A 62546-nucleotide genomic window follows, 5' to 3' on the forward strand; every position below is an offset into this window, starting at 1 on the left:
AGAGGTCCATCAAAAACATAGCCATAGATCTGTAAATAATAGTTTAATTCAAACTAAAATATTTATTTATTCCGTAAGACTTTTCTAGAAGCACTTTCGCATCATTATAACAAAGTGTTAGAATTTATCACCGGATCGGAAAGCAATTTCTACAGAGGTGAGACTGCAAGAAACTGTTGTTACTGTTTTAAAATCATGTCAATTTTACATTCTGTGATATTATTACGTACATATAGATAATATGTACATAATAACACCGCAGGATACATATAAAAACCTGTTCACATATAAAAACCACAGGACAGTTCTTTGCATCATGCAAACTGAACTGTCCTGTGGTTTTTAAGCAACAATATTTCATGGATATTCATCTCATCTTTTTCATCATTCAATTGTGTAAGACTTATAGATTGTTTATAAAAGGAAAAGCATAACAGTGTAGCTAATAAACAGTAATTAAGCAAGTTGATGTTAAAACATCAGCTTCAACCAAGGTTCTCTCAGTTGTTTTTTATTGATGAAATTAGTATAACAAGAAATGTATTTAAGATAGAAATATTCTAGCAAATGCATGTTAGAATATTTTGTATAATGTTAGAATAAGAAATAGTTTTATGCCTATGGATGCACTAATGGTGTAAACTGACATACAATAAGATATGTATTCATTGATTGTAAATATAAATTAATTAAATATTCTCACTTCAGAGCTTGACTTGATTTGAGGCAGAACAGATTTCGGTACTTCAAAGAACTTCAACAATAACGGATCCCAGTTTAACGTCTCAATGTTCATAAGCATTGTTCTTGATGCATTTGTCACATCAGTGATATGTTTTCCACCGTTCACACCACCTAGGAATGATAAATAGCACTTATTTTTTATTTATTAACATATAATTAATTTCACTTATATGTCTTAATATTAATAGCTAATACAGTATTGGCAACATGATATTAATTTTGTTCTAAGAACTATTATTTTTAAAAAATTTTGAAATAATAAATTCTTGCATGTAGTTCAGTTAAAAAATGTATTATACTATCATTAACAATCTCCATACTGACTTATAGCAAAGGTTGTAATAAAAGTGGTTTAATGTGGTATTCGAGCATGCTTCAGCACAAATTCAGTCAATACCAGGGAAGGTATCCCACCTCAACAGAAGATTGGGCTGAAATATTTGCATATAGCTATTTTGGAGTTAGAGGCCTGTATCATTTTTCTATCCATCCCATACCATTACCTTATTCCAATACCTCTTATCCCATACTCTTTAAAAGAGTTTGTGTCCCTTTCTCTACAATTGGTTACGGACAGGGATAATGCCTTATCATCAGGCAAACCACTAGCTCAGTCTCTCTAACATAAAAAGGTAAAAGACACAAGTGTCCACACAATCTTTTCTTTTACTCTACAAAGCGTTTCGCGTTTCATAACTAAGCCAACAAGGTGTAACAAACCTGTTAAATTCCAAATGATCCAGGTATCAACAGTTCCAAAGCAGCATGAACCATTCTTCAAAGCTTGCTTCACTGTATCTACATTATCTGCCAACCATCTTAATTTGACTGCACTGAAGTAGGGGGACATTGGCAATCCACATAATGGCTATGGAAATATATTTAAATATATAGAATTAAATAGTTTGATATACCAATAGTAAACACAGTAAATAGTTGATATTTTTGTATCCTATTAATTCAGCTAATTTTATAATGGGAAAGGTCGTGAGGATGGATGTATGTGTATGTGTATCTAAATGCAACTGGAATAACACATAGGCAACTTTTTATCCCAATATTACTATTATTATACAGGATACAGACTTACACGGGTGAAACCGCGGGACGCAGTTATAAGTTACTAATTATGAATGATGTATGGTGAACTGCAATAATAGTACATATTGTATCTACTAATGATAAAAGAGCTTATATCATTACATGTTAAAAAGTTCAAGACTCTGCTTTTGAGTATAGCATATAACCCTAATATATAACCCAATATAACCCTAAAATAATGCTAAATGCACATTAAAGTAATTTATAAGTTGTGCTGCATAGGTGTGATAACTAGTAATACAGTTACATACCTTTAAATAGTTTTTGTTCCTTGTCTTGTTTGGCACTAAATCAAGCAGCTTGTCAATTGTTGAAGATGTTCTCATATCCAGCCATACAATAGCATTGTGGAGAGGTTTACCCGTATATTTATCCCATACAATTGTGGTTTCTCGCTGATTGGTTACCCCAATCGCAATTATGTCCTAAAAAAAGTGCAATGAGTATACAAGTTTCATTATGAGAATGTAAAATAGGTGTTTGGGTAAAATTGTTGCTTACATAATTGAAACCTGACGATAACTTACTAGTCCAATTTGGTAATTATTACTAATGCATTTCCATAATACATGTTATTGATATGTGCGACATGCAATAACAGTCAAATAATCATTGTGTTCTTGAAAACTATAACAATAAGCAGCAATCAATTCTCTATAGCACAATATTTATTTTTGCATAGCTTACCCTTGGACTTCCACCTAACGATACTAACTGTTCAACCGCTTTGTTGATACATGTAATTACGACATTCAGTATCGCACATGCATCTTGTTCCACCCATCCTTCTTGAGGAAAATGTTGTTCTATTTCTTTTTGATGTGTCGCCACAACTTCACACGAATTCACTTTAAATATAATAAAACGCGCGCTCGAAGTTCCCTCATCTATCGCTCCAACCAAAGGACCGAACTTCCCGTATTGCGACATTTCCAGTAAACAAAGTTGTTTAGAAAAGAGAAGACTTATTATCTCTAATCTTAACTGCACTTTGAACAGTATTAACTAATAATTTAATCTATGTAACATTGTATTTATCTTACTCTGTCCTTTGATTTATCTTAATTGCATCAACGATCTAGGTACAATAACATTTTATATTAAAAACACAGATTAGTAATAAGTATACTTGAAAATTGTCATTTGTCATTCAAATTTCAACAGATTACAGAGTATAACTAATAACCACAGAATGTACAACATCATAAACTGTAGAGTTGCCATGTTTAAAACAGGCTTAAAGGAATTATAATATATTTTACGTGAACTCAAAGTATGCACTTTGAGTGAAAAACGACAACGAAATAAGCTGTTTTTTATGTTTAATATTCACATAGAAAGTATATCAATAATTTAATTTTTTTGAGTAATTTCTCAATCATTTAAGTCTTAAAAAAATGTTTTGGAATCTAGATTGTGCAACTGTAATAAAATTTGATTTGAAAATAAAAGAGGCAGTTAGTGGAATCATAGTTCACTTAGGAGTAACTTACTTCATACTTATTTATTGCTTATTTGGCTTGGTTGGCAGCGACTTCAAATAGATGAGTGGGTAGCGCGTATAGTAATTATTTTATTTGTGGTTTGAATTCCGTTCAATTTTTGTTAATAAATAATTATTTTGTAATAATTATATTAAATAATAATAATTGTCATGTTTATATTTACAGTTTTTTTATATAATCACACTTGATTATTCGCCTTCGCGGTAGTTTCCTGTAATTAATTAATACAGAAGACCTGTAATTACCTACGTATAATGTAAGTTCTAAATTAATTTTGTTTGCTTAATCTTAAAAAAAAAAAATGCTGCTATGAATATTTAGAATAACATTAGCAAATAACAATTGTTGATACTGTTTATGGGTCAAGTGGTAATTAAAGCCGATTGGGCCGACTTGACTCTTTTAAGAGGGATCTTAAGCAAATATCATTTTAACAAAAGGACTTTTTTCTTAGGTATTCTTAATTTATTTTTATCTAATAAAGATTTGAGATTGAAAGCATGATTATCGTTTTATACGGATTTTTCAAAAGATTATTAGGTACAACGAAATTCAAACGTCAATTAAAACGTTTTAAATTTGTAATAAGTTTGAGTAATTATTTATTTTTATCTTAGAATTTACATGGTATATCATAAAATGATTTAATGGTGTATCTATACTAATATTATAAAACTGAATAGTTTGTTTGTTCGTTTGTTTGTTTGTTTGAGCTTATCAGGAACTAGCGGTCAGTTTTAGATAAACCCATTTATTGAGGAAGGCTTTTTGGCTATATAAGTACCAGGGGCAAAGTGGGGGCGGCCCGCTAGACTAAAATAAAATAAAATAGTTTTTAGTACAGGCGATGCCACTGGAGATCATTTTAATATTTATATTTTTTCACTGCTATTAGAAAAAAACTGTATCTAAGTATATTTGAAATAGAGAAACATCATTGGTTTAAAAACAGATATGCAGAATTTGTTTTTGTATTACTTACATGCCCGTCCTACATTTTTAGAATCAAGTTGTTTTGTGGCTCATATTACTTATGCCTAAGATAGATATACTTATTGAAAAAAAAAAGAAAAACGATTTCGTGTATTAAAACATGTAAGATTAATAAAAACAATGTCATATTTATTAAATTAAAAAACGCAAAGATGACTGACTGACTCTGACTGACTGATCTATCATTCTCGACTGGTCAATCGAGTTTTAATTTGTACATGTAGATGGCCTAAGATGTAAGCATCCGCTAAGACAAGATTAAAAGTCTGTACCATAAAATTTATTTTGCCCACGCGGCCCAGTTTGCGGACAATGAGAATGCAATTGTGTATCGTACGGTGAGTGAGGGAGGGAGGCCCATACCTTTTCCCTTACTCTCCCACTCCTTGCCTTTCTTTGCCCCATTAATCTCTTCCATTATCTTCTGAGGTTGGCAAATTATATAAGTTGGTATTGACGTTTGCAACCATATGTAGAGGCTTATTGCCTCTGGGCCGTGTTAGCGCTTACCATCAGGCGCCCGATCAGATCCTTTGTCGACTATGATAATATGTAAAAAAATGAGAGTATAAATTTTAAAATTAAATTATAACAAATATTTTTTTTTGTTCATTTTGTGATCTAATGTACATTATTCGTTAAAGGGCGTGTTGAACGTTTCATTTGTGCTTTTTTTATTGTGTGCTGTTGGTATTAATAATTATTAAATAAGTACTAGCTTACAGAAATTACTTTTTCAAAAATTGTGTCTACATTCATTCTATTTCATAAAAAAAAACAATGTTTAACGGCCGTCTAAAAAAGGACACCCCGAAGTAGAAAACGGAGTTTCATATATTTTGTTCAAACTTTTGTTACCATTATATCAATATGAGCTCAATTGGTTTCGCTTGTTACTCTAAACTAGTGCACTTGAAAGCTGAATAGAATCTCTAATGAAAAGCCTCTGACTTCATTGTTTAACCATTTATCAATGAAGCGTTTGCTTTTCTCCGACTAAAGACAAGAAGGGTACGAAAAAGTGTTTTTCGAGCGTTTGTAATATCTATGCCCATTCTTTTTTCACGTCCTACAGCCAAAACTCCCACACACTACGTCTTACAGCATACGTTCAGGGAGAGGGTGAACTACAGACACGGCGAGATTTAAAACAAAAAAATTTTCGGCGGGTTTTTAAAACAAAAATACGTGGTTCTGGCGGCACATTATCTAATCAAATACAATTCTAAATAGTAAAAATAAAAGAAGTACAGTGCTTTTTTGGACTTAACAAAAGCATTTGATTTTGTATCTCATCAATGTACACTAAAAAAGTTGGAAAATGATGCCATAAGACGCTTTTAATTAGTTATCTTTACAACAGACAGCGTTGTGCTATGATTTCTAACAGTAATAAAGTAATTGAAGTAGTAACTTGTAACTCGGAATAAGAATATTCAATGTGGCGTCCAGTGGGGCACTAGTATAGGCCCTATCCTTCAGTTCGGTCTTCAAATTAATAATATTCTGAATGCAACGAATCATAAATCCATTTAATATGTTTACGTTATGATAATAATTATGAAATCTCAATGATATTCATATAAGTGTTGACAAAATCATTTAAACCAGACGATATAGAATTTATTAAATTATATTCAATTGACATCCGAAATTAGGAGCATTTAACATTTCTTACACTCCATATTGATCAACGTTTCGATTGGAAAACACGTATATGGAATAGTTTGTGAAAAAATAAACTTATTTGTCTCCGTCTGATTAAAATTAAAAGCGTTAGAAATAGGAAAACGGTTGTCAAATTTTACCACGGCGGTGTAGAACAGTACTACCCACGTTATGGGCTTATTTCTGCAGTAATAGCACAGATGTATAGAGACCGTTTATTGCAAAGAAGGAATGCATAAGAACTTTACATATCAGGCCTCCCGATGCATCCCGTAGACAAACGTTTCCTAAACTTGGTCTTTCCGTCTTTCTACATATCCAATGTTTGTGTGCTTGTTTCGTATAAATTTTGCACCTTTTCAAAAGGTTTGTTATGTAAATGATCGTAGTCGTAGGGACCCTAATAAACTAATTTTAGATTTTTATTTTTGATTACAAAAAGAAAACTTTATTTTAATTTTTCTCATGTGCTTTATAAAGTACAAATTGACACATTGTGTTATAAAGAATTTAGAGAATGGCTAATATAATATAATGGGTACCATAATCAGTAATTTCAGTAATTGTTGATGAATGCATTAAATCTGTGATTGTCATCCTAATTTATTATTTTATTCAATGATTGCATAAAATTAACATTGATAATATATTAATAAAGTAATTAGACTAATGGATTCTTAATGATCATATCTATCTATGAAATATGAAGGATCTTTTTTAAGGTTTTAAATAAATAGATTGACTTGGCCATCGCCCTAATCAATCTAATCTTCTTATATATAAAATTCTCGTGTCACAATGTTAGTCTCTATACTCCTCCGAAACGGCTTGACCGACTCCTCTGAAATTTGGTAAGCATATTGGGTAGGTCTGAGAATCGGATAACATCTATTTTTCATACCACTAAACGATAAGAGTAAGGCAGAACAGCGTTTGCCGGGTGCAGCTAGTTTAATATAATATTAACATTAAAAGTCACAAGTATGAAATAAAAAATACTGGAAAAGCAGCCTGAACTTCATAGAACTTCGTTAGAGCATTAATTGAGTCAAGTTCATGTGTGCAAAGCCGCCTCGCTTGCTACTTATAAAGCAAATTGGAAGCGCAAAGCGTCTCAATTCAATGTAAATAAAAACAGAGACTGCACACAGTATAATTAACATTAAATACACAGAGTTCGCAATTCAAAGAAGAGTAAATAATATTATATCTGCAGCGTGTGCGGCGCAACCTCTTCTCGGAATTTTGAACGGTATTGACGTCTGCCACTCGGCGGGCGGTTCGGCAAGTTCAATGGCAGCGATGTTTGTTTACATGCAGTTGTATTGACGTGTTCTGCGAAACATATTAGCTGCGTGTATCATTTAAGGCGAATACACGAGCTAGATTTCTCATGAATTTTGTATTTATTTCATATTGCTTCTGTGTTTTTGTTACAGTGTAAAAATGTGTCTACTACGTTTTAATTTCGGTTAATTTAACAATTTCAGTTAGGTATATTCAAAATCAGCCATTGGCCCTCCAAGTTTTGGACGGTCTCTTTCTAAGCCATCAGCGTTACTGGAGCGTCACTTTCAGAAATACTGCTCTAAACGTATCTTTTAACCATTAAAAAGCTATATGATATACGAACAATCGTTTGGATTTTTCGACAAATTATTTTTAAAGCAACTAAGTACATAATTTAATAGTGATTTTTTTTGTACTTACCGCAGTATTGTGCGGCCTTGTGTACCGACAGATCCGACCGAGACCATTGATTTGTTATTTGTGTACATGTGTGCGTGTATCAGTTTAGGCTCTTGTAGTCCGCTTAATACGGTCAAAGGACTTTCGATCTATTGAAAGCGTCTAACCTTCAACTATGTATGTGGATATTACAGTGCATATTGGATCCCTTTCATACTATTGACCTTGCACTCGAGCTCGCATAGTAACTTAGTATTCATTGCTTTGATATCAACAAACAATATCGTATACGTATTATTCGGATATTGTTACGAATATTCTGTTCGTGTCTATGTAAAACGTGTTGATATTTCTATAATTAACGATGATGCGTCTTTTGTGTTGTTTTTGTATTGTCCCTTATTTTTAAAATTTTATATTTTAATTTTAGATTAAATAAATTGTGCATAAATTCATCTAGAATGGGCTGATGATGATGTGCTTGATTATATCCCAAAGCTCCCTTCTAAAATCCATGCTCATTTAAAACCAAAGAATGTAATATTTAGTGGAAATAAAGCGGAAAAAATGCTCTAAAAAGTTAATGTAATTTAAATGCTGATACAATATAATAATAGTTTACATAAGAGCTTTTCCCTTATGAGTACGTTTCGTTACGATTAGGACCATCGATTTGGGCCAGGATGTTATTATCACATCTACAAAAGGTCTTCTTCATATAGTAGCATGTGAATTCTACTGTTACTGTCATAATTAAAGATAAATTATGGTCCGCTACTAAGGTCCGTGTCTTTTTCCTCAACCTTAACAGTCCAGCCCAGTGCAGTCCTTTCCTTATACTTATTCCCTCCTACACCAAATAATAATGGGTGATGGTGTTCGCTAATACGAAACTTATATAAAAACCAATGCATTTTGCAGGCGTCATCATTCGAACACCTATACAGAAACGAACACATCTTGTACCCGTCGTCATGGCGTCATCATTCGCATCTACATGACCTTTACTAAAACATCTGTGAAAATTTGAGTTAACTAGTTGGATAGATATGAACCGTGAGGGTTATGCAGAGATACAGTCCGGTGATAGACATACATACTACAGTTATAGCATTGGTATCCCGTTTAAACCTTGCGTACAGAGCCCTACAAGTCAACCATTTGCATAAAACGTTTCACATATTTAACTGCGCATAATAAACCAAAGTAAAGCCCACGCAACCACATATTTCAAATAAAACACAACATAATTTTGCACAACCATGACATATTTAATCCAAAAACAAGTGACCGTTCTAGCCGCAATCGCATACTGTAAAACAATCGAGAAAGATTGCGGAACTGCACAACTATTGGTAAATGCAAGGAAGTAACAGGCAATAGAAATTCCGGGCTTAATCACAGTGCAAATATGTTATTAAAACAGCACGTGTAGCAACCCTAACCGCAGCGGTATAATCGAAGGTAATCGGGCGTGCTGATTAAAGGGATCACCGGTGCGGATATATGCGTCTTTCTGATGCCGCAGTAGGGTAGTATACTTGTAAATCACCTCTCTGCAGTCCCACATGTTATGTAACTCGTGTTTAATTTTACTGTACATTTATTGCCAATGCTTTTACCGCAGATGGTTGGTGTAATAAAATATTATCGAATATAGAAACACTGTTTCCCTTACGCAACTCTCTGAGTAATAAAAATAAATATTAACGTTAAATATTACGTTAGTAATGGCTACATATTTTTTTGAAATACGTATAATTATAAACATTAATTATACTAGCTATAAAAAAAACTTGTAAATAAAAGTCTGTTCAATATGTATCTTAAATCTGTAATGTGTTTTGTCGTAGGTATATAGTCGAAATAGCTTAAAAGTTCGACACGTGACTACAGTGTGAGCCTGCAATGCGAATACATAATATGTATATATGCACATATTATGTGCTGATGATGATGTCAGTATAGTTTAATGGGTAACTACCTAATTAAGATTAGATAATTAACCACAAATCTTACATTACTCCTAAGCAACAGCTTTGTAAGCTAATTATAATATACTATCTGCGCCACGCGGTTCCACCCGCGGTCAAATAGGAATAACAAATAATTTATATAGCTCATGTCTTATTCTGATATATAAATCATATTATTGTAAACATTCATTAAAATCCATTCAGTAGTTTTTATGTGAATGAGTATCAAACATCCATCTATCCATAATTATTTTTGTGTTTATAAATATAGCTTTGTTCCGCGGTTTCGCACGCGCTAAATTCGGAGAAGTTAAATAGTTGTTATAAATATAAATATAAACTTCTTGAATCAGTCTAACTTTAAAAAAAAACTCCGTCAAAATCCATTGCGTAGTTTTAAAGATTTAAGCATACATAGGGACATAGGGACAGAGAAAGCGACTTTGTTTTATATTATGTAGTGAAGTATGATAAGTAGGAATTAAAGTTTTAATATACCCCTCGAGCGTGGCCAAAAATCAGATTATGATATACATATTACATAATAGCAAATCTCTGATCGCCTTCTTAATTATGGAATCCAAAGCAGTATTTTTGTGTTCAATATTTTTTGTGTCTCAAATTAATTAAAACAACCGGATAATACGGTACCATTATCCACTTGTTTAACATATTTATTACTTGAGTATGAATTATTTGCCCATTAAACTGATATGACCTTAGTCATTATAACTACTAGGCATGAGCCTGACTTGTTAAATTTAGTATAATTTGTTATAAGTGAACAGTAAATTTCTTACATATGTACAGACTATAATGTTATATTTTAAGAAGGCATTCGCTTTATAACTACGCAAAAGTAATAAAAATGATGCCCACATGTGGCTAACTCGCTTAATTGTATTTTCATGTAATGTAGAAAATTCGCAACATACATTTTGTTTTGAAGTGAAGTATGAATATATATGAATTAAGTCCAATAAGGTAATTGCTATAAAGCTTTGAGAACTCGTCATCCTCCTCATTAAAATGTAGTGCTTTAAAATTCTTAAAGAAACTAACGAACTTGGTAGGCATTTCTACGATTTTCGAAAGTACCCTCCTCCACACTCCACACTCCACCCACCTCAATTTACTTGTAATGCTTTTAACAGATCTTTGGTTCCTTATCATGAGTCAGCCATTATCTGCTTTTCAAAAAGAAATCAACAGTTCCATAAATGAACAAGTTACCCGCCAAAACAAAATCCATGTGCACGGTCGTATTGAGTACTTACTTTTTTTTCAAGTCAGTTAATAATGAAGCTATCTATTGCTTCTAAGATAACTTTCGATCCCTTCCTTTCTCCCTTTTTTAAATACACATGAAAAAACCAGTGTCACAATTTCTCGTTATTTTGGAGAATTCAGGAATTCTGTTTAGCTTAGCAATAATTGCAGCTAAAATGACAAGCAATGATATATTATTATGAACAACTAGCTGCGCTCCGCGGTTTCACCCGCGAAAGTCTGTATTCCGAAGGAATATCGGGATAAAAAGTAGCCTATATGTTATTCAGTTGTCTAGCTGTCTACGTACCAAATTTCATTGCAATCGGTTCCGTAGTTTTTACGTGAAAGAGCAACAAACACACACACATCTTTACAAACTTTTGCATTTATAATATTAGTAGGACTAGTAGGATTAGTCGCTATTATTTAATTTTATCATAAATTCGTAAAAATAGCTAATAAACTCGTAATAGTATGGCATCGAGTATAATTAATTATCGGTGGATCGTTCCTTGTACGAATTTTACCCCTGAGATCACAAAGTGTATGTTTACCTCTTATTCCCAAGCAGATTTATCGAATATTTACAATTATAATAATTCTCTCTCTCTCTCTCTTACTATCAAATATAAGCTGTGGACCATAATACCTATAATAGACCTATTAATATTACTAGCTGTGACCCGCGGTTGAAACCGCGTAAGTCCGTATCCCGTAGGAATATTTGTATAAAAAGTGCCTATGTGTTATTTCAGTTGTCCAGCTATCTACGAAGCAAAATAGTATTATTATTCACCAATAGATGTCAGGAAAAAAAACACGAATAAAACACGAACATGACATTCCTAGCTAGATCGATTTATCGCCCCCGAAACCCCCTATATACTAAATTTCATGAAAATCGTTGGAGCCGATTCCGAGATTCCAATTATATATATATATACAAGAATTGCTCGTTTAAAGATATAATATATATACGAAATTTGACGTATTTATTTATGGAAATAATGTTTGTTACTTGTACAGCAGATCGTACCTGTACGAAATTGGGTACAATAAGAGATTCTGGTTAAATAAATCTATATATATATAAAAATGTAACCCTTTTCACGGCATCACGCGTGAATGGCTGGACCGATTTCACTAATTCTTTTTTTGTTGTATTTTTTATTATTAGGAGAAGGTTCTAACGGAAAAAAATATTAAGAAAATCTCTCAGAAATATTGAAAAATGTACATTTAATTTTGCATATTTTAAAAAATGCGAGTAACAAATGTCAATGTCATTCACAGCCATAGATTATAAATAAAGTAGTGCATCATTGCAACGCTAAGGCGGTATGAAGTTCGCCGGGTCAGCAAGTACATAATAATATGGTCCTTATTACATGGGTACCGCGCTCAATCAAGCTAGCTTTTAGTTCCCATTGTTATGCCATTCTTCACCGCATTTTAAATTTTGTAAGTATTTCTTTGGGCTGCGATTACTTCATTCCAATTATTGTTAATTAGATGGCAAAATTTAATTACCCTATTATGATTTGATTTATAACGGTGGCTAACCACAATGTTTTTTATTTTTATATACAAGTTATGGTTAAACGAGTTGTGGCGGTTTATAGAATTTGGTTGTATTGTGAATTGGAAACTATTTGTAATTAATATTAGTAACATTGTTGATTGCTACTGACTACCTATATTCAGGTTTATAATTAAAGAAAAAAAAATTATTTCATCTCTCAGCAAGTATCGTCTTATGTTATCTGAGATATCGTTAACGACGGCGCGTGAGTAGGTACATTGTATGTATGCATGGTGAATGTAGATGATCACTGTTGCTTTTGCAATATTTGAATTCAAATATAATTATTACATGTTTATAAAAAATAGCATCTAATGCATGCGTTGCTCAGTCGAAAACAAGATGGCGTTGCATTTTCTAAAAAAAAAATCACAGTAACAATGCACCATGACATTCAATAGGCACTTGAAAAACCAGGGCAAATTAATAAATGTACAACAATTACTTCGGCACCTTTGCAATAAAGTATCAATGACACTATGATGGATGTCATTGGTTTTACGTAACCGATAGTCCCATAAAAGAATGTGTTTTGAATATACCAAGAACAGTCGCGCATCGAACGCCGGAGTACTGGCGCGTAATACTCATCAATTCAACACAATGCTCGCGACACTAGTTGCCGTGCTGCTCATAACCATCCTCGGGTACATAATCAACTCTGTCAGCAAACCAAGAAAATTTCCACCAGGTAATTCCGATATTTTAACAGACGACGGCTGCTGCCAAATCTCACCGCTTGACAACTGATGCGTTCTTATAATAGAGCCGATGTCAATATATTTAGCTAGTGTTCCGAGTTGGCAGGGCGAACTATCTGTTTAACTAATTAGTTCACATTATTTGGTGATAAGATTTAAGCAAAGGACAGTGTTATCGGTGGTATCCGCTGATTGCTCCCAAATATCCTTTCTATGTATCGGCCATTAGATAATTGGACTGCCTAACGAGCAAGTGGTTTGCTTGTGTTGTGTTTTTGTATTGCAATTGCATAATAAGTGTGACCTAGAAATTCCATGACTTAATAAACATATATACCTACTTAGCAGTTATTGAATGAAAGTTTAATTCGTTAGATTTTATTATGCATCTTGCATAAAACATTGGTGTTAATGAAATAATTATGAAATTGTATTGAACATGTACATTGTATATAATATAATCTTTTTTAATAACATGCCTCGCAAAGCCGGTTATTTGTAAATAGTCTAAAATATTAAGCGAAATAACTCATTTAATTTATAATTGATTGTGCAATGTGTAGGATAAAATAGTAATTATCTGAGGCAAATAAATTGAATTATTCAAGAACAAAAAGTATGTATAAAGTTATATTACGCTGTTTCATAAATTCGTTTTTGCACATTTATCATAAACCATTTTTATTTACATCATTCACACAATTAACATTCTAAACATAATATACAGCATTTTCATATTACCGAATTGAATAGACTTATATTCTAGTATGAGATATTCTCAGAAATTTATTTAGAAATCTGTAAAAATGAAAGCTATTCTTTGATTAAATTTACTGTATGAGGTATCATGCCATCTGTGTCGTGGGGTTTGTATGGGGGCGTTGCGAGATTTATTTTTCATTAATTTAATTAATTGCCGATTTATTATTATTGTTGTTTTTGTATGATAAACGAATAAATTGTATTTTACTTAAAAGCTGGGATTATCCTACTAATACTATAAATGCGAAAGTTAGTATGTGTGGATGGATGGATGTATTATCAAATACATGCAAATGATTTTGCAGTGAATCTAGAAATGTTTTTTTATAGTTAATCTGAGATAAGCAGTTTTTCAGTAATCTATATATTTATACTAATAATATATTGCTTAAGAGGTTGAGTGCTTATTTGAATAATTTTTGGAATTACAATCATCATCATCAGCCCATACATATTCCCATTGCTGGGACATAGACCTCTTATGAGGGTTCAGGCCATAATACACCACGCTGGCCAAGTGCGGGTTGGCAGATGTCACATGTCACGAACTTTTGATTCAACGTCAAAATTATTTATTTCGATTTAAACCCCAAAGGGGCACTTACGAACGTCAATACAACAATATATCAAAACCATTACTTAAAAATAATAATAACTTAAAAATAAATAAAATAAAATTCTCAATTAATTATTAAAATTTCCATTCAATATTCATATCATTAACAAAGTCGTCAATTATATAGTAGGCTTTGATTGATTCTTGGAGATGTAGGTTTCATCGCGATGGTTTCCTTCACCGTTTTAAGCAGTGGTGATGTTATCCACGTGCGCAGATAAATTGAATAATCAATTTATTTCCTGCACGCTCGCCCGGTCTCGAACCCCGACTTATCGATTTTAAAGTCAGAGGTTCTCACCACTGAGCCACCACTCCTTGAAAATTGGAATTACAATAGCGATATAAAAAAAAAGAACAGTAGAAGTCATTTACCACTGGATATGAGAGTTATATAGGCTATATATTTATCACGGCCGAAGCTGGAGCAGATTACTAGTTTATCTTTATTTATGTAAAATTACAAATTACGATTATACAACCTGGCTGCGCTTGGCCTAGTTTGGTTTTAAATATATTAATACTCAGAATAATCCAATTACTCTTTGATATTGACTTCTACGACATTCATTATATTAATCATAGTAATCGTTAGTTTATACAAGGTAATCCTAATTAAGAAAAAAGCATTTTTAATTTAAAAGTGTAGGAGTTGTGTTAAGAATCTATATGTATATATTAATATTGTGTCGCAACGGCGCGATTTCGTTGTACGATTTTTGCGCTCTGAAGACTATAAGAAGACCAGAATGTATTTCATGCAATACGGAATCCACAACGCAGCATGCAATCGATACAAGGGGATATACCCCCCGTATGTGATAGCATAAGTACATAAAACTTTGTAGTCATGCAAGCGGAGCAGAAAGATGTTGTACGCAAGTATTGTTTGAGAAAGATACCGCATCTGTACTCTTATTCCTTCGACTACGGATTAGTCTGTGACACAATAGCGAGTGAAGTCGCTTGACAGACGTCACCGTATTAACCAAATACCCACTGCATGTGTAAAGACTGAACGCTAACGTTTCTCAGTACAAATCCATCGGTTTGTTCCATTAGTCATTGGGACGATACATGCGGCCAATCGATATTCTAATTGTAGGTGCTGTCTACTGTTAGTATAGCGTGGAAGTAAAGGTGTGGTATGCGTGTTGTATGTGAATGGTAGATATACAAACATGAATTAGGAACTGACGTGTTATGGGGCAGTATACCATTTCTTTACGTACATTAATCTTCTACTATATAAAGTCGGGCTTCCCTTCCTGACGCTATAACTCCAGAATGCACGAACCGATTACCAAGGTTTTGGATCGTTGGAAAGGTCTCGGGCTCCGTGAGGTTTATAGCAAAGAAAATTCAGGAAAAATTTCAACAAAAAAAAGCGGGAAAATCATTTTTCACATACAGCCATATGGTGGCGAAACGGAGTTCGCCGGGTTTGCTAGTTGTTATTAAAAAAGGGAAATTACTATACCTATCCAACATAGATATCTTATAGACCAGAAAACAATGTTTATTAACATTTTTCTGTTTGTCGTTTTGCCTACTTGTTTGTTTGTATCTTCGTATAGACATCAATCATAGACGAACCGCTGGGCAGAGTTTGCGAAAATGTTATATGGTGATAGACCAATGTTGGGTTACTTATAGTACATTTTATTTGATTTTTTTTTGGGTTTGTTTTCTATGTATGTAACCGGGAAATAAAGAATATACCAAAAGATAATAAATAATCAGGCGTCATTGGATAGGTTCATCAAAATAAAATAGGTTTTATGCTAAATAAATAGTTGACATTTCGCATCATACGAAAAGAAATGTCATATTGTCTATTCGAATTACTTCGCCGACGCGAATAAAGCCGCAGAACTCTGTATAAAATTAAGTTAATAATTCAAAAGTCAAAAATAAATCAAACCAAATAATCAAAACAGGATAAAAACGAATTTAAAGAAACTGAAGTATATAACTACTCGTTTGTTTAATTTTTCATAAGATGTTTAGCTCATTTATAACTTTTAGGAAAATTACACATACACACTTAAATTTGTAAAATGTTGAGATTTTCTAGAACATTTTGTGAAAAATTTTTAAGCCGAGGAAATTAGTAAAGATTAGCCTTGTTCAACTTCGCTGAATGTTCTGATAGTTTTCTAGACAAATCTACAAAGAGATTTCCTCGAATGAATTCTTGAGCAGCCTAATTCCCCCCATTGTTCGTTCACTTTACTTTAAATAATATAAAACACATTTTATGTAAAAGTTAGCTCGTGTTTCCGTAAAACCTTTTTCAGTTCATGGAACTTCTCTATTCTGTTAATCACGTTGAATAGATTCATTTAGCTGTCTTTGCGTTAGAATACCGGGTCGCAAAATGCACTTTATTTTTCCAACTTCAAGAAAATTTTCAATTTCTTCAAGAGAACTTCTTTGAATACACAACACAGACACAGACACACGTTTATAAAAATACTAGGTTTTGCCCGCGGGTTCGCACGCGTTAATTCGGAGTAGTTTAATAGAAGTTAATATATATATATATATATATATATATATATATATATATATATATATATATATATATATATATATATATATATATATATATATATATATATATACATATATATATATATATATATAAACCTTCCTCTTCGATCAGTCTATTAAAACAAACCCCCATAAAAATCTGTTGCGTAATTTTAAAGATTTAAGCATATATAGGGATATATTCAGATCGGTCATTAATGATAACGATTTATTATTTCCGAATGACATTCCTGCAGCAAGCCAGGATTTTAAGCGACGCATCAATGAATTGGCTCGTTGCGCTGTGTATTTCATGGAAATAACGAAGCGTGGATGTATAACATTTATGTCTGCCCCTTCGGGGATACGGCGTAAATAACTTTACTGAAGTTAGGAAGTTGCTACAACCTGCCTCCAGGCGTACGTAAAGGTCGTCATCTTTCTCCGGCCGTGTTATATTTTAATTCCATCGGATTGTTGATAGATGACTATATAACATATAACTCTGTATAACGGAATATCAAATGTTAGCTGAGTTATTTAATTATGTCGAACTCGTGGTGGGATTGTGTTTTGGTGCTCTTTCAATCGCTTTGTGTTAAGTGAAGAATTGTTTGTTTATATAATTGGGATCATTTCCCTAACTCGAAGTTGTTAAAATACAACTATTTATTATTGGAGTAAGATTATTATTTAGTAGATAGGTATTTAGCTAGGTTTATTAGGTAGGTAATTAGCTAAGTCTATTTACTGTCTTAGAGATCTCATAAACACTGCATAAGCTAATATAACATCCACTACACGAGTCCTTCTCTCTAAAATATTTTTTTCTGCCTATTTTAATATGTGACGGAGTTTTCCTAAAGAATTTAATATCGTCGGGGCGTCTATAAAAGTCGTTTACCGGTCAACGTTCGCATTATATAAAATAAAATATTTTTAATAACACGCTTCATGTAATATTAAGCCGATAATATTTAGGAACAAAAGATCTGATATCTTTATTAAGACTACGGAAAATTCTTAATTAATATATATTTTTCTACAGATATTTAGAGATGCGCATACCTCTATTTAAGTTTTACTTACGCATTGTAATTATTGGTTTTAAGTTGTAATTAACTTTCTTTTATTAGTAATTCAACAGATAATTATACAATAATAATAGTGTATTGATGTTTAAACATAGGTACTAAATATTTAATATACTCATTTATATGTTATTGAACTAGTGATAATATTTAATTGCAACTATTAAAGAGCTGGGACATCAATTTAAATTTTGGATGTACATTTTGTTTTATCAGTTTAACCTATTCAATCCAAATGTTTAAATATAAAGGCTCCCTGTCCGATGTATAGAAATTTTATTCTTAGTGGATAGTATTTCGATGATCATAGTATAGGGTTAGTATGGAAAATTTATTTGAATTTAAATTGAAAAAAACCTAAAAAAGTCGACAGGAACCTGGGTGAATAAACGGCATTTATGAAATGTTATAAATACAGGAACAGTTGAAATGAATTGAGTATTATTCCTCGTATACCTGTATGTAGTTTAAATTTCGTTGAAATTTGGTATGGAGATAGTCTGAGACTAGAGAAAATACGATAGTTGTTGCCCGAAAATCTCACGGTAAAACCTCAGGATTGCCATACATACTTACATTGATGAAAACTCGGGCGGAGTATTAGTATAAAATATATATATTTGGGGTAGGCCTATGTCCAACAGTGGACGTCCTAAATGGCTGCAACGATATATATTGTTGTATACATATATTGTTTTCGTGATTTTGTTCTATTTTTACCACTATAAGAAATGTTTTTTAAAATATGAGTAACAGTTAAACTTCAATTCCGGTTTTTATAATATTTACACCCAGAACCAAAGCATGCAACCACATTGAAAGTCCCGAGTGATTGAGGCATTATTAAGACTTATGATTAAACTTAATACAATTGATTATATATATAACACTCTGATGTGGATCATGAATACGAAATAACTAAATTATCGCTTGTAAATTGATAAAACACAATGTATCATGAGAGGAAAAACAAGTCGATACAAGCCCTAATTGGTTTTTCGCGTGTGCCGCGTATGTACTTAACTCGCATACAACAACGAAATTACCTACATAAACAAAGTTAGCTGTATTTTAACTATATGTAAAGAAACATTTCTCATTTTTAAATTGAATGGAAAAAATAATTTATTTATCTTATATTTGTGAGCGTCTCGAAGGTGAATTTAAAAAGCTTTTCAGAGGAAAATATCATGGCTCATTGGAATTTCTTATAAATTTAATATCGCATATTTTCTGATAGCTTTCATAGAAACATCTTGGAAAATATTTCTCAATTTTGTAGAAAAAACAGCACGTGGAAGAATTCCTTTTTAATTTTACATTTATAAATTACATTTATTTATTCATATTCTTTTCGAAAATTATTTTTGAATTATGGTGTCTACATAGGGTTTCGGTACAAAACAAAATGTCGTTTATTTATTTGGCAAATATGTAAAATTTATTTGTCGTCCAATTGCTGTTGTATTATAAGTACATACAATTAATTTAATTTAATTTGATTTTATACTCTTTAACTTCGCTATCGATAAGTTTCTTAGTGAAAATCTATAAAAATGGGATAAGGATACCTAATTAGTAGCACCTCATTAATTAATTATTTTAAAAACAAAAAAATCTACTAAAACTACACTATGCTACGGCTGCAGCGTCATAAATATTATCTTAATTTTTTATTAGTTATTCGGGTTTATTGCTTTATAGAAATAATTATATTTCAATCTTGCTTCGTAGCTTTATTGTAATGGTCTTTTAACGATACGATCAGTACATACTGTATTACAGGATAAATCCCTATGATTATGCTCCGATTTACTCTGATTTATACTTCAGGCTTGGTCCAAGATTCTATTTAGCTATTGATTGGTCGTCTTGGACCAAGTCTGTCGTATAATTACAATAGAACTGCACTTCAGGTACTTACCTTACGGACTTCCGTATAATTTTACCATTATAATCTACTTTCCCAGGTCCTAACTGGTATCCCTTTGTCGGATCAAGCGCAATAGCCCAAAAAGTAACGCTACAACATGGCTCCCAGTGGAAAGGGTTTGCCCATTTGGCCAAGGAATACTCGACCCAAGTGCTCGGATTGAAGTTAGGCTCAGAACTTGTTGTTGTCGTGTTCGGTGAGAAGAATTTACGAAAGGTTTTCACTGAAAAGGAGTATGAAGGGCGACCTGATAGTTTTTTTATAAGGCAAAGGTGTTTGGGCAAGAGATTGGGTGAGTTATTTTATGTCTTTACAATTACTTTACATTACAATCAGATAAATATGACATACATTCTGTTGGAGGTGGAAATTTCCGACCGATTTTGAAAATTTCACTAATAGGCTTTTGTTTCATTCTATCGGTACGGACATCTAAACATATAATAGTGTTAACTAACACGTTAAACAACAGCTGAACGGAAATCACGATTATTTTATTGTGTACGAACAGCTACTATAATATAAAATAAAAATATTATAAATGCGACAGTTTGTAAGGATGTGTGTGTGTTTGTTACTCTTTCACGCAAAAACTACTGAACCGATTGCAATGAAATTTGGTACGTAGATAACTGGACAGCTGGAATAACATATAGGCAACTTTTTATCCCAATATTACTACGGGATACAAAACCGGGGGACGGAACTAGTATAAATAAATGTTCTATCAATAGATTAGAAAATCAACACCATTTCGTACAATTATGAAAAAAGATCCAAGTTCTGTTAATTTCAATTCAACAGTCAAAATGTTATATTTTGCGAAGTAAATCACGTATTTCCTCGCTCACTTGAAACTCTGATTTGTCAAAGAACGTTGGATGCAAATGAATATCATCCCTCACTCCTTAGACATATAGTTCGTTTTCCATCAAAATCGCTCGGACAGCCTATTAATATAATAAATCTTTTAGGTATTACCTTTGTGGATGGCCCCTTGTGGAAAGAGCACCGCCAGTTCACAGTGAAGAATTTGAAAAATGTCGGATTTGGTAAAACTGCGATGGAAAAAGAGATTCAGGCGGAATTGGGTTACATTTTGGAGCATATCGATAAAAATAAAACAAAAACCATCAATCCTAAAGTAATACTTGCTGCGTCCGTTTTGAATATATTATGGAAATTCACCGCAGGTAAGTGAGTCTATACTCTATGGAAATTGTAAAATAATACCTAATTATTAATATTGAGTGATAATAATAATAAATATCCATATAATATTAAAACTTGTTAAAGGTAATTAAAATAATGTTTATATTAAGTATATGTATTTACCAAGCGATGTTTCCAAGAAGGAGATCTACCTACAAACAGACTGTTTTTTTGTGGGACGTTAGGAACCTTTTGGTTAAATATCATTATTTAGAATCCTGTTTATCATCATAAAAGGGAATTATGTTAATGCAGTTTAGTTTCTGATCGATTTTATCACCCGCAAAATGAACCGAGTTGTTCGTTGTTTAATGTTCTCGTGTACATTCTGCAGTTTAAATTGACCTTGGTCTGCCGCTTAAATATAAATGAGGTGGTGGGTGTTTTATACCGAACATAGAATTATACACGGGAGAAGTTTTTAAAATAATTATAACAGCTAGATGAATAGGGAGTGAAGACGTTCATTAAAACCACTATTCAAAGTGTTTCTTTATGTTGAAGAGTTATTTTAGAATACGTAAACTCCCATTAGTGCAAGAGATGTATTCTGCTGAAGTGTTTTAATTTTGAATGGTGAATTTGCAACGTTCATTATATTTTTATGAAATGAAATGGGTTTAGTTGAATAAAAATGAGGGTGGACTGGGAATGCCGTTTGCGGGCTTAAAGTTTATCTTGCGCTTTAAAAGTTTTTACATATTTCATTATAGCATATGAATATATTTTTGATATGACAGAGCAATTTTCGTAAATTGCGTGGTAGATATTTGAATAATATGCAATCAATTTTGTTTTTTACGACTAATATCCCTAAACTAACATACTACATACTACATACCTTGCCACGGACTGTTTTTGAATATTCAGAAAACACATACATATAAATAATGACTTCGTTTCAGGTGAGAGAATAAAAGAGGATCGCCTGCAATACGTCATTGATTTATTCAGTAAGAGATCGAAGGCTTTCTCCATCGCCGGCGGCTGGTTGAACCAATGGCCTTGGATTCGATTCATTTTTCCCAATTTAAGTGGATACACGCTCATCAAAAACTTGAATCAGCAAATATCTGATATTATTGAGGTAAATATGATTTGTGATTAATTGTTATTAATGAAAAATAATCTATTTTATTTGTTTTGATGATTGTATATGGTATACATATTTGTATATGGTATTGCATCTTTAATAATTAACTATCATGTATAAGATCTTATATCATCAATCCTACTTAATTATTTTATAAGCGAGAAAGTTTGTATGAAGGTAAAAAATTAGGTTCAGAGATGTATTATGGTCTGGATAAGTACATGGGGTACTTTTTATCCGGATATCACGCGAGTGAAGCCACTGGTTCAAGCAAATAGTGGTTGCTATGCAAGTTGAATTGAAAATTAAGTTGATTAATATTTCGATTTAAGTTAATGTTAAATTTGTTTACGCTTTTAGGCTATAATTCTTAATGTGTATTATTTTTAGTTGAAAAAAAAAACACTTAAAATATTGTTTTTATTATTCTAAAGGAAACTGTAACCAAGCATAAGGACAGAGTAGTTCCTGGAAGTGATTTCATTTATAGTTTTCTTGATGAAATTAACGACAGTAATGGAAGTTTTCATGGTAAGTTTGTTATCATAATACATAATATTTAGTACATATACAGAATCACATAAATCCTATATCATATCAGTTGCATCTATTTAGCTTTATTTTTACGTGTCAATAAGACTGCAATACCTATTCAGAGCTTATTAACTCGGAAATTTTAATATTAATAATTGTTAATAAAAACATTCTAATACAATTTTATAATTTCCCTACAAATACTCTTTAATTTTTATTTTGTCTTAATCCCCTATTTTACATACATAATATTTAAGTTCTATGTCTCAAAATTCGAAGACAATACAAAGGCCACTCAAAAGCCTAAGAAGAACGCATTCGCCAAGAAAACTACAATAAACTTTATCTTTCTCGGATCGCACGAGAACAGTTGGGAAACTATTCAAACTGATACCAAAGCATTTACCAACATTTGTGCTGCTATTGGCCTCAATTTGAAACAATTGCTTGTTCCAGAGGAACAATTAAAGGCCATTTGTCTTGATATTTTGATCGCGGGGGCGCAGACGACTAGCAATGTTCTGGAGTTTGCCATTTTGAGCCTTATCAGAAATAAGGATATACAGGAAAAGGTCTATAATGAAGTACATACAATTATCGGTGACGATACGCCATGTTGGAATGACACTAACAGGTAATAATTGAGTATAATAAATTAAAATTAATAGATTGATGACATACTAGCTGCACCCGGCAAACGCTGTTCTGCCTTACTCTGATCATTTAGGGGGATGAAAAATAGATGTTGGCCGATTCTCATAGATACCGGATAAGCACAAAAAATTTCATCAAAATCGGTCAAGCCGTTTCGGAGGAGTATGATAACGAAAACTGTGACACGAGAATTTTACATATTAGATATTTACATATTAAAAAGAATGACTAGTATCCAATTTGAAATATAGTAAAAATTATACTCCTTTCAATAGGTTGATTGATAATGAATGAAATAAAATTTAATGTAAGAATATTTTTAAATGTCTGTTAGTTTTAAAACGACAGTAAGTAATTTAATGTAGTAATGTAACTGAATTGTTTAAAAAATGATGCAATGACTATAGTCTAGTTTCAATTATATACATTATGTTAGTTGCGTATCTTAAAAACTGTAATGCATTCCTTTGAGTTAATTATATTAAAGAGTCGAAAGCCGCTGAATGGTGTATGCTCTTTTAATGGGATGTTTAACTTGCTTTTTTATGAAGTAGGCACCAATTTTAGAAAACTGACCTTTTCAAAACTACTTGAATAGAATCCGCTGAATGTACGCGTATTTTATAAAAGAATGAAGCGACCAGGAGCACTTTTTCGATGGAGTAGCAATTTATTCCGAAGCAAAAACTCTTTTCATAGTGCTGCTTCATCCATTGAAGTCGGATTCTATTTTTAGTATTCCAGTTGTCAAAAAGTGTTTTATGAAAGGGAAGAAATTTAACAGACTCATTTTACAGTTATTAGGTTCTAGTGTTGATGGTGAACAATGAAAGTGCGCTTTTACGTTCAATGTCTATTTTATTTTATTTTATTTTATTTTATTTTTTAAGGATCACAAATGGTTGTTACATGTAAACTTAAGCTACAGATCGTTTTTAAATATAAGTTGGCGTATGCACAACCTATTGTATGTGACCACAACTTACAATCATGTCAACAAATTATGTCATGGTGAAAGCTGAAGGCGATAGTAAATACATTAATGTTCAATAATTGTCATAATTTATTTTTAATTTATCTTAAAAAAGGCCTAAGAATGGTCGAAAAGATGATGTTTAGCTTCAATCGTTTAATTACAATGTACAATTTACAGATTACTATATACCGTGGCGTTTCTATTTGAAGTGCAGAGATTTTACACTATAGTCCCACTTGCGGGCCCTAGGCGCGTTCTAGAGGAAACCACAATTGAAGACTACGTGATTCCGAAAAATACTACTGTATTATTGTCAATTGGGGACGTTCACTTCAGTCCTGATTTATGGGACGAGCCTAATAAATTCAAGCCAGAAAGGTTTTTGGATTCCAGTGGGAAATTGGTCAATACGGAACACTTTTATGGCTTTGGACTTGGTAAGTTTTATATTGACTTAGCTTAATGTTTATAGGTTATTTTCTATTTTTATAAATAACCGATACCTAAAAATAACATTCATTAGACATTATTTTTAATTGGTAAAAGTCTGGTGGCTAAGTTTTTATTTCTTACTAGCTGCGCCCCATGGTTTCACCCGCGTAAGTTCGAATCCCGTAGAAATAACGGGATAAAAAGTTGCCTATATGTTATTCCAGTTGTCCAGCTGTCTACGTACCAAATTTCATTGCAATCGGTTCAGTAGTAAACGTGAAAGAGCAACAAACACAGACACACATCTTTACAAACTTTCGCATTTATAATGAGTAGGATATTAGTAGGAAGTAGGAAGGATAGTAGAATATTATGATTGTCTTAATGTCTCTAAAATAAAATTTGCATTTTATCAAACCTTTGAGTTATTTACGCAATACGCATTGTACCAATGGGCAAGGGTTCTATTTGTCTGCCAATATTTAATGAACTCTTTATATTTTTTTTACTTTTTTACAGGGCGAAGACGCTGCCCCGGCGACTCGTTAGCGAAGTCATTTATTTTCATAGTGTTAGTGGGTATCGTACAAAAATATAAAATTGAATGTGAAAATGGCGTCTTACCTGCCGAAGAGCCAATTATCGGTTTAATATCTGGAGCGCGTCCGTTCACAGCCGAATTCATTCCACGTTTTTGAATAAAAATATTAAAGTTTAGCGAATTGAATGGTAGATCGAAGTTGCGTAATGAAGCTGTATTCAAGGAGGTTTTAGGATATTATTAAAAAAAAATAACATACTTTTACCGGGATGCAAAACTGTTGTCAGCTTAATATATATTTGTTAGCACTAGATACACGATACGTAAATATATAAGAACAGTATGATCGATTTAAAGCTAAACGTATTTTTATGTTATATCTATTGAATTGTATGTTAATGAGGGCTGATTTTTGGAATAACTGGTTAAAAAAGTATTCGTCAAATATCGTATCGAAATAACCATTTCAAATATGTTTTCGATATGCCCGTCTTTTGAAATTTAACAAATGTCATTTTCAACCGACTTCAAATAATTAAGGTATATTATCACGACTATATTTTGTTGTGGTACCTTTGACTGGTAGAACAGATTTTGGTTTTATTTATGTGGTCCCAATGAAATTTGATCTAGTTTTGACAATTTGAAGACAAAATAATTTTTTGTAAATATATTTATTATATTATTATCTAATATATAAAATTCTCGTGTCACAGTTTTCGTTGCCATACTCCTCCGAAACGGCTTGACCGATTTTGATGAAATTTTTTGTGCTTATCCGGTATCTATGAGAATCGGTCAACATCTATTTTTCATACCCCTTAATGATAATAGTAAGGCAGAACAGCGTTTGCCGGGTGCAGCTAGTAGACTTATAAGTTAACCAAAGATTTAAAAATCGACCCTAAATGAAAAATGTCTTGGTTAACCATAATGAGTCACGGTATTGAATTCTTTCCATGTCGTCATTTCTTCTATTTTAAATTGTATACTACAATTTCCTTGAGAATACAGTATTATATACAAAATTATCTTACCACATTATCTCAGTGTGATTTTTAGTTAATTTATATTTTACAAATGCACTCCGTTATTTTTTACTTACATCTCGGATATGGTAATACTTATCATTGTGTTCTTGTAATATTATTATTTATGATTATAACAAATAGATTGAAAACAATAATGAAATGTTCATAGTGAGAAATTATTTTAATAAATCTTAGTACGGAATAAGCTTGTTTCAATTAAGTTTTCCGAGTTAAAGTTTCACTCACGTCGATCCAATCGTTTGCGACTCGAAGTGCGAAGACAGACAACTACACAAATATAAAGGCGTTCATGTGGACCTATCAAATCACTGAAGTCCCTTTTATTTGTGAATGCGTCTGCCTGTATATATAGCTTCAGGAATGCTGAATGAGATCGAATGAGATCGGATCCAGATTACACATAATAAAGCAGAAAGTAATAAAAAAAATATATCTTATAAAAAAAGGGAAATACGTTTTAGCACACTCAGTCAGAAATCCGATCTTTTTATAAAAATTTTTAAGGACATCTCAAACAAACAAAAAACATTGAAATCTGTTCAGCTGTTCTTGAGTTAGTATAAGCAGTCTTGAAAGCTCAGTGGAATAAATATCCACGCGTTAAGGTACAAGACAGGAGCCATTACACGAAATTCGTATTATTTAGTATTAAGTTATTATTTACTTAATACTGGGGTTCAACTTACTTAATACTTGAATTCATTTTTCTTGAATATTCAACACAGATCACACACATCATAGTAAATTAGATACTTATCTTACCTTCCTACCTAAAACAACGAGAAGTTTCGACAACTGAATTGTTTCCAGAAGATATTATAATATGATGACATTGTTGCATTTCCTTATAGCCTTGGGAATGTTTTATTGGAGACAACACGAATTTCGTGTTGTGGCTCTCTTACTGTAACAACAACGTGTTATGAGTTATTTGTTCGTTTACTTTGAGCGTAACATATAATCTATGTACATAATATTATTTTTATAATATACAGGTTGTCCCACATGTGATGTTTGACACTCAATGAAACTTATAGTTTTGCATATGTGTATATTCTGCCCTAAGTCGGGGTACGAGATCGGGCGAGCGTGCAGGAAATAAATTGATTTTTTAATTTATCTGCGTATGTGGATAACGTCACATTACAACGGTCTAGGAAAACATCGTGAGGAAATCGGCATGTCCAAGAATTAAAAAGTTCGACGACATGTGACATCTGCCATCCCACAATTGTCCAGCTGTGTCACAGCAGTAGGAACTTATATGGGCTGATGATGATGATGACATTCTACCCTACTCATTTTATTCTATTGGATACATCCTTTAAACTCTATGTGTACATCCCTAAATAGCCGCCGACTTTTGTCACCTGCACCGCACTTACGTTTAAGAATACAATTTCATAGACAATGACCAATTTAACGTTTTCGGTTCCAAGAAGTTAGGGTTGTAAATATAAAGTTTAAAATTTTTTTTTTTGTAAGAATAAGTTTTGTTGTTTAAAAATTAATAATGATTTTACGTAATGATCATATGCAAAACTATAAATGACATAGAGCAAAAGGGCACATCCAGGACACCCTGTATCAACAGAGTACCTTAAAAATTACTACTTTATAAACTAAAAACACAACATGAAGTGGTGATTCCTCTTACTTAACTGTCTTATATGTAAATACAGCCAAACTAATAATCTATTTACTGTGATTCAACTATATACTCTAACAAAGTTACACAACATAAAGATACAAAATAATAAATACAATTTGCTTTTCGAATACACATAATATTCTAGGGTAATATAACATTTATTTTCTCCACGAAGTCTTTGTAGACAGCTGATGATTGTACAGGAGAGGGATAAAGGCAGCGACTAAACGAGGAGATACACCTTCCCCATCCAGTCCCTGCCTTAGTACCTTCTACTGATTTATACTCCGGTCTCTGTCCTCTGCGGTAATCCTTGTCATCGTCCAATAATCCTTCCACGGAGTGAAAAACCTCCTGGTTAAAATCCTCAATTGGTTTGTAGCTGGTACAATTCCGAGTTGTGGTGCAGACTGCAACCGCAGGTGATATTGCGGCTAGCGCGTTTTGGTGTAACCACGACTGAGGGCCGCAGAGCCCGCTCGGAACTAATTTCATAGAGACTGAGAGAGACTTGTGATGACGCTTGCAGTATGCAGTCTGCAGCTCAACTTGGAATTGTAGCTACAAAGTTAGTAGTTGCCTTGGATTTGGTAAGGTTTTCCCAATAGCATTGATAATATATGAACTATAATATAATATCTATAGTATTAGAAAAAGCTCAAAATCCGCTGTAACTCAGAGTAACTAAGACTATTAACATAATAAAAGTTACACCTCTAAATACTAATATATACTAATGACTGTAGATGAGTTCTGGAAATACTAAGAATGTATCAGTATATTTTTATTTGTTTGGTTATAAAGACATACTTAGTTGGTATCTTAGATCAATATAATTTGTGTTGATATGTGATAGTCCGCCATTTGTTAATACTACTTTTATGTTTCTCCAGACCCAATAAAGCAGGATCTTACAATTGTAATGCTTTAGTTGAATACAGAACCAGAACTAAAACTATAACAAAAGAAATCTTTACATATTTTCACCTACATATAAGCCACTGAATACTACAGCCGCGATATTAATATAATATATAATAACATTAATTAAATGCTTAAATTTCAAATCAATTTACTGGATTTTCCATGAAATCGCTCATAGATTTAATGCATATTAAAATACTATGTCATTGGTTAATTGCAGTTAATAATTACCTGTTACAGTAACGTTATTTGACTTAGTAATTAATATATTCCAGGAGTCACAGACAAAAATGAACTGAAATAAAATATCAAAACCTGCTTTGTACAAATCATGTAAAAGATTCGCGTTCAAATTTGTGCCTTTTTCATATTATTTATATAGACTACGGCATATGCTTTCGAATACTTTTCGTCAGCGTTTTTTATAAAAAAATATGTTTAATTCTACACAACAGATACCAAAACGCTTGCTTAAACATTGTATTTATAATTTTTAATGTTTATTCTTTTAGATTGTATAGTTTAAATGCTTTACTTCCATTATACGGATGAATTCTTTTAGTATACCTGAAAAGGCGTCATTGTGCGAATAATTCAAACCAAAAACTACTTATTAATAATATTGAGACATAAACGGATTACGCTGAACATCCACTGAATTTCATTCGTAATAAATAAAGGGAAATGTACGTTATGAATGCAACACAGACCGTTGCAAAAAGTACTTGAAACTTTTATGAATGCTTTTAAATGTGAACATTTAATGAGATTTTATATTATGCTGCTTTAAATGGGTCTTTTTGTTCGTAACATAAAATGCATTGCTATTTATTTTTTGCTCGCAATATTTATTTAATTAGTGAACATATTATTATCTTGCAATAGTTTTCAGTTCTTACTAAAATTCAACTCATAAGAATCTTTGTTCTTGTTATTACTTTTAAATCTACAGAAAATGGTGCATATAATAAGAATTAAGGTACCCACTTGGCAAATTTTTATCATCATAACACATATTGTAGGTATACCTGCAAAGTTATATGTATTTTGCATTCAATAGACTGTTGAATTAAAAAAAGTCGCTGATATAATACTGCAATTAAGTCATGTATTTGTGAAAACAAAACGATATTTCATAAAAAAAATACCACGATAATATCTAATATAATAATGCTGCAAAATATCACACTGTAATATAAAGTAATTGGATACTGAGTTAACTAGTTTCCGTGGTAAAAATAAGGATAATTAGAAAACTTAACTCTATTAAAGTTCTTGAAAAGCCAGCTCTCATAATATGAGCTTAGAGCGTCCTTGAAGAGAAAACTAATAACTATCTACTGCGTTGCGAGTGTGTTACATGATATATGAAAAATTCAAAGCTTTATAATCCATTCTATTAACTGCTATGCTGGACTATGTGTTTACTGATTTATATGGTGTATGTTCTATTGATAATTACTGGCCAATACGTAAGTGGCTCGGGTGGTTATAAAAATTCGTATTTCAGTTAAGAATTAAATAGGCCTTTTATAACGGGATACATACTATAATATTCATAATAAAATAATATAAGAATGTAAATACAAATCTGTCATTCAAACATCTGGTTAAAAAAGTTATAATGGTATTCTTTGTTTATAAATTAGGTATGTTGAGTTCAATATAAATTTCATTTTATTAATAACTACCATTCAGTGTTTTTAAATACTTTTGTTTAGAATAAGGATGATTATCTATACATATATATAGATGTATAGATATTACATATACTTATAGATTACATATAGATGTATACAAATTCTTTATCTTTATATTAGTGGTATAGACCAATAATAAAAACCTGAAGAATTTGTTTGTTTGTATGCTGCTGCCAGAAACTACGGGACGGATTTCAAATATTCTTTCACGGTTGGATATGTAACTGATCCTTACTGAAGGCTTTATAATATGTACCACGGGCTAAGCCTTTGTGAACCGCTAGTCAATCTATTTAAATAAAATCCAACAAAAAAAAGTACATGTATGCATATTAGCATTCATGCGAGTAGATTAACCAAAAAGGATACTAATTATTTCCTGTATTCATTTGTTCAAAGTATTTATATAAATTCTTTTTTTTTCGGTTGACGTAATGATAGCAGCGTATCTGTCAAAAAATTGACGGAAAACTAACCAGAACTAAAGTTATCAACTGGTTGACTTCATTCGAAATTGAACAGAGATTTGGCTGAAGAAATTAATCTTTCATGTATTGAAATTAATTGTATATAAGCTACAAATATTCCATAACTAAAGTAAGTGTATTTAAATATATTTGGTATAAATAGCTGATATGAAATAATTGCATCTATAGGCGTTGAAAATTTTAATGAGATTTTCAATCCAATCAGGGGAGTTTAATGGCTTATAGCCGCGGCCATAATTGCGGTATGGAATACACTCCATCCCACTTACACTAATGAACATTAAACTGATGAATAACAGCAATTATTTTTATATTAATAGTACTGAGGCAACGCTAGCTATAATGCGGCAGAATATTATAGACCTGACAACCAGCACATCTACATCTTTAAGCGATAAAAATGTAAGTAAAGTAATGTATACTCCATACATTAATTTATTAATTGAATATAATTAAACAGAGTGAGTATTCTATTATATTTTTATAGTATTCTTAGATCCACAGTTTTACGTGAAAATATATAGTACAACTAGCTGCGCCCCGCTGTTTCACCCGCGTAAGTCCGTATCCCGTAGGAATATCGGGATAAAAAATAGATGTTGGCCGATTCTCAGACCTACCCAATATGCTTACCAAATTTCAGAGGAATCGGTCAAGCCGTTTCGGAGGAGTATGGCAACGAAAACTGTGACACGAGAATTTTATATATATAGATAACACAAAAACATTATTTTAAAAATACAAAATAAAAAAAACATTTTATTCAACCACTTTCGGCGTTTTTACAACCTCGATGGATATAACGTAATTGTAATAAGTACCTACAACGTTCATTAAGAAGCTACAAAAATTAACAATTAATAAAAATAAAATGATTTAGGATCTCGATAGGTGTCGTGGTTTAGATTTAGATAAGTAAAAAAGTCAAGTCCCGTTTCCCTTTTTGTAGATATGGGGCAAATGCTCTATACATGTTATATCGATTTTTATTAAGGTCAAGTAGGCCTTCAGTGTCCTGACTGAAATCTTTTTTTTGTGAGTCACCGGGAATCCAGGAGCCCTCGGTTCTATGCTCGTATGTAACCACTGTACCAAGAGGAAGTCTGTATCGTAGATTAGTGTGTATATGCCCGTTTGATAGAATAAATTAGTTCCTTTAGATAAATTCTATCTAATATATAAAATTCTCATGTCACAGTTTTCGTTGCCATACTCCTCCGACTGAAATTTTTTGTGCTTATCCGGTATCTATGAGAATCGGCCAACATCTATTTTTCATACCCCTAAATGATAAGAGTAAGGCAGAACAGCGTTTGCCGGGTGCAGCTAGTATCCTATAGAATTCGTCAGATAAAAAAAGAAAAAAAAAATACACTAAAATTATTACATTAACTTAATTAGCCTTTTGTTGTTTCAACAATAATGATATAATAATTGTTTTTTCAAGGAATTTAACCCGGACGCACACTTCAGATGGGACAGCATCAAAAAGTTTGTGTATCTGGCTTACGCTTGTTCCTCGTCCATCTTCAATTTCGATATATTTTCGCGAGTGGTTGTTGAAAACAGTAAGTTTGTTAAATTAATTAAGTATTTAATTTATTTGAAGTATTTTAGATTCATAAAAGCTTTATGTATAGAAACATTTATAAGATAATTCGCAATTTGCAGTTCTAGAAATAGTGGTTTTAAAATAGTATATGCATATGGAATAAATTTTAAATCGCAACTTCGGTACTGATAAAATATGAAATTGAAATTCAATGAAAATGTATACTATTCGTTTAATACATACAGATTAATATATCTAAAATCCGGCTCAAACGCTCGAATTGCTCGTGTATTCCCTCGTGTATTTACTTCTCCAAAACTCGACACGTTTTGAAGCGAGTGAAATGGATATTCCTGAGCAATTATCCAGTACTTTACTGTATGCGGAGGGCGATTAAAGCACGTGCAGTTGAACTTCGATTTATTTTCCCATTTTAATACACCAACTTAAAATATTTCTTATAAAATGGGAGAGTTTAAAGAAGAAAATAATGCATATAGTATGGAAAAAATAATTTAAAAACTATATCATTTGATAAATTGGTAGGTTAAAAGATAAACAATTTCGCTTTGCACGTCTTACAATAGCGCTACAATGTAAATATTTCTTAAGTTCTATCAAGAATTCTGCACTTAAATGCAAGATCTCATTCAGAAGAATTTATAGAGCACTTCAAGTCTGAGAAGTTTGAAATAATAACAACTTCAGACAAGAGCCGCTTTTCACTGCAATTCAAGATGTCATGGACATTGTACAAATATTAAGATCATTTTCATAACTTTCATAACTTGCCTTGCCTGTAAATGATTATCAGTTTTACTGATATATCTATTAGGTTGTTATTTAAACCGCCCATTAATATTGGTTGAGTTTCGTAATTTTCAATCAGGAATGTAATTTACCTCAGAAATGAGATATATCGATCCATTTTAATCTTCCGATTGAAAGGAAATTGTGGTCGGATCGGCAACAGAGTTCCCGGAACTAGTAAGCTATGTTATGGAGGAAGGAAAACTAATATCGGAAACGGATACACCAATTCTCGGATAAAATGAAGAAAACAATGCGATATGTCAAAATGTAACATTTATTGTTCCAGTTAGAGTAAACTACCGTATATGAAAAAAATTCCCAGTACAGTATCGTTTGTTAGGACTTGAAACTTTTATACTTAATAAATGAATGATAATAATGCTTATTTTTATACTATTTTCGTTTCCCTATTTATAAGTCATTGTCTTGTCAGTCGCTTTTGCTCAGAACATTATACCAATGCGACCGTTAATATTAAAACCAGGCTGTAAGAAAACATCAAATAACATCAAATAGCCGTGATCAAAGAGCAGTTTGATTTCTAAATACGACCAATGCTCGATGTTTTTTCTCAAGTGGATGTTGAAGCTTATCAGAATCCTAAAGTTCTGCTTGTAATTAAATCGAGCAGTCATATAAATATTTATTGTATATTCAGATTTGCTTTCTTTCTTTTTTCTATTAAATAATTTAATATATGTGTGTCAATATGGATATTGGATAGATGATTACATTAAATATAGATTTTCTATAGAATCTGTATACTATGTTGATTTTTCAAAATAATGCTTTGTTTTTTACCGAATTTTTCCTTTAAGTACTTTAAGTATTTTGTGGTTTAACGCCTAACCACAAAACTACGTAAGACGATGAATGTACTATAATATTATTTATATTGTAATTTTAAAGACTTGTATGCACATTAATTCTATAAAATTTCATTTATTATTTAGTTTTATTGCTACCTAGATAAAATATAATTGCAGTGACGCTTGTGGAATTTATACACAGTGCCGTAACAATAGGAATGGCCTACATGTTTATGGACTTCTTCATAAAGCAGTACACGAGGAAATTGGATACACATGAAACCTTGAATCCTTTGCTTAGAGGCGTGTCGTTTGGTATTCTCTTGCAAACGGCGTTTTGGGCTCTCATAGTGAGTATCCTATCTTACTATTTCTTATACTCGTATTTCTTTGTTATTTTTCTTCTTTGTTCTATGCACGATAATGTAATCAAATTATACATTTTATATTTCAAACGTAACATTTTGCGAGATGGATAAACGGAAGCACTAACGGTCTTGCACACTTTTCTGTACTCTTAAATTTAGTACTTTATAGTCTAATAGGATATGGGCCTTCAGACGTTTTTAGGATACATGCAAGGAACATCTACATGCCATAATTATAATAAAAATATTTATAAATACGTACAGCCAAAGTTAAAATTTAATTAATGTTTTATATAAAATTAATCTTCTTTTTTAAACTCTCTGGAACCAAATAATTTTTTGGACAAAAACTGTACCTTCTGTATCACTCGAGAACCTATAAGAGGACAAAAACACAACAAATTCCTATCAAACACAAAATGAATCTAGTCAATCGGTTGAAAAACCACGGAGTTATCAAGTAACAAAACCAACACAAAAAAATACAAACGAATTAAGAACCTTTGCTTATTTTGCGTTTTAATATTTTCCACGTGGTTATTGCAATTGGAAGTAAACAGAATTAGTCAAAGCAGATGTTATTGTGTCAAACAGCTCGGTGCTACACGGGTACCATGCAATTTGTCTCTTTCCTTTGATCTTCAACAAATTGAGCAACGAGGGAATGATTGCAAGCGCTTCGGATTAGCTTTGAAGGCTGTGAAACATTTAATCGCTGTTGGGAAAACCTGTTGTGCTCTTGTAAATAATACTTTTACTTTTAGCTGCTATTTTTTTCGACTGGCTTCAAAAAAAGCAAGAGTTAATCCATTCGGTTGTATTTTTTTTTCAATACTTGGTGAACCGATTATTACGATTCTTTATTTCTTTGAGAGTTGGTGCTTCCAATGTTGAGCTGTTTAAATTTATTATAGTTTTAACAGTTTGAAGGCGGTTGAGGTTTCTGATACAAAAAATATAGTACCGTGATGTTTGCAAACGAAATAAATAACGACTTATCATGGACATGGACTATTCAAACCTAATAATAAAAAGTAAAAAATGAGTAGTTTGTGGCTTGAAAAGAGATTTCTTGGAGCTTACCTATAAGACTTTAAAAAAAAAACATGTAACATTTTGTTATTTCAATATAACTAAGTGGAATCTCAATTCGCAATTTAAACAAGACTTGAAGAAAAGAAAATGGATTGATTACATTATAAGCAGATACCTTTAGTCATATGTATAAAAAATTCGTTAATGTAGGCCATAGGGTAAGATGTAGGTTACACGCGTGTAGAATCGAGTCACTAGAAAGTAGTACTTAAAGACAAAAAAAGTATCGCTTCTCTTTAACATTTAAATGTGTCGCAATTGTCTTATTAACGATCCCAACAGTTCATAAAATATCGTGCATTCTCAGTTCCACGAAGTCAGAATTCAGTATAAACATTGCGCCACGGTCGCTACGTTAACCTCTGACATTGGCATTTAGTCTCGCATTGAAAATGTTTTCATGTAAATACGAGTACATTTAATTTTCGCTTCCTTTCAATGCTCATTTCATTTATATTGAATATGATTAAATGAATACACGGAAACGTAAATGCGGGTAATATTAACATCCGTAAGGATATTAGTTGTATGAATTTTATCATTTGAATGCTGGCGTATTAAAAAGATGTTATACAATCTTCTTTCACTGATTGATTTTGCATGAATTTTAGGGATGTATTTTTTGTGTAGGTTTTTGTACCTGATAAGGGATTTTAGTATCTTAAATTGTCTAGGTAAGACAAAATCAAAATTTGTTGACATACACAGTAATTGAATTGAGGCTAGAAAAACCTACCTTTTACCTAGACAGCAGTGTAAGTAGGTATGAAAAATCTTACTTTAAACGATCATGACTATAACATTACGTTGTTCCTGTGCTTGATAGTAGTGTCTTTCTTTCATAGTTCCTCATTGGAAGCTATTACTTACATATATTTTAAACTGGGTGGCTTGCGCTTGCCCAGCTCCTTGCGAGTAGCCATTTTTGGTAAGGTTTTTTTTTTAATGATCATCCATCAGTCTAGCTTCTATTTAGTTAATTAAATTCAATGAAAATTTAAAGTTGTTAAAGTTCGTTTAGCTGTCTTAAATAATAACATAATACTACTTAATTTTTTAGAGATATAAATCAATCAAATGACAATTGGAAAAATAATTCTCCCAAGAATTATTACAGTCTTCGAGATCTCTTATTCAATGAACACTTCAAAGTCAAGATGCGTTTCTCTAACAAGGCCTCATTGTATGGCTGGCGGCATTGAAATTGTTATCGCATTTAGTTCTAACAGTTGTAAGGGAAAGTGCTCCCGACACGAGCTTATGACGTCACGGCGTGAACTTGTGTACATCAGCTGTTTATTAACCCTCGCTAGTGACAGCAAGGATTTATGTCAACACAATATAGTGTGCTTTATGTTGACCTTTAAAACGTAGCAGCCAACCCGTGTTTACGTTTTTATATTGAGTGAGAAACGATGCGAAATAAGATATTCGATTAGTGTAGCTGTGTTTGGTAAATTTTAGTTTTATATATTATTATTTATATTCTTCGATAAATAAAACAATTAATGTATTTATAGTCATATGCTATAGGAGCCAACTATGAATGGGAACGCGCTTGCGATAGGATATAGATGACAATTTAGTATAGTAGTCAGGAAAATTCTTGAATTTTATTAATATCTACAAGATTTTATTAAAAAAAGGCCGTGTGCGAGTCTTCGTATATTTTTTTGTACACTTTACACTTTTGGGATGAAGTTCGAAAGCATTGCGGAACAACACAGTATTTTGACAGTACCTAATATTCTTAATTGGCTCGCATCGAACGATGTTGCGGTATGATAAGTACCATTTTCTGATAGAATGCGACAAGTTTGGCTGACTCCCTTCGGTACCTGGTGGTCAGCCTGCCCACAGAACCCAGCTGGATGTCCTGTCATCGAGGCGCTGATCGATCGTGTATACCATCAGAGGATATATTCATGAGATGCAATGCCAAAAACATGACCAATATCAGAACTACATCAGTGCATTTTCACTATGAGTAAGATTTTTTAGCTATTCTGCCGTTGAAATGGATATTTATATGTCTTCTAGTTGAATCAGTAATAATAAATTACAGTTGAATATTTTGCCAACGATACATTAATTTTAAACTCGCTAGTCGTTTGAAAATATCTCAGCAAAGTTTAAAACTATTTGCTATTGAGTATCAAAGCCTATAAGTAGAAGCCATTCAACGAGAGTACTGTATTAGTTTTGAAATGCTCTCAGTTATCGTATTGTAGAGTATTACGAGATCAATTGAAATAGCTCGACCTTTAAATCGCGAAGTTAAATTCCGCAGCGTGAGCGACGCAAATTCATCCCTTTAAAAAGCGAAAATGTGCAGACGGAAAATCCATTTGATAAATCCATTTGAAAAAGTCTCTTGAAAAGATACCCGTTAATAATTTCCGTGGAAGTTGAGGTCGTTTGAGGGTTTGAAACTTTGAACGTGAAATCTCGTTACTGTAAAATGCGGATTAATATATAAGGTTCAAAAGTGACAGAGATGTGGAGGAATTGCATTCAGAGATTCGGTTTAATTTGGAGCTTTTTACGGAATAGATTGAGGTTTTGATTGCTTCAATTTTGGGGAAAGCACTGCATTGTACAAGTATGATTTTGCCGCAATGTTAATTATTATTCATTACAAATATTAATGGAGATTGATTAATTGTTTTTGTATGTTTATCTGTTTTTACGTTAAAGTAAGTGTGAGTGATAAACTTAAGATGACGTAATCGATTTAAAAAAACTGCCCGAATAGATAGATGTTTTTTTTTTCTTCTTTAATCAAGCTGCGGCAAATAATGGTATGTTATCCCCACAACCCGACCGCTACCTGGGTACGCTTTTTTGTAGTTTTGTATTTGTAGTCCCGTACATTCCCGTAGAATTGTTTTATATACTATTTAACACTTAAAGAATATAAATTAAAAAAATGAAAGTAATACTATCTTATGAGAAATTTTGAAAGAATAGAAAACCACGGTTGTTGCCACAGTTTGTCAAAAAAACGCGGGTTGGAATCCCGCCTCGTTATCAATTTTTTTTCTATTCTTTAAAAATTTCTCATTTATAAAGCATTTAAATGCTATAAAACTAAAAATTAAAAATACTGTCTTATGTTTGCAGTCGAATGTTTGTGAATTTCGATCGGAACAGCCTTTCATCGAGATTCTTTCTGATTGCAATCGTGTGGTTGTCTAATTTCTTTATCGCTTCAATCACGGATAGTGCTCTATTAAAGGTACATTTTGTGTTGTATCATTTGTGATATTTTTACACATTTATGTGCAGCGAGTAGTTATATATTGTTTTAATTGACATTGTTATGACTTGACTTTAATAGATAGATAACTCTGTTTGTTACTTGTTGTTGTCAAATATTTTTAATTTAAAAAGTAATTTGTAAGTCTGTACTTATGTTGATTATTATGTCTAACAAGACAATTTGATCAACAGGCTACAGTGGATCAAGCGGCTGTTAAAAATAATTCCAATACTGTTAAAGCACAAATAGATTTCAATAGAATCCCTAGGTCATAGTAACTTGATATAAATATATCTGATATAAGGAAATTCTAAAAATGTTAACGGTTAAAGTGAGCTCGGTGAATGGAATCCAGGAATCTTAGGTCATGCGAGAAACGGTGTAGAATTTATAACCTCGACATAGAATGTGGATAGTAAGAAATGAAACCTACAGCTCGTAAAATATATTTTTAACTTGCAATACAAAATGGAGTAACATTCTAAGATCGATTCCATAGTCAAAAAATAAGAGGGGAAAAAAGAATAAATTACAAAAGAAGGTCTTATCTTCTTTTGTAATTTATTCTTTTATAATCTGTGGGACTAATAGCGATGAATTAGGCCTATAAAACACCCACGGATAATTAACTTTTAAGCATTTTTCACCTCTTTACGAGTTGAGGCTAAACGAGCACTCGTTCAAGATGTACGTGCTCGAGACGGTATACATCTTACTTACAACAGGTTGCTAATGCTAAAGGCTTAGCTTCAATTTATAACATGGCATTTTCTCATAGCTGATTATATTGTAGATAATATATTAAAAAAAAGCCGTCAATAATGGAAGACACTGGCCGTGGGCCGTGTGGTTTAACAGACGCCTAAAAACTTAAAATGTCTGTGAACGTTTTAGATATTTCAGTAATATAAGAACTTTTCATTATTAAGTAAAACTAAAAAAAGATGAACAAATTTATTTGCTTTATTTCAATTAACGAATACATCCAATTTTCAGCTTTTCAAATTTACATTTCTTTGGGGAACGTTCTCGACGTTATTTATAGTGATTGTCCTTTTGTTTTCAACCTACACGACCACAGCGTTCTACCAGATAATGGATTTAACCGATGCTAAAAAGAAATACGTGAGTAATTTTGAATTGTTATTTAATATTCATATCAAGTACATAATTGTTATAAGTATACAAACAAATGGATCGGGTAAGGCCTTAACCCAAGAGGGGATACCTATCAATGGTACTGATTAAATTTATTTCGCCTAAAAAAATCAATTTACTTCTTTACAATCATGCACGTTTGTATTTAACACAAAAAAATTAAGGACAAACAGGTGGAACATAAAACCACTTACAAAAAAATTTGGTAGATTCCAAATAGATTCTTGTAAAATTATCAAATTATTAACTGCCATTATCGTATCCCAAAAGGAGACTAAACCGTCACACGACGAACAAGATTACGATTTAGTATAGCCGTTGTTTAGTTATAAGTGCGTATTTTATACATACAAATGCATGTAAAAATTTTAAATAAAAACCTTGCAAACGCGAGCACCATTCAATGAACTTGAAATCTCAAATTCCATACTGAGTCCGTAAACAAATAGCCAATGTTTAACGTAGCCAGTACAGCTGTCAATATTGATAAATTACCAGAAGTCACGTTAAATTCGTGTTTTCATTGGAAATTGGATAATTGAAGCGTAATCGATAAATTGTATCAGTATTTCAGCTCATATACAGATTAATTCCATTGGCCGAATATCAGTGTTGTTTTTGTGTTAACCGGTTGAGGTAGTTTCCACGTATGAGCTGTATGTATTCCGAGTATATGGATTTTTTTTTAAAGTGGGGAAATCTCGCATAGATACCCACAGCCCCCGGGGAAAAGGTCTTGGGTTATGTCGGATTCCTACCGACTAAAACTCCACTGTGTTCCGTCGAGCCACTTAATTGAAGGGGCTACGGGTGCTTGTTAGCATTCGTCCGTGACGAGTATATGGATACAAATATACCATTAATCTTAATGCATTTGTCTATGCGGTAAACACAGATGTATGATACTGTAAATATGTATAACATAATGTGTAATAATAGTTTAGGATTAGTATCTATACCGACCTCTACCCAGCTGTTTCATGGATGAAAAGTATTTTATTACATAAGAAATATGTCAATAAATATATAGCACTTCGGTTGCCTAAACAATTCCAGTTGAAAATGTGGTTAACTAACAATGAAAAACTTACTTTTTATAAACATTACATCCGTCGGGATGACAAATTAAATTTAAATTAAAGATTATTTTATTACGAATACGGTTGAAAAGGATTGAAAATTTGAATAAATCAGTCCTGAATCTCATAGTATAAATACCTAAAAAAATGTATTTATATATGATGAATGATGAAAGATGTACTGTATTTATTCGGAGTCGATTAACGCGTTCTTAGATACCGTGACAAGCTTCCTATAGATATTTCATAAAACTTCGTAATATATAATCGACATCGAGGAAAATAGAAGATGTCAGGGCTGGAAAAGCATTGCGTAATGTACAAAGTCTATTAAATTAATGGAAAAATCAATGGCTGGAAAGACGCTGCCTTGTTTATATTGCAAGTTTATATTTCAAGTGCAGCGTGCAGCTTAACGCCTCCCGTGATAGTTTGTTTACATAATAAACGTATTTTCAACCTTGCTCTCGTATAACAAAGAACTGCAGGTTATTCCAGGAAAATACGCCTTCGCACGTTATATATTAATTTAAATTTCCTTTAAAATGTTTTCACAGCGGGGGCTTAATAAAGACGATCCTTTTAATAAAACGGAAAATCCTAGGTTAAGGTCACTCTGTAGTGAAAACGATTTTACAAGCTTGAAGCTAACCTAGATTGTGCCATTTTTCTTGGGGAATTGCTTACTGTTTTATTACGTTGTGTTCTTAGGAAAATAATGAAGACATGTTTTACCGTGATTGCTTGTACTTTTTTATGTCATTATCATTCTGCTATTTACTAGTTAATAACTATACCGTAATGCCACTTTTGTAATTATAAATATAAACTTTTTTAGTTTGGTTAATTTAAAATATAAAATTAAACCGCATTAAAAAAGAAGACAGAACATTCAGAACATTTTGATGAAGCATCTTAAACCACTTTTCCCAATAAGCTGTTTTATATTTTAATGTTGAATTGTCCAAACCTCTTATATATAAGCTCTTGCATACACGTGCCATTAAAACCGTCCAATTACCTGATAAACTGCAAATTTCTGTACCTTTGAGAACGGCGCTGTTTGATTAAGAACCAAGTTCAATTATATACGTTCGCTTTGAAACTCTGAAGTGGTAATGAAGCAAGCGTTGCATTGCATTGACTCTAACGAGCGATAATGCTTTGTCTAGTTTCTAGTTCCTATCTAACGTTAAAAATTCTTTACATAATTCATACTATTAATTTTTTGTATCTGATATGCCTATCACCTAAAAGATTATAATATTTGTAATAATTTTAAACACGTTTTTTTTTCTTGTCACTTCACAATGATCGAAGAGAGTTACGAATAATACGAATAATTGCGACTTGAAAGAATGAAATAAATTGTAATGTTATACGTATAAGTTTTTGTTCATTAAAATGCTATAAAGTTTATGCATTGCGTTATATTTTGAATCCTCTCTCGTTCGTTTATCGAAGAATTTAGTGTAAAACGTTACCCGGCTATTTCGAAAAATATTTTATACATAAAAATCTCCATAATAATTACTATACTGCCTCAACCACAGCTTTTCATAAACGTAAAATCGTATCACCTCTTGACACAAAGTAACTCACTGAGGCTTTTAAATAGGTTAATTTTATGTTGCGGTTTCGTTAAAATAGGGCAACGGTCTTGTATTATGCTGAGAAATATTCATTTATACTGACTGTTCTAATTAAAAAATGGGTTAACCATCCGTAAGTTATAAAGGTGCTCAGGTGAGTCTTGCTACAAGATCCGATCTGAATCTGAATAATAAAATATGATTACATTTTTTCACATAAACTCGGTACACAATTAGCGTCCAAAAACTGTCCTGGCTAAAAGTCTTCACAATATGAGGTTTTGGTAGACTATAATGTATTGTTTCGCTTGTAATTTATAATTCCAACTTTAATGGATCAGAATAAGGTAGAGTTTATTTAAAAAATTCTTGCTTTTGGTTCTTAGTTTTTTCAATGCACCTCTAAGCAGTATCGATAAGGTTGATTTTCGATACGTTCATAACGTTAGTTTCATTGACTAGAATTGGATAATTACATTTAAAAACGGTTTTATTCAATTGTTGGTTACGATGATGTGTCTCTGTTATTTATTATCGAAAGCTACAATACAAATGATACATATAGAAAGAGCAAATGTGTTGTGAAGTTACAAGAATTATGAAAATTACAATATTAGATGGAACACTGCCATACGTAAATAAAATAAATGTAATACTTTAAAACACACATCCAACAAGAAGTAAAGATTTTACACATATCTTTACTTGGCACTAAAATATAAAGAAAATATCTAATTATTTTCTTTATATTTTGAAAGAAAAGTATGATAAAAACTTTCATATATCTTAGAACAACAACAAGTAAAATGTAGGTATCAAATATTTATAAATTTGTCACGTGAAAATCTTATAAAATATTTATATTATAATGGCCGGTTTTTCAACTTCTAGATATTAGATATGACCTTTATAAATCAACAGACAGATTTGTGGTATAGAAGAATAATGTAAGAAAAGTTTCTGTCAGAAACTATAAGGCTATTAGGGAGTCTTTTCAGCCAGTCTCTTCTATAATATATATCTTATAGCCATAACTCAATCACTTTTGCCTAAAAATAAGTTGAAACCTTATTTTAACCGCAGGCATCGGTGAAAACTATTTTTCGTGAACTTATTAGTATAAAACGTGATCGGTTAAGAGTTATTATTATTATCTAGTTTGAAATTATTTTACAAACATCTCTTTGGCATCTGGCAACAATCAATGAACGAATGTCATAACTTTTGCTACTCTATCACAGCTTTAATAAAAAAAAATTACGTTCAATGAACACTAATGCTTTCATATTTTTCCATTATGTACAATAGTACAATTTAATTTAATTAAGCGATGTATTTTAAGATATTGTTCTCTTAATTCGTGTGTACTTCAAATTTTTTTCTTATACGTGTATATTATGCATTCGTTAAATAATTTATCATCAGTTATTTTTTAAACTACCACCAATTCGGTATGTCGCCTATTGAAGACTCAACAAGGCATACCCTAAAAGTAACATTGCATCAAAATAGCAAATTGCAATATAATATGTATTCATATGTGAATTTAACTTCCAGCCGTCATCTATGAACCGGCCGAATGAGTTGTTCAGCGTTGGACTAATTGGAGTCTACGACTTTGGTACCATGTCGCCATACACAATGATCGACACAACGGTTGTTATATACGCCATTGTCGCTACAGCGATTGCGTTCGCTAGATCGCTAATAATACGAGCGTTGTATATAGCGCTTTCAAGCTGCATCGAGGTCAAAATCGCGGTCACCCCCCATTACTTGTTTTTTGTGATGATACCCCTCAGCATCGAGTTCATGGAAATACATAAGATGTATGTTTTGTACGTTTATATGAACTTGACCGTGGCGTTGGTGCCGGGCTTGGTGAGTAACTGCTATCGGATTTCTTGCAAATTTAATGTCACAGTCGGCAACGGAGCTGGTGGGACGCCTGAAGGTAAGGGCTACCACCGCCCATGGACATTTGTAGAGGCGTAAGGTCGATTGGAGACCTTACGCCTCTACAAATGGATTGCAGACTTTAAATTAGGAAGGGATTAAGAAAGGATTAGGGTAAAGGAATAAAGGAAAGGACTGGGAAGGGGAAGGAAAAGGATATGGGCCTCCGGCTCCCCCACTCACCGAACGAAACACAGCAGAATGCTATTTCACGCCGGTCTTCTGTGGGGGTGTGGTACTTCCCCGGTGCGAGCTGGCCCAATTCGTGCCGAAGCGTGCTCGACTACCACATACAATAACAATATGATTTACATGGGAGTGTTCTAGCTTTATGTAACTAAATAAAATTGTATCTAATTCCCTTTTCCAACCTGAGGCGTATCAATAAAAATTTGATAAATTATCTAAATGTTTTAGCTTAACATTTTTGTGTTAGGTGTCTTTTTTATATGAAAAATCGGTTTGATTTTGAAAAAGAGATTTATAAAGTTTGCTTTCATTAGAATTTCTTACATACCGTGACAATCTATTCATGACACGTGATTCACCGAGTTACAGAAATAGTGTCTTAATTAAACCTTAACCTTATTACCTTACATAAGAAAGAAACATAAGGAGTGTGACGTTTATTGTTTCGTTCAGGTATTCAATTTGCTGTCTTCTGGTCCTTCTGGTCTGGTTACTCTTCATTCGATGCATGTTCACCCAATTGAGCTTTGTCCTGTTTTGAATACATAAGTGGTAAATTATGTATCTCAAAACCGGACCAAACACACGTGGAGAATTTGATGCTTGAATTGTATAAGCTAATTAATACAATACATGTTACAGCCATAATAAATATTTAATTACAAAGTTCTGTATAATATTACAAATTATTAGGCAATATTAAAATATCAACATATGGTAAATAAAGGAATTGTTTTAGAGTGCCTTATAATATAAATTGCAATAATCATATGAATAACATTACGTATAATGTACCGGATTTCAAAATGAAAATAATAATCAACCTTCTCCAATTATCTTAACCGCTGTATGCATACGCGAGTCGTAGCCAGGTAACTTAAAAAGGATAGGACAGCCGTTTCATTAATAGCCTAGGCACTATATTAAAACCTACTAAACCCATGGCTATTTCATGGACATTGTTTACATTATTTATTCTTAGTATTTTACAGGCGATGATGACGCTGACGATATCAAAGTTGCTTCATAACGAATTTCGTTCAGTAAAGTACATATACATCATCGGAATATTATGCTTCTTCGGTTTCACTTTCTCGCTGCCCTTGACCGTGGTACGTATAATTGATGGAACATTCTCGAATGTCTGGATGACGTGAGTTGCAATACAGATTTATGATAGGTAATGTACACCGGCCGATGTGCCATCAGTCTTGTGTTATTTATCAACAACATTGCGTCGTTGTTAGTGCCTTGATTGGAACATACAAAGTTAATAATGAAGAAATTACTAAGAATTTAACGTGAAAAACATTGAAGAGTTTGAGTGTATTGTATGTAACAGTATAAACTTATGTATACATCAATTATTATTATTACATTATATCATTAATCAAAAACCCAAAAATCATTAAGCTCGGCCATATTTGAATCATGATGTCATGTTACTAAAATATTTCTCTCTCCCTCTCTCCCCTCTCTCTCTCTCTCTCTCTCTACAGTGACAAATTTAAAATGTAATTTCTATATCTAAAGACACAAACAACAGACATATTTCTAAAAAGTGACATTTTTCATAGATCATCGCTATCGAATATGACGTAAGTATGTCAAATAAATAAAATGTTACCTACTCAATTGCCTGCGAGCAAAGATCACAAACATCAAGCTATACTTATTTGATGATTATTTTTAAGCCCAATACAAAACTGATATTGATTCATAACATTCTATTATTCTAGATAATGATATTGGTAATTTTCATCCATTACAATTCCAAGTGCCAGCCCTAACTAGGTTCATGTGATGGGTACATTGAAATCTCGAGCCTAAATAAAGTTAACGTCAGTTATCCATTGCTATCTCAATTTCACAATAGCAAAGCTTCGTGTTGCACGTGACAGGAACAGTGAAACGTGGAACTGCCTTTCATAGCGCATTATATCGTTATCAGCGCTATCGCATGCGATTTAATTTGCACCGTGCATTTTATAGATTCTTCTATTGGAGTGAAGTTTTTGTTTTTTTTTTTAATTCAGGAATGTGTAGAACTGTAAAATTTTAGTTGTTTTTGTAGTATATATACTATACTATATATTATATAGCCCCGCTTCTGCCGCCGTGGCTGCGATTAAGTGGTTCAAAAAACTAGCTCTAGGTTGTTATGCAATATTATACTGTTATCAAAATTTAAGTACATAATACACAACTATAAACAACTAATTTTTATAATACCAGATAAGAATAACAACAATTTTCAAATATGTACATAATAGTGGTACTTAATATAATTTAAAACATTTTTAAGGCGATTAAAACCTTATTTATACGTGTATTAAAATCGGATTCGCAATTATGTCTCAGTACGTTTTTCCACAGAATTGTATGTACATTTTTCGGTGTCGTTCCATATTAACATACGTGAAACTCCCGTTTCCTTTAACAATTCAAATGGCATAAACAATTCAGTCGTAAGTATACGAAAAATTCATTGGATGGGCCTCAGCGCCGAGATAGAATATACTCCTTGCACAGAGGCACAACCCGACAGTGTGACCTTGAATACAGAGAGAAGGTAACTGCTCACATATTTACTACCCTTGTTTATATATGTTGGAGAAAAAAATACATCGCTTACATTGTAATAAAAGTTGCTTGGATGTGTTTATTGTGCATTTTGTATGATGTTTAGGCGGTGTTCTTGTCTCTTATTTTACAGATATCGCTGTTTATTAAAGTTTTATTCATAGCGTTGAGAATAACCGACTGAATAAATCTAAATAGTTTTAATCAATCTCCTATAATGTTAATATGTGAATATATATTAATACCATATAAATAATTATTATACGTGTATTCGAGAATCAATTAACAATATGTTGTTCGAATTATTGTTTGTTAGAAAGATAGTCATTTAAAAGATACGAGTAGAAAATGTACGAGTAGATTACTCGTACATTTTTCAACAGCGTCGATAGTATAGTATCTGTGGCGTCGATTATGTTAGCTTTAAAGGTCATTGCATAAATGCTGAGAAAAATTCATGTTAATACACATTATACAAAAAAGTCTCCAAATATATGTGATACATTTTAACAGAATGTTTTCCCAAGATTCAAGACAATTTTTCGATCATCCATTTCTTTATATTTCATTGTAAGGACACGGGAAAATCGCTACCACGTTTCGTGGAAATATTTTTCTGCATATTAATTTCGCGGATAAATTCTCGATTGTGGCTTTCCTCGAATGAAATTCATATGAAAGAGCTTACCATATTGCTTTTACTGAGAATCAAATCAATGAGCATTGAATCGTTCGGTTCGGTTTTACGTACTTGACTAGTTCGTGGTAAGGAAAACTTTAAAGGTCTGGAGCAATTGGAAAGTCCTTCATATAGAAGTAGGTTCTATATATACACATAGAACAGTTAGTTTTATTTTGGTTGAACGCCCTAAAAATATTTTTAATCTATAACGTCTAAATCCTACCTCTTTGTGCAAGCCGTCTAAAGTGAAGTAAATAAAAAAAAAATTGGTTCAGAGAGGCTACTGTAGCACCAAATAACTAATAGTGCATGTCGATAGAGGATATAGATACAAGTATTGCTTGCGTATATTTATTTTATTATATTGATATATGTTTTGCACTAAAAAGATAAGAAAAACGTACCTATAATTGAAGGTATAATTTTCTAAATCGCAACGACGTCAAAATCATTTAAAAGCGATAAACAAATTAACATAATTACTATAAGCTTTACCCATTCATCTATTTAAAATGGTGGTCGGAGGTACGTAAATATTGACTGTAAAGTGATTTATTTCGTAAACCTATTGAAAGGTTTAGCTTCCCAAAATGTATAGAAGTACAAAAGTAAAGACCTAAATGTTTCTTTCAGTGGATAATTGCGGAATTTGTTCATCATAACGTCTTAATAATAGTGCAGTTACAAGGAAAGATTAAACATAAGTATTTATTATACTTATGTTTAATAAGGTCACATGGTCCATATAACAATATAGATTAAATAAATACCTACTTGTTACTTGTTTATACGTCGTAATTAGGCCTACCTCTCAGTTCAACGATACTAAAATAATTTTCAGTGGTTGCCTCATGACTCGTTGACAGTAAGTGTTTTGTAGTGGTTTGTATATGCTCAGCTCTTTGGGTTTATTTTTCAACTAATTGGCTTAGTATTTTGCATACAATACACGGTGTTGTAGAGCACATGTTACATACACGTGTCGAATTGAGCCGTAGTTGCTGCCAAATGCAGATGAAATTTAAATATTATATCGATCGTAAAGTTGGGAACTATTCGGTGATGTATTAACCCGAAGACCGATCTTTGAAATTGCATGAATATTCCGCAGTTCTAGAATGCTGTGTGAATATTTAGTGGCAGAGTTCTGAATAAATTTATTATAGGGCTGAATTTTTTGTAGCATTTTTTTGGTTCATTCTTTTTGGTATATACAACGAGGCGGCATGATGTCTTTTTATTAATGTAACTTGAATATCGAAAAACATCAATAGCCGTATATAGGGATTTTAGTGGAACTTAAATGGATATTATTAAAGTATTTATTCTATCATAAGAAGTAGGGAGAAGTAAGTGTCTTTTGAAATTTGGAATAAATTCAAATAATAATTATTAAATAATAATAGCCTTTGATGGATTGAATTGCTTCCAATTCGATATTTACAAAATATGTTTGAAGTTACAAAAATGTGAGGGATTCTAAAGCCTGTAGCAGTTTTTACTAACACAGGCTTTAGTTTCTACCAATATAATGACTGCACTATAGATATACAACCCTAGGCAGTCCGCGGTCGATGTAGGACTATTGCAAGATATGGAAATTTAGAAACTGGTCTATGAAATGGGATACTAAATGGACTGGTATTGAGAACTATGGGAAACTATGGCACCTGCCTTTCTACTTAATAAAAGTAAAAATTTGTTGGCAGGCGGTGACTCGCCCTCTCACTGTATGGGCCCCTATATAAGTCGCTACAATAATGCGACAAGGGGGCAACATATCATGAGCAGCTAAGGGTGGAGAGGCGTCGCTGGTCTTTAAACGATGATCACGCGCTCCCTGAGGGTCCAGCATCACGTGCCCACTCGCCTCTTATGCTTCGCATCCACCCTTCGAGCTAAAAGCTCTCGCGACTCCACTCTGGCCGGCCAATTAAGGCAAGCCAGAGGTGGGGGATCCTGAACCTCGTCATCGTTCACTCTGAACTGCCACCGAGACATTCCGGAGGTGAGGACAGGGACGTCCCCCGGGAGAACTAAGGACCGCGGGGGCGCTACTCCCCGTCACCTCGCCACAAGGTGCCCTGCGGGTTTATTATTATTATTATCTCTCCATAATACTTGGGTACCTCCAGAAGGAAAGCACTCGGTCTTTTGGAAGGCTTACGTGGGGACAGAGATTCAACATGCAGAGGCCCTTTAGAGAATTTAATGTGTAGTGAGACACCAGCCGCAGCCTGCCCATGACTGCACTATAGAGATACAGCCCATAAAAACGAAGGAGGTTCTTAATTCGACTGTATTTGACTCGTTTTTTTTTAGGTTTTGTTATTTGATAGCTCTCACTTACTTTCTCGACAATTCCGTAACTGATTGGCGTGATATACGTATTTTTTTAAAGTAAATTCTTGTCATTTGGTATTATTTTAGAGTCTTATTTAGTACCAACCCCCGACACAAGTGGACTTTTTCTTAGAAAACATTTACCTGATTTTATCATATACAAATCTAAACAAGGGATATGGTTGGGAACTGGTAAATTGATAACACTCGCAATGCTCATTGCATTTCCTTTATTGAAGCGCATTGGATATATTTTCTATACCGTGCATCGAACGTATCTCCGATGCGGAAGTGTCGCTCGCGGGTGAACGTTTGGAGCACTTGCGGTGTTCCCGTGCGTTTGTACTATTTTTATTATTTCACACTTTTATATTATATCATTTGGCACATTCTATCCAGTTGTGTGTTTACTTTACGAAATTACGTATCTTTCTAAACTATCACTATAATTTTTCGTATTGCATTTTTTTATGCCATTCCTAATTGTTTCCATAGATCTTATGATACACTATAATTCTTCAAGTATTAAAGAAATATATAAACTTTTGTCAATGTCGGTAAATAAGATTCCATTGAATTATGTCATCATAAGGTCTGTATTCAATGGTATCGTATTTCATAACTATGTAGTTCATACTGCACTGACAATTATTAAGAACGTCTTTGTTATCCTACGTAAAATGTGCCCCAAACGGATGAGTGCTGCTACCTTCCCTATGTATCAACAGAGTCGGGGAAGAGCCTCGATTCGTTTATCGTAATATCTAGATAATTCTTAGTAATATTTAATTATGATACACTCAGTCGTTTTGCAGTTACTCGATCTACCTTTCATAGACAGTTATGACGGTTGGTATTTCAACCAATATTGTAATTGAGAATAGTTCCGAATGATAGTCTAGTTTCAGTGTTGTATTTTCGGTCATATTTAATGTTGAGTTGGTTCATATTATGATTATTATATTAACTACTGTTTATGCCAAATCCCATATGTAAACCCAAATCTGACCTGACATATAACATTGCGGGTGAATCCGTGGGCGATATATAACATAATGCTAAATTTTAAATTGAAATATTATTCTACCAAAATATTCCATACATAATATAATATTAAAAGCACCAATATTGAAAAAGCCACCACCTATTTAATTAATTAATAATAGGAAAACAAACGTTATTAACTTTAAACATAATGTATTGACTTCGTAATTAATAATCATATTATTATCATAATAAACATATGAGGGACAATGTTTTAACTGCAAATGTTTCGTTGTGTGGGTAAAGTTTGAAACGTGTTACAGCTTAAGTCGATGGACGCTTACTATTTTAATCTAAATGGATATTAAAAGCTTTTTGCTAGGCAAGTTTGCAAAACTAATATACGCTAACAAAATACTGTATAATCTTTTTCATGTGAACAACTGCGCGTCCGTTGTTATGAAACCTTGACATCTGTATAATTGGTTGCGTTTTAATGGAATATTGTAATAGAGGCACGTGTACGTATTGTGAAGTGATGTTGCTGTTCAGTCTAATTAATAACAATTATTGATTACTCTGAACAACAAGCAATGTGTTGTTTTTTTAGTAATAGTTGAGGTGGAGTAAAACAGCATCTTCTTTATTTAGAAGTAATATAATTCAGTACAATGCGGGAGTGAATAAGAGCGCAATCAATAACGTCTAAACCAAAGTCTATGAGGTTTTAATGAAATTGAAATGTATGGATAACTAGCTTAACACAAACACAGAAACAAAACACACGGTTGAGGGAATCCACATGACTTATCATATTCTTTTCCTTGAAGAAAATCAATTAGTCAAACAGATGTAGGGGCTGATGACGATGATACCCTCATAAGAGGCCTGTGTCCCAGCAGTGGGAACATATTATGGCCTGATGTCTACAAACAGATGTATAATGCTTGGTGCACTGCACATTTGTCCCGTCATGTTAACAAGCTGTTAAGATATAGGTACCAGTCAAAATTGCCATTTATATATTTAGGAACGATCTCTTCCAGATACCAACTAGCAAATTAAAGGGGTTGATAATTGGACACAAACTTTCCGCCTTCTATTTGGGAGGTTTCAAGGTTCTCATCGTCATGTGGGTGTACGGAGTTAAAAAGTTTTCAACTGACATTCAGTTTTGGTTGGGTTTCAAGCCAACTATATATTGGCGGAGCGTGTGGATGCTGTTACCCATTGTATTTTTCGTTAGTATTCAAATTATTTTTACACGTGCTGTGTTTGAATGCGAACGTTTGACCTTTTAGATCATTTTCATGTTAGAGGGAAAAATGATATATTCCTCGAATACTAATCCGCGATTCGTGGATCATGAAAACTATTTTTTAATGCTTTCGATTTTGATAGTAAAATTTTGCATCAAATTATTATTTACATGATGAATAAACACAAGAGGAATATATTATGATGTTTATTAATATAGGCTTTTAAAACTATAAAATATTCAAGCGTGCTTTTAGAATAATACATCTTGTTTCACTCATATGATTAAATATTAGGTACACACGTAATGGATGGAAACATATTAATCATGAGGTTTTTAAGTATTTAAAATGTTTTAATTATTGCTCAGTAAATGTAGTTTTTAATTTTGAGGCATAAATACATTGTTAATAGACGTATAGTTATTACTTTACATGTAGTTACAAAAAAGTGCATATTATGCATACAACAAAGGCAATGATTTTCAACTTCTTTTTGTAATAACTGAAATCCACGCTATGAAACTATATTTAAAATAAGTCATTAACATTTCAGATACTTATTATGAACAAAATCAATGAAGTGAGACTTTTAAACGATGTTCAACAGCAGATATCTGCAATTATTTGGGTTGCGTTTTCACTGATTACTGTAGCAATATTTCAAATTAAGACCATTGCCAGATACATATTACGAAATGTAAGCGTTTTAATTTATTTTGTCATAAGCATTATAAATTATTGCGTTACCCGCTTTTAGGGGTCAAGAGATAAAGAATGGGTTGACGATGGTAATAATAAGATCTAGGAAGGTAAAAGAATGCCGATGGATATTAAAAGATTTTCAAGTACGTGGAATTGCCTAATATCCATCGTGTAATAGCCAGCGTGCCCCAATAAACTTGATTGTCTAACAATACAGGCTCTTCACAACCGACCATCACTATTAGGTAGTCGCACCATGCATACCTAATTGGAAATGATTCATCTGATAAGCGATTTACACCAGCCATTTGCGTTAGCCAGTTTCGAGGCCCTTGCATCTTCATTTGATTGTAAGCGGTAAAGGCTAGTCATAAAAAAGAACTATTGCCGATACTTGCTGTCCTATTTCATAACACAAAATTTTTATTATCAAGATAAATACCTCCGTATTAATATTGCTCGGTAGTATATAATATATACATATTTCAACATCTGTAACCACCCACCACATTCATGAGTATCATTTGAATGTTTTTCTTTCTAGAATTTAATGGGCATGTTTAGAAGTAGCCCAAAATACGGGCCCCTGGATCCAGACGACCGTAAGAGGAGAAAGATATTTGACGAGAGCATTCTATATCGACAGTGCAAACATGATTGTATCGTTATGTCCGTAAGTACAAATTAATAATGGTGATTAAAAATATGTTAACTGTAAAAGAAAGCATTTTTAAATTATTATTAACTATATTGTTTCGGTAATACGGTATAATACGGTCAAACATTACCGTCAAACACAGGTAAGATCTGTTTACCTCAATTTGTATAAATCATTGGTGCATGTTCCTGCCAACAATTTATTCAAGATTTGACTTTAAAATTTGTTATATTATATTTTGTTCTGAAACGTTTACTATATTATTACATTTCATTGAAGTAATTTAATGTAGCAACAGCGTATTAACGTTTTCCTCTGGGATTGTTTAAAAAACGGAAATAATGTACACAGAAAACTAAACTGTATTATCTATTACGCATTTCATAAAATATTAAAGTATTATAACGTGAAATAAAGTTCCAAGTATAAAAGAATGGATGTGGGAGTACATGAAAGGATAAATGTGATTCAAAGGACGGTCTATGCTTTTATCCCTGTAGCTGAAAATACATATCCAAGGTAAGATCAAACGACACGTGCAACGTGCATCCCACATCCTGATGTTACCTCAAGGCACTGAATATACAATGACAGTTCTTTATAAATATACAATGAGTTCGCTCTGAATATTGGATATAGTTAAGTCCGAGTAGGTACTTATGTTTCTTTTTAAAATGTTAACGTTAGAATGTTTAGTGTTTGTTATTACGTATTCTTGATTAATTTTACATCATATGAATATATGAATCATATGAAATTAAGCAGTTGATTTATTTCAATGACACTCTTTTCAACAATTTATATTATTCTATACATATTTGATAAGAGCTTTCGAATTGCTACAACTTATTACCACAATGGCTATAAACAACAGAGAACCAATATGTAGTGTTTCGCTAACAATACTCTTGCTGGAACAAACAAGGCAAGTCCTTCAGGCTGAGTTTCTACTACTGTTACAACTTCAGGCCAATGTTAGTACTGTGTTCCCGGTTCTCGCTTCGTACACACTGGCAATACATTCAAGTAATTACTCCGATGTTTCCAAACTACATTATTGTAATTAATATTTGAATTGTCGCTTTTTGTTATGTGTGTATTGTTCTGTGATTAGATAACCCTCCAATTTTGGAACTATAAGGTTGTTTTAGTGTTAAAAATGTTGAAGTTAATATGTATTTTGGTATTGAAGTAAGTTTATAACATAAAGATGTAGCTTCATTCTTTTAAAGTCATGGAACTTTTACTTTTCAATAATATATCTCCACAAAGATAAAATGCTGTGAATACAACGTTTCCAAGATGCGATATATTCCGTTGACTTTAGTGGCGGTCTACTTTCCGCAATTTTTATTTATTTTATGTCAATATCAATAATATTGAGTGGAAGGTCATAGAGTTGCACGTGGCAAACATTAACTGATCGTAAATGTTTCACGATGCGTTGGTATCGATCGACAAATAGTTGACTTGCACTAGTGTGCTCTCAATGCAAAATGCATGACTTCAGTTTGCTATTGAAATATCGTTTCATATGTAAATTAAAAGATCAAGATTTCATGTCATTGAATATGTTTTGTACCTTAAATCCCAAAATTATGTAACTGATTTTTAAACATTATTCTCTCTACTAACCAAACAGTTTCGAAAGTAGCGGTTGGTACGTAAATATATGTCACGTGAAAAATATAACAATGAAAACTTATAGTTTGGTGTAAGTATATAAATTGTAATAAATGTATAACTAAAACACTCTTTGAGTCTAGCGTGTACAAATATTTATCGCAGATTAGTTGGCTACATGCGCCAAACGTGCTCCAAGCCTCAGTCATTGGCTTAATCTTGTTATTGTGACAATATTATGCTGTGCACTTTCTTTGTGATTTGCGATGGAGGCGAAAGGTCACGGTTAAGGCCGTGGAATTTTTATAAAGTGAATAATTTATAGTGTTTACATCGAAGAGAAATGAAAATCAACAAAAAATATTGTTTCTCACTACTCATATAACGATTTACTCGTTTCAGTTTTTAGTGATAATGAAATTTTTTTAAATAATAGGTTAAAGAAATTAAGGACAATACGCGGTTTGATTATGACTACTAATAAGTTAATATAAAATAGTACATAGCTTCATTTATAAAAATGAAGAGAGGGGAAAACGTCAAATATAATCCGCTTAAATTCTGTGCAAATAAATTATACTATTACATTTAATAAAACTTCTAATCAGCATGATCACGAATAAAAGTAATATGTTATTACAATTAAAAGCTTTAACCACTTCATAGTATAAAACAAAGTCGCTTAAATCTTTATAACTACGCAACTGATTTTGATGATTTTTTTGACGTGACAACGTCTTAAATTAGGTTGCGGCTCGGAGTCACTCATGAAAAAGTGTAACTCCCGGTAACGTTACCGAACTATGATCGGTCCGCCGCGCGCGCAGCACTAGAGAATTAGGCGCATTGAATCGGCGCGTGCTTGTGTCTTTGTCTCTGTCTTTTTAGTAAACAAATAATATTTTCTGTAGTTAAAATTTGTGCAATTCTTATTTTCATTCAATTCCTTGTTCCTATTTTGCAATTTAATAATATTCATATCAATAAATATTCTACCGAGAAAAAGACGTTGTCATGTAAAATCTTCGCCCGTAAAACCGACTTTACAGGCAACCATTTTTTTTTATGTATAACATAATTTGGTTGTATGACTACTCCAAATTTATCGCGTGCGAAACCGCGGGAAAAAGCTAGTATGTAATAAATAATAAACATGCTAATAAATCGCCTTTAAAATATTGTAATACTGTATACATTAAGCCTCCCCGAGTTAGCCGTATTTACGTAGCTATCGCACATAATTAAGCGTGCTAATACAACCTGATGAAGCTATTTACTCACAACTAACTGTTGTCGGAGAGAATTAATTCTGCTGATTTTGCGTGGCGTGTTCAATATCACGATTTATTACGGGTATATTCTATAATATAATAAGTGTTAAAAATACCAAATAACAATACAATTTATCTGTGAAAGAATGGGAACAATAGATGAGATAATATTAGGATTTATTTTATTTAGTTAGAGAAATGGTTTTATAAATTATGTTAAGGAGTAAAAGCGTAGACATATAAAACTGTCGTTATCGTTGATGAGATGAGTAGATGCAATGAACGCTATCCATTAGCATTGCAATTTTCACGCCGAGTGCATTAGAAACTGAAAAATATGACCGAATGAATAGAAATGAGATAAAGCAGTGGTTTGTATGTACTATTTCTTTTATAAGGCATGTTGGAGTATTTTATTCTTGTTCCGGCTACTACTTCAGTTAAACGTTTTTTTAGTAAGTATCTTATATGCATTTTGTAATATTCTTAGCAATACTTTACTTTGTTAATGACACTTCACAGTTCAACATTACAACTAATAAAAACTAAATTATTTGTTGATACATAAAACATTGACATTAGGTACGTTTAAAAGTTGGTCAAACGAGTAACGATTTGAAAGCTTTAATACCCAGAACCTAACTCATCCAGAGCGCGCTGTGGAGTTGAACGATTTGTTTATCCATTCTTCCATCAGCCGTCCAAGTACATAGATTCTAGATGTCGCGATACGATGGCCCGGACGAAGCGATTCAACTCAACATTCCTCATTAGAACCGTAAGGGTGATTCTGCAATCTATGTACCCCGACGTGGACAATTTAATAGAAAAACCGGCTCCATCTTATCTTACCAGCAGGCCAAGCATCTCATCGTCGTTCAATAAGTTAGGCTTTGGAATAACGCTTGACATTAATAAAATTTCATTACATACAATAAACAGATAAATAAACCAAAAAGAGACGAAGTCACTTCAGCGTTTATAAATATAAATGATATTAAGGATTTTACAAAAGATGAATTAATTATCTGACGCGAACAAAGACTGGCAGTCGCTTTCATGTGCTCTCGCATGTATTGAAACGATAAAAATGAATACCTATTGAAAATTTTCACATTTGTAAATTTTAAAAGACCAGAGAAGTGCTTAAAATAGGGAAAAGCTATTACGTTGATAATAGGACACTAAATATATTCAATTATTTTACAGGAGAAGTTTGAATGCAACCATTTGCCGTTGATCTTTAAGAAGAAATCGCCAAGTTCAGAAAGCACGGAGTCGTCCATCACAAATATTTATGACGCCAGCGCGACGAGAAAAAGATTTTCAAGTGTCGTGGACCTCGTCGTGGACAACAGGGAAATATAAATTAGATCACGCTTCATAAAGTTTATAATTTGTAAGATTTTCAAATAGAGCATTTTGAAGAGAAAATGTGTTGTTTTTCAATTGTAGTTTATAGTAGTAATACGCTTCTTTGATGCAGAATTTATCCCCCTTTTTGACTCGTAATTAAACGTTTAAAATTATTATTATTATTTTGTCAGACAGGTAAACACACATACACACACCGCCGCTCTTTTGAGTGATAATTTTTTTATATGCGAAATATTTGCAAAATTTACCATAATCATTACGTACGTGTTCCTCCCTTGTCTAGTGGATTTTTCCAAAACGAAATGAATGCATTATGTGATCGTGAGCTGTATGGAGGAATCTCTTAAACGACTAAACTGATTTTGATAATTATACCAGTAAAATGTCTAACAATGAAAATTTACCATTCGGAAGAATCTTTACCAAGTGATAGGCTGTTTTTAATCCCGGATGCTTCCATGCGAAGGATAAGCAAACGAATTATGTTTTTGTTTTCAACCTTTGAGTAATATTTAATACAAAATTAGTTTTGCTTACAAATATCAATTATTGATGGAGGAAACTTGAGAACTGAGAAGTATTTAATAGACTAGTGCTAAAAACCTCAAGTACAGGTGAAATCCAATTATAAAAATACAATTTGATACTTTTATAATAGATTAATTTTTATTTTATTTTTAGTTTAAGTAATATTTTATCTTCACGTTTTTAAATTTGATATTTTATAAAAAATATAAACAATAACTATTTTAGTCATTCTTCCTATAAGAATTCTCAAATTATCATCATAAATACTTCACAAAACATCGTTGTAAATCAATATGTTAGCATAAGATAATATGTCGCCACAAATTCAATCGGGCATCGCATTTGATTGATTCGTTTTAAAATTCCAGTCAAGTCATAAATCCTTCGACATGCAACTGGAATTCCGATTCAATTCAATTCTCTTTTCATTCGTTCCACTTTTGTTGAGGCCGATGCAAGCAAATCACTCAATTTTGACGTTCTCTCTGCGTACATCATGTACGTTCACATGAAAGAAATGGAAGTGTATTTTGATAAAATATAACAGCAAAAGTACAAAGTGAATGGCGAATAATGATAAATCCGTGATTGTCCTATGGACGCATAGATTGTCCTATGGACGCTTATGACGATAAGTAAGATAAGTTATCGCATATATATCATACATATGAGGATAATCAATGTGTTTGAATATGTTTCATGATATTGTAAGCTTATCGGTGTAGACTATTCTTTTTACATTCGTATATTTGCTCCCAAACAGATGAACCGATCACAATACGCGGTTTTTCATGATTCTTTAGACGACAGACAAACGTATCTTAGCTATGTTTCTTACAGTTAGAATTTATTTATATTTGGTTAAAATAGAAGCGCTCGTTCGAAAACATTTTAGGTTTCACACTATTATCTTAATATTAGAAGTTATTCATAAGTGCGGGTAGATTTGATGCCCTGTGGTGGCCTTCTCGTTTCAGTGACATTACTAAAATCTACCCGCACCTATTGAAAACTATTAATAAACTACGTATCCCTGAAAATATAGTCACATCATTACATTAAAACTACATTATATAAGTTTATTAAAGACATTTAGTTTCTAATTTCATAAAATTTGAACGACTAAACAGTAATTTATCTCATTTATCATATCCATTGAAAGAGCACTTTATATCAATATACCAATTAAATGTAAAATAAAACTCATGATTACGCTACTACGAACAAAGAAATCATTTCATTTATGAAAGTTACTTATTAAAACTGCAAATCATCTAGCTGAAAGTAGACAGAAACCACGTACAATGCTGCAAGGATATTTTGGCACTTGGATTACAGTGACAATTAGCCGTGAGGATGCATGTGAAATAAGGGTTGCTAATGCACAAAATGTCCTTATTATAGGGAGTTTAGTAATAAAGGCCGTTAAGCTGATCTTCTAGTTTTAGGACACTTAACTTTGTGAGCGATGGAGTTCCTCGTTTAGTCCAGGGTGTGTAGAGAGATTAATTAAACATATTATCAAAACCCAATAATTGTTAAGTTCTTGCAAAAATATACGCCACTAATGTATTATTACTAAGTTAGCGTGGGTGGCGAGTTACGGGACAACACAGAATTAACGCTATACAACTCGCGACGCGATCAAAGTTCCTGCGTTAGCAGAACGCCTATACTAGAAAATCAGCACTGCTTAATGGTTCAAGAAGTTATCTTTATGATGAAGTTTTCTTTATGTCAAAACGCAGACCTCTATGTGCCATAGATTCCGGCAGTGTGTACCATAAATTCATTGTACGATAGTACGGGGCTCGCTGTGCGACTTTTAGTATTTAAAATGGTACGTATAAAAAACAATGAATAAGGATTCATCTTCAAACAAGCCAAGTAAAATACTCAGCGAACTATCCTTAGATGACGTTTTACAAGATGATAAGTTCAGTACTAAATTTCGCCATGCTCTTAAAGTGTCTTGCAGCATTATAGTGACAATTTAATGTTTCAGAAATATGTATTATAGATATAATCGATGTAAGGCGTTCTCTCATACATAATAGTGTTATAATATCACATAAGTAATACAAGTAGAATTAGACATTCGTAAATTTTTTCAGCGAAATATAAAACGAAATATGTGATGATCATTTCAGTTCTTCATTGCTGCTTAGACGGAATGTTAGATAGCTGTACTTAACACAGGTATATCTTAACGTCAGAAATAATTCACGGTAAAATATGCAATGTGCTAAATATACAGTAATCTCGTATTGTCTCAAGTCTTAAATTTCAGTTGGAGTGCTTTAGTGGGAGTCCAAATCTAAAAATTATACATAGAGATTGAAAAATATTAGTACGGTAAGTAAATCATAAATTGTCACAATCTCGAGTCTCTACAAACTACAGATAGCTGTGTATTTATGATTAATGTAATAAGTACGTAAAACTATTAAAGGTTTTTAAAGATTAAAGAATATTATGCTTCTATATAATATTAACACACCTTTCCGGACATTATGTTTCAACAAATCGTAAATAAGTGGTCTGAATAATCTGTATAATTTTAGAAGCGTTCAGAATGCGCAATGTCATTGTATTATACTTAGTCTGGTCATAAATACTATTGCGAAAAAAGCACAATTTGGTTTGGAATCTTTCATTCTCCCAACGAATGAAAAGAGGAATATAAAAGGGCGTATTAATACTGAGATGTTAAACGTATTAAAGTAATAAATTTTATACATGAAGCAATTAACCATGAAACAGCACTTTACAAGACAAAGTAGTTGTTCTTTTAACATAACCACTCTATGTCGTAAAGTACTGCTCATAGTCATCCGCGGCTCAGGTTATGATGCAGACGACGAAGAAGAGAAGTTGTGATTACGATTAAACGGCAGATATAAAATATAATATCATTAATAACACAATGATATTATTAATATCCATCAATTTAAAAGTATCACCATTACCTTTGATATTGACAATACCTCGTATCGTATCTTCTTTTCGTATATCTACTATTGACAGTATATATTATTAAATAGGCTAACATCTGCTTACATGTTTTAACTTAATAATATCCATACGGAAAATCGAACGCAGCCGCTTCTATTTCAACGAAACATAGCTAAGAATTTTTGTCATACTAAACTTTCTGATGAAAACGAAGCAATCAATGGGTTCATCTATTTAGGTGCTATGATGCCGCACCGATAAACTTGTTATATAAATAACATAC

General features: G+C 32.4%; 3 protein-coding genes across 3 annotated transcripts in view; 2 read left to right on the top strand and 1 right to left on the bottom strand.

Annotated features, from left to right (window-relative positions):
* The window catches only part of LOC119835724 (glycerol kinase-like), a 5456-nt gene extending 2500 nt beyond the window's left edge, over positions 1–2956 (bottom strand). Inside the window, exons 1-5 of the mRNA XM_038360705.1 lie at positions 2533–2956; positions 2097–2270; positions 1465–1612; positions 704–855; positions 1–29 (exon numbers count right to left, since the gene is read on the bottom strand). The exon at positions 1–29 is cut by the window's left edge and continues 220 nt beyond it. Of these exons, the coding sequence (XP_038216633.1) occupies positions 1–29; positions 704–855; positions 1465–1612; positions 2097–2270; positions 2533–2775 (746 nt within the window). The 5' untranslated portion in view covers positions 2776–2956. The remainder of the gene's footprint in view (positions 30–703; positions 856–1464; positions 1613–2096; positions 2271–2532) is intronic.
* A 10106-nt stretch (positions 2957–13062) lies between these two features.
* LOC119835834 (probable cytochrome P450 305a1) lies at positions 13063–25854 on the top strand. The gene is made up of 8 exons (XM_038360869.1): positions 13063–13221; positions 20206–20460; positions 21143–21361; positions 22286–22467; positions 22908–23004; positions 23464–23641; positions 24815–25074; positions 25589–25854. Exons 1-8 carry the CDS (start codon positions 13134–13136, stop codon positions 25765–25767), a joined length of 1458 nt encoding a protein of 485 aa, XP_038216797.1. The 5' UTR covers positions 13063–13133; the 3' UTR covers positions 25768–25854.
* Positions 25855–31767: 5913 nt separating this feature from the next.
* Positions 31768–58785, top strand: LOC119835806 (sodium-dependent nutrient amino acid transporter 1-like). The gene is made up of 12 exons (XM_038360814.1): positions 31768–31827; positions 32873–32993; positions 34777–34949; positions 37868–38049; positions 39186–39300; positions 40321–40449; positions 44711–45034; positions 46291–46410; positions 52937–53131; positions 53703–53846; positions 54396–54524; positions 58613–58785. The coding sequence occupies exons 1-12, from the start codon at positions 31768–31770 to the stop codon at positions 58769–58771; spliced, it is 1851 nt and encodes a 616-aa protein (XP_038216742.1). The 3' UTR covers positions 58772–58785.
* The last annotated feature ends 3761 nt before the right edge of the window (positions 58786–62546 follow it).

Source organism: Zerene cesonia, chromosome Z (genome assembly GCF_012273895.1).
Source record: "Zerene cesonia ecotype Mississippi chromosome Z, Zerene_cesonia_1.1, whole genome shotgun sequence".
NCBI classification, from domain to species: Eukaryota; Metazoa; Arthropoda; class Insecta; order Lepidoptera; family Pieridae; genus Zerene; species Zerene cesonia.

Bases quoted from the DNA above. Each gene is read 5' to 3' on its own strand.
- LOC119835834 (XM_038360869.1), top strand. From the start codon at position 13,134: ATGCTCGCGACACTAGTTGCCGTGCTGCTCATAACCATCCTCGGGTAC. The intron at 20,461-21,142 runs GTGAGTTATTTT...TAAATCTTTTAG, and splicing joins GTGTTTGGGCAAGAGATTGG to GTATTACCTTTGTGGATGGC. The intron at 22,468-22,907 runs GTAAATATGATT...ATTATTCTAAAG, and splicing joins AAATATCTGATATTATTGAG to GAAACTGTAACCAAGCATAA.
- LOC119835806 (XM_038360814.1), top strand. From the start codon at position 31,768: ATGCGGCAGAATATTATAGACCTGACAACCAGCACATCTACATCTTTA. The intron at 31,828-32,872 runs GTAAGTAAAGTA...TGTTTTTTCAAG, and splicing joins CATCTTTAAGCGATAAAAAT to GAATTTAACCCGGACGCACA. The intron at 45,035-46,290 runs GTGAGTAACTGC...AGTATTTTACAG, and splicing joins TGGCGTTGGTGCCGGGCTTG to GCGATGATGACGCTGACGAT.